Source organism: Musca vetustissima, unplaced genomic scaffold, assembly GCF_032173495.1.
Source record: "Musca vetustissima isolate MV318-11 ecotype Yass unplaced genomic scaffold, APGP_CSIRO_Mvet_v1 utg488, whole genome shotgun sequence".
In the NCBI taxonomy this organism is placed as follows: domain Eukaryota; kingdom Metazoa; phylum Arthropoda; class Insecta; order Diptera; family Muscidae; genus Musca; species Musca vetustissima.
The window spans coordinates 120,167-192,255 of record NW_026877441.1 but is presented as its reverse complement, the minus strand read 5'-3'; the positions used below and the strand labels follow the sequence as shown (position 1 = coordinate 192,255).

Genomic DNA, 72,089 nt, shown 5'->3' with positions numbered 1-72,089 from the left:
TTTACAAAGCAATGTTAGCAATCATTCCAAAGTATTTTTAGGAAAACTTCCCCTTTTACAAAATATCATTACTTTCTAAGTATTAAATTAGTTTACTTTCAAGAAAAATACATTCTTGCGTTTATTCTCCGAATATCCTTCATACATCCAACCATACATATATACTCGCAATTATTCATTCCATGTCGATATACAATATATAGAGAAGCATATTGTGTTGTGGCACCACCTGTCAACACAAAAAGAACGTGCCTCTTTCTTCCTTATCCAAAACAAGAAATGGGAAGAAGAAAAAACATTCCACAAAATGTATGTTTATTTTGTGCGGATTCTGTATTTCCCAGGTACGAAAGGTGTGGTATATCCTTGTTTTTTGGTATGTATGCGTGTATACCAAAAAGTGTGTTCAGTTGTCATTTCCTAATTTTTTTTTTGCTTTCGTCAAAGTGAATGCGGATGTTTTTCTTCATTTTCATTTTGTTGTATTCTCTTTTATTTCATCTTTGAGGTGTATTTCGTTTCAAGAACAAAATCATTGACATCATTGTCGTCTGGAAGCAAACACACAGAGGATATTACCTTGTCCTTTCCATGCTCAAACTTTGTGACAGATGATATTTTCTTGATGTTGTTGTTGCCTTTTTTTTGAAAATCTATCATAATACTTAGTAAAGTAACATTTCTATGATTTTTCTTGTTTATATTTCTTCCTCCTCCCAGCAGCATATGAAATTAAGTTATATTGTAGTAATTTTGTCTATAAAGTCTTTATAGAATTTTCTCTCTTTATTATGTATTCTCAATGATTTGAACATTTTGTGACAGTTCGTAAAATAGTGTGCATATTTTATGAACTTGAAACAAGAAAAAAAACAACAACAAAACACATATTGCAAATATATATGGAAAATTCAATTTTATGAGCACGATTTCAATGTATCGAATACATGGTGTTAAGTGATATTGCTGTTTCGAAAAATATATCAAAAATTATTTTATCCCTTGTTTGTAATTATGCTGAGATAAAAAACATGAAATGTTTCCTGATGCTAGTTGCCACTTTTTAGCTTTAACGTACTCAGTACCGTTTAACGTACGACCATGTGTTGTGTTGTTTACATAGGCTTGATATATAAGAATAATAAAACTAACCTGTTCAAAAATTTCATTGGATCATTTTGACGACTTTCGACTTTGATTATCACAACAATAGTGTACTGATAAACCTAAATCTTATTATGGCAATGATGCACCATCCTGCAGCACTGTAAAAACCTGATTTAATGAATCAGTAAAAAAAAAGATTTTGTGCTCCAGGCTATTAGAGAGGTCCAATATCTTGAAATCCATAGCAAAGAGCTAGAGATTAAAACCGAAAATCGTACACGGACTTTATGTTACCGTTTTTCTCCCAATACGGATATCCTGTGTGTGACGGTACTATGTCAAATGTAAGATCCCACTTCCCTCTGCCCATATCGAATGTGTAGATTTTGTAGCTCTCATTAGAAGCTAACCTTGGAACTGCCCTTGACCATAAATCAAGAAAAGGAATGTAAGGAACCCACTAAAGGTGGGCTCGATTAGCTCATTACTCATTTAAAACTCCATAGGAAATAGCTGGGGATTAAAATCGGAAATCGTAACCTATGGACTGGAACTTGACAAACAAATATTCTTGTCCAAACTAAATAGTGTAGCTCCTTATAACAAGGGCCCTCTAGAAGTACACTCAAGCAGCTTGAGCACAATTCTTAATATCAAGCCATTGGACCTTTTGATTTCAAATTTCGACTATTTTCCACCACATGGCAAATGAGCATATGTTACAGACTTGTATCCTTGCATACATGTATTTAAGACTGCAGAATTATGTCTCTCACATCCAATTGGCGTATCAATGCTTATAAGAGGTCAATGAAAGGGAGGAAACGATCGAGGATGAAATAGAAATGGTCAAATACACAAACGTTATAATTCCTCAACCGGTGTATACTCCGGACTTGAACCCCGCTGAAATTGTCCTCTTTTCAAAACTGAAGACAACGATGAATGAAAGCGTTTTGCTACGATTAGGGGATAAAAGAACATGTAAGAAAGTGTCAGCCGGTGTTGCTGACAGATATATATCCTCAGCCTGTGGTTTGCGGATATCTCAGGTTTTATTATTCAATTGTATATAAGGTATATGTTTTTATCAAAGAGCTGGCCATCTGTGGAGAGGTAACTGAAATGGTTACCCTATAGAGCCAATCTTTGGACTTAGTCTAGGTTAATAAAAAAATATTTCCATTCGCAAATTTAGAATAAAATCAGACACTCCATTAGCTTGATATTGGATTAACAAATGTTCAAAATTTGAACACTTAGGGGGAGACGTACCATTAGAAGTGGACCGAACTAGATCTATGTAAGATAAACACATTACGATGTGCAAAATTTCTATGAAAATATAAGTTTTCAAATTGTTTACCCACTAGAAGCTGTGGACAGATAAGTCGCATTTTCCAACCTTATACAGCCATTGGTAAAATATCAGATTATTGCAAAAGTCATTCCATACGCTTAATATTGAAAACTGAAACTGAAAATTTTAGTTTACATCAAGTTTAGGTCAATTCTGATCTAAATCGTTTTAATATGCATTTATAAAATGTGAAAACGTTGACCCTTTGTAGGGCGAGATGCTAGAGGAATGCGCCATAAGTCACACCTTCCAACAATATACAGGATTGATCCACTTTTAATGAAGCCTCCATATAAAATTAATTTAGTATTTTGGGGATTTTTGTTACGCGTTACAATCAAATTGGCAGTAATTTAGTATTTTGTATCCTCATTGGCGGTTAAATCTCACTACCAAAAATTATATATATTAACCCAAGTTTCAGGGTAGCCCCCATATAAAGGTACCTTCCAATATTCAGTATTTTTGAGATTTTTATCACGTTTCTCAAAAGAATTGGCTGTAATTCGGTATTTTGGGTTCACATTGTGTGTCAAATTTCACTACCAAAAATGATGACTATTGACCCAATGGTAGCCCCAATATAACGGTACCCCGGTATTTTGGTACTTTGTGGATTTTGGACACGTTTTCACAAATCTCCTTAATAAAAATTAATATTGACCCAAGTCAGTAATTTGAGAATTTTGAACATGTTTTCAACCGAATTTGTTGTAATTTAGTATTTTGTATTCTCATTAATATCAATATCAATATCTTAAGGAGTATTTTATTAGAAAATCAATTTTTTATTACATTATTTATTATTATTAATATCGAACTAAAAAAGCTGAACATCACAAAATAATTTTTTTTACAATGTCAAAAATAAATTTATATAAAAATAAAAAATATTGCAGCTAAAAAACTTAACTTTATAACATTTTTTATTCAGGAGTATTTCTATTATTGTTTTATATATTTTTTCATTATTAGTGGTGAACGCCTTCCTGACCTTCCCTTTGTAGCTTTAGTAATCTAGTGTGTAGAAAGATATTAACATTTAGGTCACACATACAAGTAGCAGCTAACCCAATTAAAATGAAATATTACCATTTAAGCCACAAATAAATAACCAAACTGTACTAGCGGATATAAACATAATTTTATTTCATTTTTTCAAAATGAAAGAGACGATAATCGACAAATCAATTTAAATAAAAAAAGAATGGAATAAAATAAGGACCTCAGAGGGATAGTTGATGCTTGTGGCGTACATATCCGTTAGCAGGATGCATGCGAAGAACAAGAACGAATTTCAACGATACACACATAATATTCCAACTGCAAATATACATATGTGTGTGTAAGGATATGTATATGAAATATATATGCTGATGTATATATGCATGAGTAAGAATATATGTATGTATGCATGTGTTCATCTACAAAAACATATTACTTTATTCAATTTGTTTTAACTGTGTCATTTGTGTGTGTGTCTGAGTGTTTGTGCAAAACATAAATAAATATTATTGTCGATTAAAATATACATATTTATTTTTTTCATTCAGAATTTTCTGAAACAAGGAAGCAATATTGATTTTGCATGGATCGCAGGATACAAGGAAAGAAGGAATCATTTTTATGAAGCATTAAATTGCAATTGACTATAATAAACTGAGAACGGAAACACAATGAGAGATAGAGAGAGCGGGAATGTGCGGAATATTAAATAAAACATAAGCGATTTAATAAACATTAAAATAAAATAACACAGTGCTAAGGAAATCACACATACTCACATCTGTTTCTGGTAAAAATACATCAAAAACACACACCAACACATATGCACATAAAAATTTAATTTCCAATAAATTTATTATGCTTCTGTTTTAACCAAAAAAAAGTTAAGCTTTATGGTGTTTATCTTTCAGTTGAGTTTTAATTTTTTATACAACATTCCAGGTGTTGCGCTTTTAATAATCCCTAAACATGCCGCCTGAGAATGCATGTGAGAGTGTCTGTGTGTGCATGGTCATGTATAACAGCAGCAGTGTATAAATATTGAACAACATGTAGGAGTAAATTGCAACTGCCAGTCCCCTCTTCTTCTCCCTTTTTGTAAATTTCCAACCCATCAATGTTCGATGTTCATCCATCCATCCATTCGTTCGTTCGTTCCGTCGGTCACGTAATCCTCCTTCGTCCTTATCACCATAAAATAAAGTTTAATACACGCCAGCCAGCCATCGCGCCCTCACATCGTCATGTTACCACAGCCAAAGGTGAAAATGTATTTAACACACAGTTTTTCAAACAATTTCAACCCTCAACACGAGATGGTAGAGATTTCAGCAAGTTAATCCTTAAGAAAGATTTGCTCTTTCTTGTTCTTCTGCTTCTTTTTTCATTCGATGGCTATAATAAATTCGATAATAGGGGCAAACAAAACATTGTCGTAAAAATAAAACAAAAGCGTTTGGTAAAGTGCAAATAATGGCAATAATGGGGAGGAAAGACGTGGGAGATGGGAAGATGAAGAGGTGGGAGTGGGAGAGCGATTGAATTAATTTTCAATTTGAAATATGGAGAAAATTGGAAGGAGAATAAGGAGGGAAGCAGGAGGTTGCTAACTATCTAAAAAGTTTTTTTAAATTTTCAATATAAAAAAACGAAGCTATTAAAAATAACAAGGAGGTGGACTATTTTCTGCTAGATTGCAGATATCTTCGATTTTCTATAGATATAACACCATTTAAAAGTGTTTCATATATATATATATATATGGGCAATATTGCCAATTTTTTAATATTCCATTTTCAAAAAATCAGCCTTTTTGTTTTTGTGGCACATCAATGATTTTTGGTACACATATAGAGAAAAATCTTCTGACTCCGAAACCGTTCGCGATCAAATTTTTGATTGATACGCGCAAAAGTTATCGAGGTTTTAATTTTGGGCATAAGAAAAAAATTTTAAAATTACGCCGTTTATTATATGGACCAAAAACGTTGATATATATCTTCCTCCGTAAAAAAAGAATATGAATATATTATAATAATCACGATAAAGTTGCACATATTCGCGAAATATGAGAAAAATTAAAAAAATATAGCAGGTTACATCAACATTTTCAATATATTAATGACATACACACACCTAAAATTAATTTAAAAATATCTACATAATCTAAACACCATGATGAATCAAATGATATCAAAATCACACAAGTCCGTGCAGCGGTTTGTAAATCACAGCGACAACAAAACAAGATATTGAGGAAAAATATTTGTTTTTGGTTCGAAAAAATAATGTCATCATATTTGTTTTTTAATTGTATACAAGAAATTTCAGAAAAAAATGTTGGGGTTATTTTGCTATTTTACCCGAATTTCGCCGAAAATTTGACATATATAATAATAATCACTTTCTGTGTATAAGTATACGCCTTGCGGATTATATCAAGACCCTTCCGATAAATCTTAGAATTCTATAAATAGGAATAAATCTTAAAATAAAATAATATTATGAAATATACATTTTAAATTGCGTGTAAATTGCGTAATTCTCAAAATCATTTGATGCGCATGCAATTTCCAGGAAGTACTGAAGTTTATCTTCCAATCCATATATATTTTGCGAAATTTCATTTGGCGGCTAAGATGTGCCGCACGTTCCATTGAAGTACCCAAAAAATCGTAAAACGCGAATAATTTCCGAAAACTCCATATGCCATTAACGCGCATTCGATTTCGGTGTGCACCCTAAAAAAATACATCGATCTATACCATTTCAATGTGGTCCATTAAGAACCATGGATGTGCTAGCAAAATCTATTTTTGAGATAAATTGCGTACATCTCTCTTTCGGCTGAAGTATTTAAAGTTATCTTTTCGAAAAATATCAAAATCCGTATGAGGTCATTTATTGAAGCGGAAATTATACATAGAAAACGCAAATAAATCCGCGATATTTTCAAAAACACATTTTGCCAAATTTCATGTTTTTGGATGGCCAGTTCTCGCCGTTTTACTAGATGGATTTTCACGAAGAACATTTTATATAATCCGAAACGTAAAAAAACCTTATTGATCGCGGGTACACATATCATTCAGTTGACAGATCTAAAAATTTGGCTCGAAAAATAGGTTTTTTAGAAATTTGATCGCACAAAATTCTCAACTTCGGATGAGTATTACTCTGAAGCTGTGCATACTACATACACAAAATACATATCAAATTACGCAGATTCGCGACTACAATAATCTTATAATCGATTTTTACAAATTCCTGTTTGCGTATTAAAGCTAGAAGTAAAATTAAGAAAACACTCAAAATCGAGCTTCAAAATGGCAGCATCATTTAAAGGTAGATGCAGTTAAAATTTTGAAAAATGATACATAAGGGGCGTAGTCCCCATTTTGTTGGCTTCTAGTTTCATTTTGACACGAAGACCGTGCAATGAGTGGCTTAGTCACATCGATAGAGAACAATTAAAAACTGATTCGCCTCAACCTGTTTTTACACATTTTTTTTAAATTAAAGTAGAAACAGCTTCCACCAAAATAAAGTTTGGAGGTCAATATCATGAACAGTTTGCAACGACAGATCAATTAACCCAAAACTATTCACCTTTTTTCATATACTTAGGTAGTTCCCGAGTTATAAAGGGGTGAACCTCCGCTTCAGCTATGTTAAAAAATTGGCAATATATATATATATATATGTATCAAACTGAAATACAAAAACGGAATTTATTATGTATTTTCTTGGTTCCAGCTCCTCTGTGTTCCAATTCAGAAAGTTTGAAACCTGTGTGGTCTGCTTCTATAGCGTATTCGGAGACAGGTGCTTATGTTTAGCTAGCTGTTGAATAAGTGCAAAGTATCGTGTGGTCCTACTCCAAATGTTGGGTATGTATTATGTATTGTGCCCAGTAGGAATTGAAGCGATTGGACCATCCTGATCCTAGCTGTTCTAAAACTCTAGTCTGTCTAGACAGTTGCTTCTCCCTCTATAGCCTTCATATGGTATTATTGTATGGCCTGAGCGACGGCATCCGTATGAATGCTATTAGGCCTACCTGATAGGCTTGTTGATCAAGAGTTTTACGATTGTATCTATGGACCTCTACCTCTATATCTTAAGATTCATCAGCGCCCCGGCAAAACGGCTGAAATTAGAATTTTGTCCCTCTGAGCTGAGTTCTTGGAAATTCGTACAAGAACGGCACGAAATGTACTAAATATGGCTTAATTTGTATTTGAATGTTCACCAAAAACCGGTTTGGTAAAACCTTAAATTCAGGATAGATTTACAAAAATGTATTTTAAGATTAAAACTAAAAGCTGCAGAAAAGTACTAAAATTTGTTACAATTTCAATTTGCGTATCAAAGTTGAGAAGTAGGGTCTATGTAACAAGTTAGTGGTTTTCGAAATGTGTACTCAAACTCAAGTTAAAAATTTGAATATAGGGGAACGGATGAAACTGGAATCCTGAAATTTGAAATTAATATTAGGATTCGGATATGTTGTTACTTTTGGAAATGTGTACTTAGGTGTACGAAAGGGTACGAAATTTGGTACAACAATGGAATTTGAATATAAAATTACTACTGTATTGTAGAATTGAGGTAGATAGTTTTAGGAATTCGTACATAAATGTAGTAAATAGTACTAAATTTGGTACAATTTTAATTTTGGGTTGAACCAATAGAGCTGCATCCCTGAATTTTGGATCACTGTTGGGGTATGTAGAAAGTTTTGAATTTTTTTTACCAATATGTACTAAATGGCACTAAATGTTGAAATACATTGTTGGTAGTAATGACAATTTTTGATTTGGGTGAATAGATCAGTCTGGAATCCTGAAATTGGAAAATATGACTTCTATCGGATTGTTTAGGTTAAATATGGAAATTTTTATTAACATGTACTAAATAGCACTAAATTTGGTAAATGTTGGATTTGGGTGAACCTATAGATCTCAGATTATGAAATTTGAAATTAGGAGTGGAAATAAGTACTACAAGAGTACAAATGGTAAAAAATGGTACCATATTTAGTATAGAGCTAGATTTCTGTTGCGGTCAGAATTGGAGTGTAGTGTTGAGTTATTGAGGTAGTTTTGTAAATACGTACTATAAAGGGCCCAATACACTATACATCATGCCGTATAGCATTTATAATAGTATGTGTTATTTTTTTTAGGTTTATTTATGTATGAAGAATGCAATGCATGAAGAAATCAAAATAGTTTTGATTTTGAAAATGAAACCCCATCAATCTGGTGAATAATATTCATTTTGAAAGTTGTCAGTAAATAATTTTGTGTACAAAAATAATAAAAATGTGACGGAATAAAAAACAACTTAATTTACGACTCAAAATTCATTTTTTTGGGACAAAAATTGATTTTTTGGAATAGTGATTGAAGAGTTTGCCATACACTAGTCAATCTCACATATACAAAAAGGGGTTCATCGGCATGATGTATAGTGTATGGGGCCCTTAAGAGAACTAATGTACTAAATTGTACTGAAATTTTAATTATAATCCATATTGGTTCTTCTGACATATGCAGTTTTCTGTGAAAACAAAATATTTTTATGTTTTCCTACTGCGCTGACGAAGTAGCAGGAATAAACTAGTATATTATAAAAATCTCTCGTGATGTGTCTGAATGGGGGAAGTCTGTCCATAATGTTATATGAGAGGTATTCCCGACGATAACACCCAAACGGGTACTACATCGACAACATTTGATTATGCCAATGGACGGGTATGATTTTCGTCTCCTCATGAAGACCCTGTGGCTGTTCTCTGGGCGGCATTCTGGTATGTCTGAATGTTCTAGGTTCTTCTATATAACATTTACATTCGCAAACCATACTGGCGCCGCATAGCTTACCACTGGCCGACCAATTGATTTATGAGAAGTCACCAAGGTATTCATTCTTTTATAGATTGTAGAACTATATGTCATCGATTGAGATCTACTTATCTAAAAAAAGACCGAGTTTGAAGAAAAATAAACCCAATCGATCAACGACTGTATTCTTTGTCCACTGTGTAAAAACCGTGGAGCAACATCCTATGTGCCCAATTAGCTAGGAATGGCTCCGTTTCGACCTAAACCAGAAAAATTATTTTTTCTACCTTGATTTGAATGTTATCTTCGGATCCTTTAGATTCGAGCCGGGATTGAGATAAATCTCCTAACTGCTCGTTTGTATTAACCACCATAGGTCTATATCTGTGAGTTGTAACCGCTGAGAATATTTTTTTTTATTTCCTAAGTCCGACTCGCGTAATACATAGAATGTCTGGGGTAGCGTCATGTTAAAAAGACATCGAGGTAATTTCTGGAAAGGTAATAATTAGGTTCTTGGTAATAAAAAAGGGATAATGATCTGGTGGAGTAAATTGAGTTCTCCAAACATAAGCATCGTACCTCCGAATCTGAAGAATGACAAAGACTTCTAACCCTTTATTCAAAAGGGTTAGGCTACATACCTATTAGCATATTCATCCACTTACCACCCAACTTCGTAACCTCTGAATGCCAAGCTTTTATAGATATTAGGAACACTAATTGGCCAGGGTTCAGAAAATTCACCAATAGTCACTTCAGAGAACTATTCAATCCTTCTAATGTTCGGGTAACGAAGAATAATTTCCGGGGCACATTATCAGCTGCAGACGCTCGCCATATTCGTACGTGTGGAATATCCGAATTAAGAACAAATTTCTCAACAGAGACTGTGAGACTAGGAATTGACGAGCTTCGATGTACGAAGCCATCCTAAACGTTCTAATGTTCTGGTAACAAATAATAAAGAATTTCCGGGACACTCTAACAACTGCTGAAGCTCGATATATACCATGCAGTTTGAATATACGAATTTCAAGCAGACTCCAAGTTGGGTGTCAAAGAAGCAGGCCCCACGTTGGGCGCCGGTACACATTCACAGTTACAGACGCTCGATGTATACATTGCGGTTTGAATATACGAATTTAATACTGGTTTCAAATTGGGTGTCAATAAAGCAGGCGCCAAGTTGGGCGCCAAAAAAGCAGCTCGTGGTCAGAGATGATATGGCTTTATTCTAAACAATACGATTCAAAATAACACGTGTTTACTCCTTATTTTGATATTTCTAGCTTAAGATCTAAGTTCATCAAATTGGACAAGCCTAACATGCTTTCAATGATTGTTAATGGAATGACAGTCAAAGTGCCTTTATTGAAATTAGGTTTTGCTTAATATATAAATGCTAAATAAAACTACGTGTTTAGACTATCGTAAATAATTTGTAGTGTGACGCATTTTTCAGGAGGTCATTGTTAGCTAAGGATTAAGCAAAAACATTAGCTATTGATTCCACACCCGTCTATGATTTATATTCTACCACCATTACCTTTCAGATTTTGGCGCTCATGACTGGTTCAAGAATTATTTGTTTTATACTGTGTACTCGTATTTTTATTATTATTAAAGAAATATATTTAGTAGCCTTCGTACATATTTAAGATTTTTTACAGAAGTTCTCATAGAATACTGGAATTTCTCTTTAAATAAATTCTCTTAATATTTTTCAATAACTATCATATCGTTACTTTTTTACTAATCTTATCTGCGAAGACATTGACGAGACTATTGTTATCTAATAAATAAAAATTTCTTTCCGTTAACAAAAAATAATGCAGTTACAAAACAAATCTATTAATCTTGTCATTTGTGTGGTGTTGTACCTTGAGTATTTCATTAACAAATTAGTTCATTACCATTATTAAGATTTATTTATTTTTAATCAAACTTAAACTTCACATTAAAAAATCTAAGATAAGATTTTGGGTATAATAGTATCCCCAAACAACAACAGAAAAACTTCTTATCTCACCAAACAAATAGCAACAGAAGATAAGGTCAGTTCCATTATTTAATGTTCTACACGCATTTGCACGTAATCAATGATTGGGGAAAAAATGTTTACTCTAGACCTTTAGGACAACCATCTTATATATAAATAATGTTTATATAGTTCCAGGACATATAGAGTAGCTATTATGATCCACCATTACCATTATCGTAATTTTTGTCATCATTATCATCAGAAGAAGCAGGAATAAAATCTAAACCCAAAAAAAGTCATAACATTTTTTGTCTCTCCATTGCCTTGCACTTAAAAGTCAATGTTAGCCTTGGCAAATTACCTTTGGTGTTATTACCAAGTTGGTGTTGTTGTCATTGTTCCTGCTGTTATTTTATGCCTCATTTGTAGCATCCAACCTCACACCAACACTCCCACAATAACTGAAAGAAAATCGCCTCCATAATAGCATAACACAGAGCAAATTTTTATGATACCGTAATGATTTTTTAAATGTGACACGTACAACAAATTTTATTTTATTTTGTTGTTTTTGTTATTTTTACGCTTAAACGCACGCTTGTTGCTGTCATCCAGCCAACCGTTTATTTGCTTTGGGGACTTAACTACGTTTGCCTACAAAACACATAGAGAAAGAAAACAGGAATGTCACAGCTTCAATTTCCTTTAAATGGTTTTGTTAGAATGTTGCTATTGTATGTTAGAATAACATTAACCACTTTGTATTTGTTTTATTCGGAATGAAGTTGTACTGTTGTTGTTGGGACAATTGTAAAGGGGGAAGTTTCCCATGAAGTGTAAATCATATCTATAACATCGGATTGTCCACGTTCTTGTGACTGAGAATTGCAATAGTCTGTCTCCCCATGACTCGAGTTAACCATTTTCGGCATAACCTGTTTCGGAGTTATCGCCGGGAACAACTCTGACATAGCCTTATGGATAGGCATCAGTAATGATCTAGAGAGAGAGAGAAAGAGAGGTCCAAAAGTAGCAGCATAAATCTGTAGATCAATAGGCCTGTCAGACAGATCTGAATGTAATACACACAGATGCAGTTTCCCAGGTAAAGGAACAATACAGTATGAATGCTATAATTACAGGACATCCTACTTTCTAGACAGATACGAGTAGTCTTAGCTCAGGATTGTGCAACCCAGATACCCAGCATTTTGATTAGGCCCACACGACGCGCTAGCCCTATTCAAATAAGCCTACTGACCTGTCTACAAATAGATAGGTGAATAGAGACACAGAGGAGCCAGAAACAGACAATAAATAATAAAATCCCTTTCTCGTATTTCTGTCGCTACAACAACACAACTGGATTCCAATCCATGGCGGCCGGTTCTATGCACCGGATTGACTCGGAGGAAGCAAATTTCGACCAAGGGCCCAGCAAGTGCATGTTCGTGTATTTTTTAACTTGGGAGCTATATTACCCGAAATGTTTGCTCCAGATTCTTTTGGTCCGTGCCGGGATTGAGACAAACCCCTGATACAAAAGTATAGCGCAGGGCACTACATTGTTTCATGATGCGCCAATGCAGTCCCAAGCGAGTCGTCTTCGGGTTTGGCAGTAGTTCAGAAATTTCACCAATCGTCGCTTCAGAGAACTGCCCAATCCTTCTGATGCTTGGGTAGCAGAAACGAATTTCTTGGTTAATATATATGCTGCTGCCGCTTGCTATATACATGCGAGTCGTATACCCGAATTAAGACCAAACTTCCCAGCAGAGGCAGCGGGATTAGCAAATGAGCGTGATGAGCTTCGTCGTACTAACCCTACTAACCCCAGAATCAGAGAACTGACAATGGAAGTGAACAGGATAGTTGGGTAAAAGGTGGCTAGAACATCTGAAGTTTTGCAACATCAGTACCGGAGTGAGTAAATTGTGGGCAACGGTTACATCGCTCTCGAAACCAGGAAGAAAGAATGATAGAACGTAAGGATGTCAGCAAAGATGAGTCTTCAGACCGATCTCACTTTTGTTGCCAGTAGGTTAGATAATTGCGGTATTACTACTCCCTAGCATTTGTGAATGATACACAGTTGCTAATCATCAACATGGATTCCAGCACAACAACAGCTTTGCACGCCATTTCCACGCATATAACGGAAGGACTCAACCAAAACAGGCCGTGTAATATGACAGTTATGGTGGCCCTGGACATATCAAAGGCATTTGATACCGTCAGTCACGCCAAGTTATTCGAGAACGCCGAGAGAACAACCCTCCAACCAAGTTTGAAACCTCGTACGTGGAATTCACAAACATGAAGTCGAAGGCCCGTAAAGTTAAACAGGGAGTTCCCCAAGGACGGATGATATCTCAGGGACTGTTAAACCTTTACCTTTCTGAACATTCACGCCCACCGGATGCCATAAAGATCGTAATGTCATTAGTCACCCTAATGATTGTACGATCATGGCGTCAGGGCCCAAACTTAATAACATTGCGAGAGGCTGAACCACGATCTTGTGGATATAGCTGACTTTTTCCGGGCAAGGAGTATGAAAATATCCGCCACTAAATCAAGGCCTAGACTGTTTACCACATGGACAGCGGAGATGCGGCTACCTTTGAATGTGCAGGTCGATGGGTCCACAATTCCGACCACCAATTACCCCAACCTCTATAATTTAGAGAGGACCCCTTGGCGTGAAATTGAAACATTTCTTGAAGATTTTATATTATAATATTATACGTTGATCTTACTACGATGTACACACAGGTTATATAAAATTTAATTTTTCCTTCCCAATGACCAACAATTTTATTACATATGACACCAATAAAATCTCATTTTGTATATAGAATAGCATTATTTAGCTATCCTTCCCCACAATCAAAGCAGTGCTACCACCTACAATGGCGACCTATTTTCCCAAGAAGCAGACGTTTTATGTTGTCTATGTAACTTTACCATTTTATTACATCTATATTAACTTCGGGACACGTTCTATTCATGTATTTCAAAATGTTATTTCATTTCATTTACTTTGGCATCGGTTGGACGGCAACAATTAAGGAGATTCAGTTTTGTTTGAGGCCAGTACATAATTAAAGGAATAAAATTAATTGCGGTAAATCTGTTAATTGTGTATTAATTTGCTGGAGGAGAAAATAAAATGCCAGATTTAATAGATGAAAACCACAAGGAGAAGAAGTAGTGAGGTACATTGGTGATCAACTTATTTAAAAACGAAAAAGGGTAAAAAACTACATTTAATTTATTTATAAAAATTGTACTGCAGCTATAGGGAGAGAATAGATAAATTATCTATTATCTTCCTATAGCTGCAGTATTAGCTGCAGTATGCCTGGTGACCCAGTTAATTAGATCAACCCTCCTCCTGTTAATTCTGGAAAATTACCTCAAATTTCTTTTATTTCATAGCATACATTTTTAAATCATAGCCTTTAAATATTTTACAAAGCGATTCCTTGGCCATAAATCTTACCACTGTCTTAATGATGATGGCTTCATAAGAGATTTATGAGAATTTCCAACCATCTACAACTCCAATAAGAAATGCAACTAACCCAGCCAAGGAACCTAAATCTAGCTACATTATAAATCTTATTAACTGTCCATCTTCAGGGGACATCGAATACACTGAACAACTACTGCTGATGCACGGCCGACAACAGACACATGATTTATAATGATGATTGAAATTGTCAGGATGGGTGGCCGGCCTTGTGTGCCTGTTTTGTATCTGCGCTTAACAATTGAACACAAATGTCGGATATTGTCATGTGTGGCATGCCATGCCACCCTACGACAACGGAAGATAAATTGATAGAATCAAGTAATGGGGGTGGGATGATTTTTTTCTCGAAAAAAACCCCAAATACGGTTGGTTTGACACGTACACACTCCAAAAAACGTATCTATATTAAGAGCAGACTTGCGGTCAAAATGATGACATGTATAAAAAATTAACTCAAATATTTGAAATATCTGAAATAATATATCCAGTTTATATCGGATGACAAATATCACCTGGTTTCTTCTTTAGGCGTGGATTTGAAGTGATTTTATTAAAAACAGGTAGTTGTGCCACAACACAGGATGCAATATCGTCATGTGATATACACGTGGATTTGAATTAACAGGATGCAATATCGTTGGGTATTTCTCCCACCAGCGAAGGTTCCATGTTGCATGATCATCCGGAAAAAAAGTTTTTTCTCTTTGGATTCCGCATAATTTAAACAAGTTGTTTGCCTGAAGTCTTCAGAAAAATTCAAAGAAGAGAAATTGAATCACTGTACATCATGACAATGAGAGCAGTTTTACATCGGCTCAAACCTATGGCCGTGTTCGAAAAGTATCCGTGGTGTCGGATACCATTATAGATTATAGGATAAACATCTCCATATCTGATATTGTGAGTTTCTTCCAGTTGAGGAATATGAAAATATTCGTCAGCAAATCCACAGACGGCTAAAATGAAGCTCCCGCTGAATAAAAGGGTCGATAGAGGTGTAACGTTCGACAGCTTTTTCAAGTCACCGCTATTAGGGATAAGCTCAGAGATAAGAACAAGGTCCTCAAGTCGCTGGCCAGTAGCACTTGGGACGCTGACAAGGAGACCTTTTATTTCGGAAACCCCCTATTTTGATGGTTTCAGCAAGGGATTTAAGTTCTAAGATCGATCCTAGTCCTGATCCCATATTCAACTTATGCAACCTTTCTTTATAGACTTCAACCTGAAACATAAATAGGAAGCATTCTATATTTATTCCACTTTGGATAAAAAAAAACATACATATAACCTACAAAATTGCTATCGTCTCATTCCTAGTGAAGTTGCAACCAACCTTGGAATGAACCTTAGTTTCTTTGTAGAGATTATCTCCCATTACTTACTAATTGTAAATCGGCCGTGTAAATATATCAGAAACATACATGTAGAAAGATGCTGAATTATACTTTAAAATCAAAAACCATTTTATATCTACTAATATTTTCTTTTCAAAATTACCTCCTTTCTCCTTCCTTAATGAAAAACGTTATATTTTATACACGCCACAATTTTCCCGCTAAAATGACAACACTGCTGTTGTGTCACGTAGCATAAGATTTGTTCATGTGCGTGCGTGTGTGCTCAGTCAATTTGATGTTTAACTTTCGACAATGTTTCTTTCTTTTTTATTGTTTATTTTTCTATTCTTCTAAACAAACCAAACACATTTACTTCGTTTATGTTTTATTCGATTAAAACAATAATTTTGAATTCTGAACAATTAATTTGATTTGCTTCAGAAATGAAATTCAACATATCTTGCATTCAAGATCGATCAAAAACACCTCTTTGGTGGTGGCGGCATTGGGTGGTTAATTGGTTGGCGGTGGTGTTGAGAATAAAAAACAACTTAAACAGCTGATGATTGTTTACATTGTGTTTTGTTTATATATTAGTCAAGTCATAGACGACGGCAAATACACACAATTCAACAAGTTGAGAGAGAGGGAGAGAATGAGAGGAGGAGATATATATGAGAGAATGATTTCATTTCTTCTTAATCAAAATGGGAAGAACAAGTGTGAGGAGTGCATTCACTGACAGAACTATTTAGTAGCTTTTTTTGAACACCCACTCAACTTTAATAATAAAAAAAACTGTATGGGATTTAATGTTTAAACAGAAAATGTTAATATTTCTGGTGAAGCACAAATGCACTTAATACTTATCTATTAATAAATGATTAATCCATTGCAAAAGCTCCTAAAACATTTCTATAAAATTATTGTTGTTTACATTCCAAAGAAAAGAAATGATTGATTCAGACAATCAGGCAAGTCAAGTGCATAATTGCCGGTACATGTGGCAGGAACAATCTTTTTTTTCGAAACCAGAATTTGCCAGTAAATTTTGGACCAATATAGTGAGTATAACCAACCTTAAGTGTCCAGTTTTTCGTAGCATCCAAATATAACTTACATAAATGCATACCAACAATTTTTGTCTACATTTTACAGAGCCGGATTCAGATCGAAATGCAATTTGTGTCATATATATATTTATATATATATACCTTTTTATAAGATTTAAGTCAATAATCTTCTACAAATCTACACAAATTTGTTCCGATCGTTCAAATGAGGTTACCCTTAAAGGTGGATACCTGAATGAAATGTCATGAGATACGTTTTTTTAGATCATGGAGAGACTTGTCATATCGAACCTATCTGCAGAATCGAAGTGACAGACTTTAGAAACATAGATGAAATTAATATTTTTCTCAGATAATATTTATTCTTTTGTTTATAATCACGTTGATTTAAATTTGTTTTCTGACACTGATAATTCTTTTGGCTTTGGTTATGTAAGCGTTGAGTATGTTGTTCTGGCACTTGGAAATATAGAGTCGAGAGCTGTTGGTGTGGATATTTCGTTAAAGTTTATTTTATTTATGTTATTTTCCCTTTTATTACCGAAATTGTTTTGGATTTGATGAATAGTATCCTTACAACTTCTGTTTTTCCATTGGTATATAATAAAGCAAGGGTTGTACCAATACCCAATACATCCGCGGTACATTTTCCTAATGATTTAAGACCTACATCAATTTGATCTGTTCTGTTGAAGGTGTGTGAACATTTGATGAAGGAACATATTAGGTTACATGTTACTGATATGGTTAGATATAGTATACTGATATAGCTAATACAGTAAGGATATCCTCCTTAGTTTGTTTGTATTTGATGAAGGCTTTTATCAACAACGTGCATACACAGTTCAATTTTCAAAATCTGCATGTCGTTTGGTACATTGATTTCTGACAGATATGTGTAAGAATGTTGAAATTAATAGTGTAAGATCTGGAATTGCCCTTTTGAAATCTGGTGTCCCACTGTGATCTATCCTTGGGTATCTGCTCTTTTTCTCTATATCTGAATGATCTTTCTTTGTATTTAGACCCTAGTATCTGTAAGTCATTATTTTTCGCTGATGACATATTTCTTATTTTCAATGCGCAACGCGACAGTCCTAATGTCTTAGAAGCAAAAATAAATTCTTCTTTAGAAAGAACATTTGATTGGGCAATTATGAATTCATTTTTAGTTAACCCGTCAAAATCTAAGGCCACTTTGTTTGGAGGTTCTCGGGTTAATTTCCGCCTTTGTTTGGGTCAACATACGATTGAGTTTGTAAGCAGTCGTGTGTACTTGGGTGTCCATGTTGATGAAAAATTTTCAATTTATTTTACTTATGCAAATTTGTATACCCAGATAAACTTTATTTCAAGAATTGGATGTTCTTTTAATATCCGTCTTCTCTTAGTGCATTGAAGGGCTGAACCCCTTTCAGTGCACTCTTTTAAGACCAAATTATACGTATATTTCAAATCTCATGATATTTAGTTTATAGTTTGTTGATCAAATAATTGAAGTTTTATATCTGTTTTCATAGAAAATTTTCTTAAGCGTTATTAAAAATAAATATTTATGCATTGAAAATGTTCATATTCACATGAAGAAAATAAATTTATGGGGTGTATCCCACGAATTGTTGTAAACGTAGTAACATATTTAATATACACTCCAGGAATATAAATGGAAACACCATTCCAATTTTGCTAGTCTCTGGCAGATATGCCCAAAAATGTGAATTCTCGAAAAAAAACAAAAAATAAGGAATTTATATTTCCCAATGCCGAAAATTTTTATAATAGTGATGAACATCAATAATAATTTAAAAATAAATAATATCCAAAATATGAATAGCCAGCAGTATAGATATTGAACAAATGTCGCCAAATATTCTCTTCAATTTAATCATGCACCAATCACATCACATAGTTCGATATATGAATATCGAATTGTTTTTTTAAGAATAGCAGGTACGTTTTAAAGAAATACATGATCGGCGCTTCAAATCTTGGGTACTAAAATTAATAATTTTCTTATCAGTTAGAGTTGACAGATATGCCGCCAATACGAAAAGATGTCACATTTTCAGTACCTTATTTAATCAAAAATTTTTTTAATGCCCTATATCTAAAATTTAAAACATTTTATTTAGCACATAATTATTTATCTAAATTATCTTTTTATTACCTTCTAGTGTACCTAAATAAAAATGCATTTGTGTACATCAAGAGTCAAAAGACAGACATCATACAAACATACATATGTATCTAAGAGGTAGTACATCCATAGATTTAGGCAGGCAAAGATGAAATGTAAACATCAAAGGAAATGTGATATTTCTACGTAGTATGTATGTACATATGCAGCTACATACATACACATAATATGAGAGACATCAATCACACATCAAGAAAAAAACTTGATAATATATAAATGATAAGGATTTCCATTTTATAAATTTATTATCCTTTCTAGACATCAAAAGTATCAAAGGATTAGGCGGCTCTGTTGTTACTTACCCTCAAATCCCTCCTTTTGTTTTTTAGCCTCATATTTGGCCAAAGCCAATTTAATGGCAGCCAATTCCGTTTCCTTTAAATTTGATATTAGATCAAGTGCCCTTTCTTCACACAAGGGATGGGAACCCAATGGCAAAGATTCACGGGCGGCAGTAAATTTAGAATAGCTTTGGGCGGGATAAATAAGGGTCAACGTTGTTGCAGCAGAAGGTCTATTGTTTTTGCTTAAATTGGTGTTATTTCTAAATGGGGATGACGGTTCTGTGGCTATTCCTTGTACGGATGGTGTTGATGAACAATGGGCTAATGTTAATAGACTTTGTTGCTGCTGATGTTGTTGGATGTGGAATTGTTGTTGTTTCTTTAGCAAAGTTCGGCCAATTTGGCTAATAACACTTTGTGTTTTATGCATTTTGAATAGGGAATTAATTTGTAAAATACCACAACAAAACAAAACAATATTAAAATGAACTTGATTTGTATTTATTTATTTTTTTCGGTTTTGGATTTTTCTGGTTTACACACTCCAATCCAATCAGTAGTAGCAGCAGCGTATGCAGTCAGCCAGTGTCGCCGAACCGAAATAGTGATTTCAATAGCACCACAAGCGAACGACCTTTGTTATTGTTGTACGTGTTGTGTTTCTTTTCTTTTTTGTTGTTGGTTTTTTGGTGTGTTTTGATTATGAATTCAATGACGTCACAATTGTTTTAACATATCTTCTCCTTTTTATTTAATGGAATTTCTCTCTTAAAGATGCATAATAACACAGTAGTAGCAGTGATACACTTCACTCTCGTCGTTTCTTGCCGTGAAACATTAAGCGCGTAAAGATCTTAGATTTTTGATTAATCCATTAATTTCTTACTACACGCACGCAACCGACAAACCGTTCTCATTCTCGGAATCTTAAAGTCGTACTGACTGACTGACACAATAATATTTTCGTTTCTCCCCCTTGTTTTGTTACGTTATTCGTAGCTGCTGCTGCCCAGTTGCTTCTTGCTGCCGTCAAATATTTACACTTAATCGTAAGCTTTGGTATCTGTTTGGTGTATCGTAAAAGCTTTATGGAGTAAAGCTTTAGTCTGTTGTCCGGATTTTCATATATTTTTTACGTTCGGTTTATCTTATATTTTTATATAATTTGTTTCTTGAGTTGTGTCGTTTCGGATTGAACAAGTTCATATGAACTATTCACAGAAATGAACGGTCGGAACTATTATCAGGCCATGTTGTTGTTTTAGTTTATCTAGTTCCTTTATTCCATCTCGTTCCGTTATCCAATGTTGCCACATTGTGATACAAATCATATGTTCGTCACTACATTACGTTACAAAATAAAAACAAAATTTTGATGTTTTCCTATTCAAATGTATTCCACTCGCTCTTTATTAAATTTTCTATTGGAATTGAGTTTTCCAATAAGCGTTGGCATTATGGTATTCAATGAAAAAATGTCTATTTGTGGAAACTACATATTACACACGGAGGATAATATAATATACATATTTGGGAGAAAATTACACAGGTATCAAAATTTTTATACTAAAATTCGAGTTTAGACTATGCCTTCTAAATCGACTAAATTTGTAAATCGAGATACAAAATCCTGGCTGTTTAGACTTGTGCTACAATGAAATAAAGTGGATTTGTCAGCTGTTATTTGTTTACGCCACGTTAAGAAGTTTTTACATGTCACAATAAATAGGTAGTCCATTTAGCGCAGCTGATGTCTCGATTAACTGTCAAAGTGGAGAATTTCTACTTGAATTCGATGTGCAGTGTTGCCAACTATGTGAAATATTATAAGGAAAAATTTGACAGAGGGTCGAGACGAAAACAAATGTTTTTGTTTTAATACATGACCTTATTATTTCGATTTTGCATAGGATTTTGAGCAAATCGAGATGTGGAGTAAAATTAATTTTGTATTTTCCGGTGATATGTTTACAAGTACTTGAGTAAAACGGCATATACATTAGAACTTTAACCTACTTTATATACATTTAACCTACTTTATGAGGATTTATTTGGCAAATATGCAAAGGAAATGGCAATTGAAACCCACTGGGTTAACGAAATCCGGTTAAGTGTAAACGTTGCCTTAATGTCCTATTTCAAATTTGTTCATAACAATTTTATAATTTAACGAAAGTATTTATAAAAAATATAAATAATGTTTTACTTTTTTGATAACAGCTATCCCTTCGTTGTCAGAACATACAGATGAACTTTCTTACTTCCTCCTTGATGGAGGCACAGCAAGCATTTTTCTTCGTTGTATAGGGGTATATCCCGAATCGGAACTGCCGAAACTAAACAATATTGGATTCTGTAAACTTCCAACTCAAATCGGAAGCATTTATCTTCGCTGGGTCATATCATTGAACAGAAAACCGCATAAATTCTTCAAACGGATTACTCTTATTGGATTTGCACCACCTTAAAATGCTAAATTTCTGAGTATATCCATTAAAATAACTTTTCTACGGTTACATATATTCAGATAAAGAGTGATTCACCTCCTCCAATTTACAAGAAATAAATTTCTAATAAGCGGCGTATAAGATATGGACTTCCAAAGCTCCTTGGGGAACCTTATATTTTCTTGTAAATTTTAAATTTACTAAAACCATGTATAGACTAATAAATCTACTCGATTTCAAACGTCTTTTCATAGCAAATCCAGTGGATTATATTTATAATCCAGTGGATTATATTTATAATCCAGTGGATTATACACCATGGATTTACATTAGAGATCGAGTGGATTTTGTAAATCTAAAGCCTTTGTCACACGAGCCATCAATGTCGTATGTACTGTAAAATTGTACATATGTAAGTACTGTAGACGCCGTGTGGGCCACACGATAAACTGCCTCTGTTAAAACGATATCACAACACATATGCAATATGTAGACCAAATAAATCAGCTGTTTTGATTGTTTTGCAAATGAAAATTGTTTACTTATAGATGATCTAAAAAATTAATGTTTGACAGTTTGACATACATACAAAATGCCGTATGTACAGAAAAACTGACAGCACACATGATACAACAATACAAGGTAGGGCAACTTGAGTTGGTGGCTTCTTCTGCCAAATATAAAATAAATATACGCAACAAGTGCTTGTGTTTATTTTACGGACGGACGAGTTAAAAAACATAATTTTCATTTCAATTAAATTTGAATAGATTTCAATCTATTTTGAATAGTATAATATTCAAAACAATACACACACATACACAAAATATGTACTTTGATTTGATGGAACAAGCTACCTTGAGTTGGTAGCTGTGCCGTACCTTCCCTGTCGTACATTCAACTAACTTTAAACTAAATGTAAGCTAACTTTTTTCAATTAGTAGTGGTTGATAAATCGACTTTTTTACATGGAATCAACTGACTATTTTAACATTGTGATGTCCTACGAAGTAGTCAATTGTCCGAATTTGCACTACTTTCAGTTAACTTTATAGTCAGTTAACCCGCAGTTAACTTTTTGCAGTTAGCTATATATTTACTTGTTTAAATACGCTTTCAGTTAATTTTTTTAAACTAACTATTATTAAGTCAAATTGTAGTCAGGGAAAAGTTAGTTTTTTGCACGTTAGGTTAAAAGCCACTATTTGTATCTTGCTGAAATAAAACGAGGTTTAAATCATTTATCACAAAGATTTTTATAAATATTTTGAACATTTGTTTTTTGATTATTTTTAAGGCGTTGCGTAGATTAGCATCTACATCCTCAGAGCCAAGTGATCGGCAGGCATCTGTTTAAATGATAAATATGTATGAAAATGTGTACATGATTTTAGATTTAATTCATATATATTTTTTCAAATGAGGATTTACCTGTTAGAAACCCATAAAAATAAGGAAAGTCCTTCAAACGCTTTTCCATGAATCCCCTCTAAATTTATGTCCATGCACAAATTATTTGCTATTATCCCTGTGAGGGGTTTTGGCACACGTGCCCTCAATATTGTTTTCATTGTATTTATCTGTGGAGTAAAAATAAATCATTTAATATATACATAAACAAAATCAGAAATGGTTTTAGGAAACTTACGTAGTCGTTACGATTATTCACCGCCTCAAATGTCGTTTACTCGCACTTCTCATGTCTCTGTTTTTCTTCTGTATTAAAAAAAATTGTGTGTTCAAACAACCACATTACATTTAACCACATTATTTATTACATTTAATTATAAACTCACTTTAAAACTTTAGATAATATCACAACACTTTATTAACAAACGACTTTCAATCAACAAATTAACGCGGAATTTGTTGTTTACAAAATTACACTTCCAAGACGTAAATTAAAATTGACGCCGTTTAAATTGGACGGCGTTGGTGGCCGTTCGCCGATATTTTCATATATTATTCATTTAAATTTTTTTGCATTGCGTAGTGGTGGTTTTGTAGCCAGTCTATACCAGCTAACTTTAAATTGGTTTTTTGTAGTTAGCTACTCATTTGTTGACGACAGGGTTGTAATAATTACACCATGACAGAACATATGACATTGATGGCTCGTGTGACAATGCCTTAAACGCACTGTAAGATAGTATGGGTTTCAATATAAAGCGTTTGAAGTCCTGATTACAAAAAATAAAAAAGTACATTCCACGTAGTTATTGTGTAATATTGGTCACGGCAATGTGGGCATCATTTTAAAGGTTAAATACATGTATTAACCCTGCGGTCAATAACCAAAAAAGTATACGCAGATCAATAACCGTGGTTAATTTGTACCCATCTAGAGATAGCGCTGTAATTCATTAAAAAATTGGACTATCGGGCGGATTTTTGTTTTAAATTAGTCTGTACGGATCTGGTCTAGATGTAGGAATTATATATACATTAAAAGAATATATATTTAAATCCATGTTTATACTCTATCTAAAATAATAGTAATAATTTCGTTGTAGCTTTCGAATGCGTTAAGCGTTTTTTAATTATTTTTTGATAGGGATCTTATTTAGGTGTTCCCCAACTCCTCTGCACATTTTTGTGGCCCATGTCTTTGTTTTAAAAATTTGTACTTTATTGCAGCAAATGTCCCTCTATGTCGGCAAAACCGACTGAATGACCGAAAATAAAACAAGTAAGCGGAGCAGAATATTCGGACGGGACTGATCATACAATACCCTACACAAATACGATTGGACATACATTTGCAGTGAAAGTTTGTCCACATATGAACATTTTGGTATATCCAAGGTAGTTGAGATGATTTGAAAGTTCAAATGATTTTATTTCATATGTTCGTGGAGAAAACACGTCCACCATAGAATGTCATGTTCTTCGATGCCCAGATCCACTTCCAGATTAAATTACATGGTGTTCGGATCATACATATGGCCTGTAGAGCGATTAGAATCAGACATAAATCAAGATTTTGGTGAATTTTATCCCATAAATATTATCCGATCACTACAAAAAACTATTGGTTTCTATTGGAACATCTTTTTTACCGCTTGCCCGATATTTGATAGTGGGAAAAAGTTGGACAATAATTTCTGGAGCAACCGGTCAAATATTACATCGTTTTCATCAAAACATCAATGATTTTTCCTGAGCTGATCCCAATCCCAGTGTAAAATTTTATTTTGTTCGGGTCATAATTGTGATCACTAAAGCGACAAGAATTAAAGACAAAAATAAAGTTTTATGTCCATTCCGTCTTTGGGTAGAACCGAATCCACACACAAAGGTGTGTCAAAACTATTTTGACAATGAAGGGTTGTCAAAATAAAATAGTCATATGTGAGCATGAGGTTACCTTAGTTGTTGTATCATGGGTTGACTTATGCTTTCGGAGAGAATTCCAAAGTGCAAAAAGGACATAATTTAAGTCGCATTTGTCTATATATAAAATTAGAATATTCTCGTTGTTGGTTACTCGAGACGACATCTAAAGGAAACTGAAATTTCTAACCCGACGGCCCACGGTGGGAAAAAATACCGATCTAGCGCGCAGAAAATACAAAAATGAACTTGAAGGAAACTTTAAAACAGCTGTGCCCAAAATAGGTCCCATGGGCTGTCGGTGTGTGTCAAATTGCTCACACATACAATTACAAAAGAGAAAATTTTGAAAATAAAAATTATTTTCAAAATTGTCATTCATTCCTTTTTGTTTTTATACACTAACCGAAAAAATTGGGATATTTCTGGCAAACATTAGTTCGGAACAGGTCAAAATATGTGAGCAATATTATGCCGGAAGGGTAAATCAGAAACAAATATATATTTTTATGGGAAAATGTATCATCAACAACCATATTTGCATTAAATATTAAATTTTTTCTTCCTTAAAATTTGAAAATAATATTTTAACAAAATTTCTTCCAGTATATGACATAGAAACAGAACTTTTGAAAATTTTGTATTTGAAACATATACAATCACAAAACTTGAATGTATTAGTGTGGACAGCCCCCCAGTTGTTCAATGAATAGAAATTGTCTGCTATTGTATAGTTATATGGCTAGTTCCTATGTTCACTAGTTACTTTATGCCCAAAAGTGGCACACAAAATAGATTATTGACTTCATTTGTTGATTGAAAAAGCTATCTAATTCTGTAGTTACTGGTAGTGCAAAATGTAGTGAATCGACAAACAAAACAAAAAAGGAATTGATATTTTCTTCAGACTTTTTGTAATTTTCAGAATTGTGGAAGCAACATTTTTCAAAAATATTTTTTTAAGCATATATAAGTCATATATATCCACGATATACAAGATGAAGTGCCGTTGAATTAAAAGTCTCGGAATCTTAAAAAAACATATGACGAATCTTGGGTAAGTTTTGGTATTGCAATACAATAAATATATATGTACGTAATATTTCAACATTATTATCTTACAGATTTTTAATAGATGTCACTCCAGAAGAATCCAACAGATTGAGAAAATAATTAAATGAATAGGTAAATATTCTCCAAAAAAACCCATGTCTTTATTTATATTTTGTTATTTTCTGTTTCAGATGCTTCAATATTTCGTGATGAGAACGGATGTTAAAGCGGTCAAGAAACAAAAAATGCAAATGTCAATATAGCGGCGTAAATATTCAGATAAAATTAAGCAAAACATAAACTATGTATATAAATTATGAAATAAATAAGAAATACATTTCCCGTATAACATTTATATTTCCAATTTTCCAAACTTTTATAATAGCCAATTTGCTATATATTTGTAACTAGGAATAATACTTAACAATGGTATCTAGCCAAATGACTGGTTACTGGTAATGCAGGCAGGGGACAATTGACTTCCCCAATGACATACCCATGTTAAATTCACCAGTCTAGGGCATGATGTGGTAACTAGTGGTAGTTACAGGTAATTAGTAAAATAACTAGTTTATAACCAGTTACTCGAACTACTGGGCCTGCTTTAAAACATAAATGAAAGTAGAGTGTTGAGTGTACTTAAGTGCGTATAAAGTAATCCGAAATAATAAATTAGAACGGAATAACGGTACATTTAAAATAGATATTTTTTCCAATGTTAAAAATGGTATTTTTTAGCTATAAAATTGTGATCGTCGTGTGCATTCTGTGAATATATTATTATAGAATTTTGTCCATTTTTATATATAGTATTGGTATTTAATTAAATGGAATAGTTATATAACCCATAATTTATTTTAATTTAGGTGTTTTCGGCTAAATATATGTAAGGTCCATTTTTTTAAATTCCGTCAATTAAAATAGGGGTTTCGTATGGAGTGCAGTCGAGTTCAGCGTTGTTTTTATTTTTGTTGTGTATCTGTCTAGAACATCATACTAAATTTTTTCTTGCGACTCTCGGATTTATGGCAATTTTTTGAAAAAAAAAATAAAAATATAAGAAAAAACAATTTCAAAATGTCCGTCCTAAGGTTCCAGACAAATGGGTATGAATATGAAAATGAGAGTATGTAAGTAAGCTGTTCCAAACAATGATTTTGAACTCATGCACTGAATATACATTTATTCCAAATGTCTTTCTAAATAAAAATCGGTTGCAAGAGTCTCCTCAAATACCGCAGGTAAAGGGTATACTTTATGAACCCTGAAAAATATCATTGGTGTAACATTTATATATACACGATTTTACCTACATGTATGGTTTTCGCTATAAGCAAACGGACGGCAAGACAATTAGTGCTATATCGGAATCATCTACCCAATCATGTGGAATTTGCGGTGCATCACCAAAAGTAATGAATGATTACAATAAAATTTCGTCATTAACACCAAACATGAACTTATACGAATACGGTCTGTCTACCTTACATGCAGGGATTCGATGCTTAGAATGTATATTTCATACCAACTGGTTTTGAAAAAGTGGAAAATTAATAGCTCCGATCGGCCTCTTTTCGAAGAAAGGGACGGAATCATTAATGATTTGAAGGAAGAAATGCACATTATTGTTAACACACCTAAGTCAGTATCCGGAACAACAAACGATGGCAATACTGCTAGGCGTTTTTTTAGCCAACCTGGCTTGGCATCGTCGATAACTGGTGTTGATGAAAAATTAATTACAAATTTTAGTACCATCCCTTCAGATTCATGCTATTAACGCAGATTCATTTAAAGAACTTACTGAGGAAACATTTATTATTTTCGTGGAAGTATATCCTTGGTTTTATATGCCTTCAAGCATACACAAAATATTAGCTAATTATATCAGCTCTATACACTAATATTTTGTGTATAGATGTGCAAATGTGCAGCTTTACCCATAGGAATGTTGTCCGAAGAGCCATGGAATCCAGAAATAAGGACTTTCGGAACTACAGGGAACTTTACACCAGAAAAATGAGTCGTGAGGAAACAATGTGGGATCTTTTCAATTGGTTGCTGCTATTTTCTTCTGAGCCAAAAATATCAAGTTTGTCTCGTAGTACATCTCTTTACCATCGATATAGTGAGCCACTATCTGAAGAAGTCCTTAAACTACCGGAAGATCCAATGCTACCAACTAATTCAGATCAGAACTCGGATTCTGAATGTGATTAGTATTTAATAAGTAATGCCTAATTTTTATAAAATATATATAGTTTAATGCGTTAGATATATAATATTAACAATAATAAAGATACATATAATAACAATATATGTATCTTTATTATCCAAATGTTTCGGAATTTTTAAAAGAAGCTCCCACTTTAGGAGTACTATTAGTTATAAGGGAAAATGTTGCTTAAATGTTTAAAAAGCTTCAAAATAGTAATTTTCACCTAAATTTTTTTTCTAAAAAAAAATCGGCGCTTAGTGGGTTAATAAAAAAATTGCCAATTTTTTTCATAAAATAATTAAAATTGTCCATCTAAATCTATTCTTATCCAAAATATCGATAAACATACAGTAAAACATCTACTTTTATTTTGTGCATTTTTTCCCACTGTGCGGCCGTGCATTGCAATAATTTTTGTAGGGAAATTGGTGGTTCCGGAATTGAGGTCAAAATCGAAAAATCCAAAATAAGCATGCGAAAATATAATAGAGGTCATGCTGTATAATATAAATGTAAGGTATGGGAAGGTATACTCATTTAGAGTGAATAATTCCCAATATTTTTTGGATATAATAACGAAGCGGTATACTAATACCATCGAGGAATTGTAGAGCCAACTGAAAAAAATCTTTATCTGAATAAAACCGTAGGCAATTTTTTAATGTTGATATTTTTTTGATGATTCCTTTGAAGAATTTATCTGGTTTGCTGGTCAATTATATGCGGGTTACTCGTGATGACACCTTGGTAGATTTTATAAAGGAAACAGCAATTTCTTAGCAGATGGACGTGTATTTGAATAATTTTGTAGGAAAATTGTGGTACATATTTAGTTCCTTCCAAACCCTTTTAGAAATCGGAAATCCCGGTATTAAGGTCGAAATCGATGAATCCAAAATAGGCAAGCGGAAATATAATAAAGGTTATGCTGTGAATGCATTGGGTGTTCGGCGGTGTAAAGCGGAAGACAAATAAATATTTTATTGTTCCGGCGGAGGACCGCCATTGGAGGAATAAAAGTAACCAGTTTTAGGGATGCAATAAGGAAGAAGCAAACTAATACCTTCTTTATCTGAATATAACCATAGAAAACCTGTTTTTTAACGGTTGAGTTCAGAAATTTACATTTTAAGCTGTTGCTATATTCCCCAATACAACGAGGAAAAATTCGTGCCGGACTTCTATCAAGGAGGAAGTTAGAATTAAACATTGTTAATTGCAGGCTAATGATTCGTTGGTATACCCTGGCTTCTGGTCTCAAGTTGTCATAATCCTCGAGGTATAATCATGGTACAATAATCCAAGGTAGGATAACTTGAGATGAATAAAAAAACAACACTGTATATAGTGGAGTCTTCTGTTAAATATAAAGAAACATACGCTGTGTTTAACATTTTTTAGCACATAACTAAAAACACGAAAATGAAAGGTTATGATTTATTTCCCAAAATCCAGTATGGAATACCATGATATGTTTGTTTCATTATATCTATTTTTTTTAATATTTAAATAAATATTTGTAAAATAAATTTTAATATTCTGGTAGTTATTTGAGTAGGTCCCATCCTTCCTGTGATAACTGTTGTATAAATTATTAATTATTATTAATTTTGTTATTATAATGATAAGTATCTCTCATTTTGTAGTTTTTTATTCTGTTTTAATAAACACGATGACGTGCTAGAATAAATTTTTCTTAAATCTATTAATTGAGCTATTTCCGCTCCATCTTCGAATAGAATCTTAATTGCAGACAGAATTTTAGATCTCTATGACACAGTAGAAAATGTCTGCCCGACATGAGGTAATGGTCCACATGACACTCTGCACCTCTTCAACTGCCCAGCAAAACCCGCTCACCTAACCCCATCTTCACTTTGGACACAATCGGCACAGGTCGCAGTTTTTTTGAATCTGAAGTTAGAAGTAGAACCAGATTAAAGAGGAAACACACAACATTGTTAGCTGCTACAAAAACAACAGGGAAGAGAGCACTCTTGTGGTGTCTCCCTGTTGTTCCGCACGGAACTCTCTGCAATATATGAATTAACAAATTTGCTTCTTAGCATCCCATCAATTCATTCAATTAAAGTTGAGGAGACATCTCCAGATTCAATATCCTAGAATGCAGTCATATATTTAATAATCCATATTCCTTTCAATGTGTCCGACCACACATTTAAGCCATTATCTTTGATTATATATAGACATTTGATATATTTCCTGTTATTTTTGTAGCATATTTTCAGGAGCTGTTCCATTTTATATGGATGTTGATGCTTCCAGATGACCAAAAAAAATTTACTCTAATTTATATTTTTTAAATTTTATTTCGTAACTTGTCATCTTATATAGTTTCTATAAAAAATTATCAATTATATTATAACTAAAATATATTTATATACGTTGCTTAAATCTAATCGAAGTTTATAAATAAATATAAACATTATTAAATTTATGGATTATAATAGTAATGATAATAATAATATTGGCACTTTACTTAACTAAAAAAACCTCATTGCGTTCACATGAACATATCGAACGTTCTTTCGATTCGTTACTTCAGTGTGATTCCCCTCCTTTTATGTACAATCATTTGCCCTTTGTCCCGGTATGCCACGCAACTCTTGATTAAGCGTACGCAGCAGAGGATGTTTACCACATCCACAACGACCACGGAAATCATCCAAATCCAATGCCCAGACCATACCACCACCCAAACGCATTTTACGTACAAATTGTGCCTTGCGACGAATGTCATTGACATCGTCGTAGGATACCCATTGATTGCCACTGTAGGCATAGGGACCAATACGGCCCTGAGGATCGCGCATTACTGTCCAACCGCCGTTGCTAATTTGTTCACAAATTTCATAATAGGCCAAGAAGCCACCAGCCCGAGTATAGGTGCCAGCGCGTCCAGGACCAACAGATTTGTCATTGAGACTGCGGGAATTCGAGTCGGCCAAGGAGAACGATTGACCATACAGCGGCATACCCATGATCAGTTTGCTGGGTGGAGTACCCTTTTCAAGCCAATAATTAATACTGAAGTTAGCATTAAAGTAGGGGTTGCTATCACCCTCAACGTAGTAGAGAGGGGCCACATGACCGGTTTGTTTATCCCAATGTCCATGGAAATCATAGGTCATCACAGCAATCCAATCAAAGTATTTGGCCAATTTGGGTACATCATAACCGGCATCAATGACCATTTTACTGGGTGAAACAGCAGCGGAGAGCAGTAAACCTTTAGGTTTGAATGCCTCGGATAATTCACGTACCAATGAGGCAAAACCTTCCTTTTCGTTGGACGAACCCTTGGAGCAATCCACTTGCCAACAAACTGGATATTCCCAATCCAAATCTAAACCTTCGAAGCCGTATTTTTCACAGAATGCCAAAACACTTTCAATAAAGCGGCGTCTGGCTTGTGGGTCGAGAACCATGCGGGCATATTTACTACCTAATGAGTCATTCCACCCGCCAATGGCCACAGTAACCTTAAGACCCTTTTTCTTGTAGGCCACAACCCGTTCATAGAAACGATTGTCAATATCTGCCCATGAGTCATGTGTCTTGATGGTCAAGGAGTTACTGTTCAACACCGCAAAACCGTAGACAATATGGGTACAGAGATTCTCATCAATATCTTCGGGAACATATTTACCCTGACCGGGACGATACCAAGCCCAGTTGGTGAAATAGCAAACTACCTTGTAATCTTCATTACTGGCCAATGGTGGGACATACGTGGGTTTGGGGTGGGCCACGGGTTTCTTACTGGGTGTCACTACAGGTTTCTTGGTGACCTTTGGTGGAGCCTTCGTGGTAGCAGATGTGGGTTTTGTTGTGGGTATGGGTCTTGGTGCCATGGGTTTTTTCGTGGTGTGATCATCACGCACCATACATTTACTGGCCTGTGGCCAATCGCAATAGTTTTGATTCCAATGCAAGCCAGAGGGGCACCTTTTTGGGAAGATACAAAAGAAGGATTAGTTAAAGATTTTTCAAAATGCCAGAGTTTTGAATACTTACTTTTGTTCCACCAATTCTCCATATTGACAGATATAATATTTGTTACAATCCCGTTCATGGGGAGCATAATTACGTCCAGCACATTCCTTGGGTTTGCCGGGCGCCGAAGTTGGTTTTCCTGGCTTGTGAGCCTGAATTATGGCCTCATTTTGTACACTAGTGTTAATTGTGGGTTTTGGCTTCGCTGGGGCCTGGGGAGCCATGGTCATGCCGGCAACTGTAAAGTGAAGAATAGAATTTAAAATTCAGATTGGTTATCCAAAACTCTTCCTTCTCCTCCTGCCCACTACTTACTCATTGTCTTATCTCTGTCTTCCAGCACACACTTAGGATGTGGTCCTGGATAATTTCTCAGCACCCGATTAATTGTCTTCAGCAATGGATACGATTCACAATCGCAATCATTCTTGAAGTCATCCAAATCCAATGCCCATATCATGGCACCACCCAATCCCATGGCCTTAACATATTCCGATTTATGTCGAATCATTGGAGCATCATCGAATGAAACCCATTGATCACGCAAATATGCATAAGGGCCCATACGTCCACGAGGATCCCGCACAACATTCCAACCACGTTTCCGAATGTAGGTGCAAATTTCATAGTATGCCAAGAAACCCCGGGCTCGAGTGGCTTCTCCAGCCTCACCACCACCATAAGTGGGTGCATTTAGATCATGTTGATCGGCCTGGGCCAAAGAGAACGATTGACCATACATGGGCATACCCATGACCAATTTTTTTCGTTCAGCACCACTTTGCAACCAGTAGTTAATTGAGAAGTTGGCATTGAATCCCTCAGTTCCGGCTGGGTGTTCATACATGGGTGCCACATGACCGGTCTTTTTATCCCATTGTCCGTGATAATCATAGGCCATGACAGCAATCCAATCGAAATGTTTCGACAATTCTGGGACATCATAACCGGCATCGATCACCTTTTGATTGGGTGACACTGCGGCGGAAAGTAACAATCCCTTTGGCTTAAATGCCACCGAGAGCTCTCTGACCAAATCACTGAAACCTTCCTTCTCATCCGAGGTACCCTTCTTACAATCTACTTGCCAGCATACTGGGTACTCCCAATCCAAATCTAAACCATCAAACCCATATTTCTCAATGAATTCCATGACATGGCGAACAAAACGTGCTCTGGCTTCAGCGGAGCGGACCAAACGTGAATATTTATCACCAGCCGAGTCATTCCAACCACCAATGGCAACGGTAACCTTAATACCCTTGGCACGATATGAAGCAACCCGTTCATAGAATTTGTTATCCAAATCAGCCCAACTATCATGAGGTTGTATGGTCAGACGTTCACGATTCAGCACAGCAAAGCCATAGACAATGTGGGTACACAACTCCGGATCAATATCTTCGGGAAGGAATTTGCCACCACCCTGACGATACCAAGCCCAATTGGTGAAATAACAGACAACCTTGAACTCGCCGCCATCTGTGGGTGAGGTAACCTCCTGGGACCCGTCACCCATTGTTATGATCTCTACGTCATTATCATTGTCTTCAGTCTCATTAATGGGATCAATGACATTGGAAACCGTTTCAATTTCGCTGGGATAGATAATTTCCTGGGAGCTAATCATCTCCTCCACAGATTCAGGTTCTTTAACGGGAATAAGACCAGCTGAAAGAGAAAACAAATATAAATTTTTAGATTTGAAATATTCCGAAAATGTGTTAGACTTACGTGTAGGTTCATATCCCGTGGGGGGATCTTTCAGCACATCATGTATCTGGGTCAACAGAGGATGCACACCCTGACCACATCGATTACGGAAATCATCCAAATCCAATGCCCAAACCATGCCACCACCCAAATCTAAGGCCCTAACCAATTGGGACTTCTTGCGTATCATGGCCGGATCATCAAAGGACACCCATTGATTACCCTTGTAGGCATAGGGACCCATGCGGCCCTGTTCATCTTGTACCACTTCCCAGCCTTGGTGTTTGATGCGATCACAAATCTGCAAGAAAATATATTACAATGTGTGAACTACCCTCATACACTTCTTCTATTTATAGGTTATCTTTACCTCATAATAGGCCAAAAAGCCTGCAGCTCGGGTAAATTCTCCAGCCTTGCCGGGTCCTGGAGCCTTAGAATTCAATCCGGTATTGCGTGTATTTTCCAAGGTAAACGATTGACCATATAGCGGCATACCCATGACAATTTTCCTCGACGGAGCACCCTTTTCAATCCAATAGTTGAGGGAATAGTTCTACAATAAATCGTACAATTAATTTACAAATCCCATACAATTTTTCGGAAATAGGGATACATAAGTCGGCTTTCGAATAATCAGTCAGTCGACTTTTTGTGATCGCCATTCGATCATGATATAGATTACGCACCCCTCTTCGAAAACCCCATCATTACTTACCGCATTAAAGTAATCAAAATCATCATCAGGATGATAATACAATGGTGCAACATGTCCCGTCTTCTTATCCCATTGACCATGGAAATCATAGGTCATTACGGCAATCCAATCGAAATATTTGGCCAGCTGAGGAACATCATAACCAGCATCGATAATTTTCTTACTTGGTGAAACAGCTGTCGACAGCAGTAATCCTCTAGGTTTAAACGCCTCCGATAGCTCTCTGACCCATGCGGTAAAACCTTCTTTCTCGTCGGCAACACCCTTATTACATTCCGTTTGCCAGCACACTGGATACTCCCAATCCAAATCTAAACCTTCAAAACCATATTTCTCCAAAAATTCCAGGGCGTGTTTTACAAATTTAGCACGAGCTTGAGGATTGCGAACGAGACGACTGTATTTATCACCCTGAGAGTCATTCCAGCCACCTAAAGCCAAACTGACCTTGACACCCTTACTTTTCAAGCCACTGACACGAGTATAGAAGTTATTATCAATATCAGCCCAGGAATCATGGGTCCTTAATACCAATTCGGAATAATCCAATACCGCAAAGCCATAAACAATGTGGGTACATAGATCGGTGTTAATGTCATCGGGAGTATAACGTCCAGCACCCTTGCGGTACCAAGCCCAATTGGTGAAATAACACACAACCTTGTAGTAACCATCTAGGGGTTGCAGGGCAGGTTTATCGGTGGGGTAAGTGGGTCTCATGGTGGTGGTAGTCGTTGTAGTGGGTCTCTTTGTCGTCGGCGCCGGCTTGGGATTTAATTCATTCGAACCACCCTCATGTGGCCCTCCATCGGCCGAACACATGGCACTTGCTGGCCAATCACACATTCCCGAAGCAGCATTAAAATGTAAACCTGGACCACAATCAGCAGCTTGCAAACGATTCCACAGGCAGAACAAATATTTGGAACAGTCTCCAGGATATGGAACGCGTTCCTCACCATTACATGGATCCTCGGGATTGGATTTCGATTGGACAATACGTAAATAACGTTTGGTTGTTACACACTTGACATTTTCCGGCCAATCACAAATCTTACGTATGGCATCCCAGTGGAGATTGCCTCCACAGGAGTTGGGAACCAGCATGCCATTGATACAAATGTAATATTGACCACAATTCCGATGACTGTAGTATTCACCTTCGTTGCATTTTGCCGAGGTGGGTGGACGACTTTGGGAACTGGGTTTTCGTGTTGTGGCAATCGGTTTTGGGGGTCTAGTACTGGTCCAGGAGGCGGGTACCGGTCGGCGGGTTGTGGTGAATGTGGTGGGTTGGGGTGTCGGTGTCTGGGTTGGTTTGGGAGTGGGTTTCTGGGTAGTAGGTTTGGTTGTTGGTTTTGTGCTGGGTTTAGCTGTAGGTTTGGCTCCCGAGGCCGTAGGCTTTTTCTTCGGGGCACATTGAGCCGCTGCAGGCCAATCACAATTTTTATTCTTTTCATTCCAATGCAGACCACCGGGACAGAATTGTTGTCGAACCTCACCCGGTACAATACATTGATAATAACTATTGCAGTTGTATGAATCGGGATAGAATTGTCCTGGTTGACAGTCCTTGGCGGGAATTACTTCAGGTCGGATGACTGCAGGTGCGGGAATTGTTGTGGGTTTATTTGTGGCCATCGGACGTTTTGTGGTGGTGGTGGTCTGAGTTGGCCTCCTTGTAGTTGTGGTCGTAGTTGTCGAAGATGGTGGTGACCACCAAATTGTTGAAGGTTTCTGTGTAGTAGTGGTGGTCGTGGTAGACGGTGATTGCCACACCGGATTACTGGTGGTATGATCATGCATCATTCCACCTCCCGAACCATCACTGCTAATGGTTGTCATTACCGGTGGCACTGGAGTAGCTGGAACCGCAGGACGGCTACAATCTGAACGTGTTGGTGGTTCAGAGTTATGTCTACCCATGGCACGATTTATGGCCATCAGCAGAGGGAATGCTTCGCTGCAGCAGCGATTTTGGAAATCATCCAAATCCACAGTCCATGCAGCTACACCTCCAAATCCAGAATTTACTGCATAACGTGCCTTAGCCTCGACGGAGGCTGGATCTTCATAGCCCACCCATTGATTACGCAACATTGCATAGGGGCCAGATTTACGTTCCGCATCACGACCCGTCAACCACTTCTGTTTACGAATCCTTTGGCAAATTTCATAATAAGCCAACATACCCGGTTGTTTGGTAAACTCGCCAGGCTCTCCGGGACCTGTGGCCGCGACACCTTCACCCTGCAACTGAGAGCTATCACGTTCCAGCGTAAAGCTCTGACCATAGAAGGGTATACCCATAATAATGCGATCTTTGCGGGCGCCCAATTTCATCAGCAACTGCATGGTGTAGTCGGTATTGTACTGAGGATATTTATCCCCCTTGCGGCCATACAAGGGACTCACGTGGCCCGTTTGTTTCTCCCATGCTCCATGATAATCGTAAGACATAACGGTCATGTAGTCCACAATTTTCGACAACTCTGGGAATTCATAAGCCTCCGTTATGATTTCTTTATAACCCGATATGGCAACACCCAATTTCAATTTCTTATCGACACGATCAAATTCGGAACGGATTTCTTTCAATAACTTTGTCAAATTGGGTTTATCCGCAGCTGGGCCCTTTGAGCAGTCGCTTTGCCAACACTTGGGATAATTCCAATCCAAATGCAATCCGGAGAAGCCATGGCGTTGTAAGAATCCGACCAAATTCGAGGCAAAGACACGACGTTTGATGTCATCCCCCGCTAAACGGGAATATTTATCACCCGCCGAATCAGTCCAACCACCCATGGCAATCAATACGGGAATACCGGTCGATACCACACGACTATACAATTGATTATCAATATCAACCCATGGATCGAACTCCTTAATATTCAAATGATCCGGATCCAAGGAGGCAAACGAATAAATAATCTTCGTGCACAAATTTTTATTCTTCAAATATTCGGGCACAAATTGGCCATCCGCCTTACGATAAAATGCCCAATTGGTGACATAGCATAAAACCTCGGGGGAGTTATTGAAATTCTTATTCGGCTTCGACTGCTTAATATGGGCCAAAGCGCCATAGGGTATATCATCCCCATCCTCAACATCATCGAATTCTTCTACATCATCTCGAAGTTTGCTGCGGGTATTTTCCAAAGCTCCATAAGCAATCAATTGCTGGCGTACCTTAGCCACATCTTCTATGCTCTCTGGATCCTCAATATCTGTGGCCTTTACCAATTGCTGGTATGGCGAATCGGCACGATAGGGTTCGGGTAAATCATCATTATGCGGATTGGGTACTATATATGCCGAGTATTTATCCAATACCGACCATGCATCTGGTTCTTGAAATGTTTCAACATCCATATCTGGTTCAGGTTCAGTCAACTCCAATTTCTCAGGCATTGCTTCCTCAACGGAGGCTTCACGAATACTTGCCGAATATTCCTCCTCTTCAATGTAATCATCATCGTCGTCGTCATTTACTGGAAATGATTCAACAGCATCCCGAACAAAGTGCCGCAGTGGAGAGGCCGCCTCCCTTAGTTCGGCCAGCGATTTAGTATTAATGGTGGGTATACTTTCCACAGCACTACGTAACGGTAAGAAAACATCTCCAAAAGTTGGTGCAAGCGAATAACGGCTGAATGTATCTTCTTGTAGTTCTTTATCGGGGACACTTTCAACAGCTGCTCTAAAAAATCCAGGTTTAAAAGTAGGGGCATTATGTTCTTCGGGCGCCTCAATGCGTATGTGTGCCCATAATGGATTCGAGCAGAGTAACTGAAAGAGAAATATGAGGAAAAAAAATAAGAAATGAGATATCGGCAATGGCAATGGCAATGAAAATAATAAATAACCGTTATATATGGATTCAATAAAACTTGGACCGATATATTCCATTTTCCATAACAAATCTCCTACGAGTAATGTCAATTCGAAAAAAATATTCGCTACTTTCTTTGGCAAAAGTTGTCATGTGACGACAGTTCAACGTGTACAACGTAGAAGGCCAATTGTGAATGGTTCCGCACAATTTGTGTGTCCGAGTATTCTCAGAAATTCGAAAAACGAACAGGAGACTACCGTGCACAGTGATAATGAGCCGTACATCGGCTTAAGCTAATTCCTTTTAACCGGCCTAAACGTAGAATTGGTAATTCGCCCTACAGCCTTAAATTGGCGCCCAATGATTTATTTTTATTTCCATACCTGTGTCTGCCAACGATATCTTTCGCTGTAATATTTTCCTGAATCGATAAAATACTTTGTTATGGAGGTGTCTTGAACAGAATGGAAACAATTTTTCGACGATTGGTTTGAGCGTATAATCTGTCATTGTTGATGACAGATATTCCCATTTTTACACCGTCCACCATGGTATGAAGATTATTTAAATTTTGTCAAAATTCAAAGTCAATTTAGACATGTCCGTTGTAATCACTCTAAACTCCCAAGGAATTCATATACAATACTAAATTGCGCACAGTCGCGTCTTTTGTGTATAGACAGAACTCCCAAATTCACGGTGTCTTGAGGATTTTGGACACGTTTTCCGCTGATTTGGCAGCTATTTGGTATTTTGGATTCTCGTTGAGTACCAAACCTCTTTAAGAAAAATATCAATATTGTCTATATAGGGCTACGTTTAATTATGGCGCCCACAGGAAGGTGCCGTCCCATTTTCAGTATTAATAAGGTTTTAACTCATGGTACAATTACACAAGATAACTGCAAAACCACGATTAATACAATTCAAAAACAACCACATAGAAAATTGTTATTGTATGCAACACTAGTGTTAGTTTTATACGTCGAAAAATATAGTCTGTAACAAGGTGTATTTAATAAGGTGTATGCATCAGATATAACAACAAATATTTTACAAAAACAACATTGTTGTTATTGAAATTAGATTGTCATTCTGACAATAAGTTTTTGATAAAAATAAACAATTATTAATTTATTTTTAGCCAAGAAATATTCTTTGAGGAATAAATAATGAATTTGTGTATTCTTGTGTTATTGGCGGTTTTATGTCAGTGAAAAATAAAGTTTAAGGCCTGGTCGCGATTAATTTTAATTTTCTCACAATTAGGCCATGGCTCCTTGTGATGTTGTTTATATTGTGGATAACAATCTATTTTTTCTATGGAGTGGCTTCAAATCTTGCCTTCTTAAAGAAAATTGAAGGACATAAATCCACGGCCAAAGACTAAATCATGGATTGTTTTGACCGTATAAAATCTTTCCATAGGCGTATTTAACCTCCGCCGAGAATTGTGACAAGTACCAAGGGACCGATTCCAATATAGGCTAACTTAATCTCCTCGATTTTATGAGTAGCTGGGATTTCTGGACAGATTTCTACACATAACATAAAATATCTGGTCCAAATGGCGAACAGGGTTATAACTAAGCCTAAGTTTCCTTTCCGTCCCCCTCTATGATTGTAGTTTTCTTGAATTTTTATTATTAAAAAAGCCTAAATTTAAAGACCATTTTTGAAATATTATTGAAAATGTTTTTGACGATTTACTTTACAAATAATAAAGAAAAAAGTTTGAAACCATATGATTGTCACTTACACCTTATTAAATACACTGTCCGTAAAAAACACTGGCCTTTAATTAATTTTATTTACTCCTGATTTAGATTAGGCGAGTTTACTTGGCGCAATTATTATCGTTCTCTTTTGAACTTGCTTCATGGGTCTATACGAGGCAATTCGCTTTCAAAAATATATAGGTTTTTTTTTACATTTTGTGACAATGTTCTGGATTGGTATTTCAACTTACTGACACTACAAACAAAATACACAAAACGAATTGCCAGAAAATTGTCGGTAGGGGCATTTTTTTCAATTTCTATTCCCCTTGCCCCTCTCTCCAGCAAACAATGACTTGCCGCAAGTAAACTCGCCCAATCTAAATTGAGACCTCTTTTCAAAATACAACATTTTTATATATATGTCAAATAAATTCTCACAAAGTAGGTTAATCCGGTAAAAAGTTCTAATGTAAATGCTGTTTTACCTTGTACCATGTTATAATTATTGCAAGGTAATGCATATCTACCAGCTCAATATCAAATGGTTTTAAACTTTTTTATTTATTAGGTGTGTCCGATAACTTTTCAGTTAAATTAATTCAGTAACATTTGTGGAGAAAATTTGCTCTCTCAAGTGGAAATATTGAAAATATTTATCGAACAACATTACGCTCTCCCACACTTACTCTCAATTTAGTTCTGTTCAACACTGTCCTAGACCCCCGTTTTAGTACACCGATTTGTAAACGTAATACAGGCCACAGTTATGGACAATCGTCACATGTAGGATGGTTTTTGGCCAAAGAAGATCCCTATTGCTTTTAGTAATAATCGCATAATATTGAGGTGGTGATATGAACCAAATACTTTATTATATTCTGCTCTTCTGATCGATTTAAAGGCCACATTTATGACCCGAACATGACAACAAAGTGGTCTTACAATAGAATTAACATGCCTGTTTTGATAATGATCGATCAATATTTAGTGGGTAAAAAGGACCCAAACTTTTGTGTGAAAAAATGACAAAATTTACGTTCTATGGCGCATTTATTTTCTTCTGAAGGACACAGACCCGGGAAGTTGATAGTATATCTGAAAAGGGTGGATGACCTTTAAATTGATCATAAATATACTGTTTGGTTAATAATACAATTACCACACCAGAAGTCGAAAATATCGTACGGGTAGCTATGTAATTTTACAGTAAGTTCGCGACACCTACAAGTTTCGGTGATGTTCAGATTATATTTATGAATAGAATGGACTGAAAATATTGTAATGTGTCATAGTCGCCCTGCAGGTCTTTATTGTAAGCCGTACATCACACTTTTTACAGGGATAAGGGATATAGAGGTATATATAGAGGTTCAACTGAACCAAGACTTTTGGCGGAAATGATGCCAAAGTAAGAGGAGATGTTGACCTCCAATCGATTAAGAGGTTGCAAATATTGTGTAATATTGCACAGGCTCGGAATATAGATCTGTCCGACTATACTGCTTCACTCACTAGCGAAGCAGTATAGTAACAACCAATACAGTTTTAAGGACGCAACACTTCTTAATATCCCAAAAGAATGAAAAAAGGACATTAACATTTTCTTGGGGTCCAAACATTCTGAAATATAAGCCTTTAAATAAAAGCCTTGTGATTTCTCATGAAACTTCTCAATTTGCAATGAGATTATGTTGTTAAATTCACCTCCATACGGCGGTTTAACACACAATATTTTCCATCTAAAGAGGAATTCTGTACAGAACACTTTGTATCGCCTTTTTCCTTTTAATTTTGTGTGATTTATGACACCCAACATTTCTATGAAGAAGGAGAGGTTTAGAAGCCACTTCTCGGAAAAAATTATATGGTTTAATCGACTTCAAATCTTCGATAAACAAAGAATATATAAATAAGTAATAAAAATTCTTCAAACACAATAAAAATACAAATAACACATCATTTTTGTCAAAAACTAATTTGCAACATGGCAATTTTATTTCTATAACAAAAATTAGGTTTTTGCAGGGTTCGAAGAATGATTAAAATACGCTCTTTCTCACGAATGCTCACGGCGAGAATTCGAATGTTTTCAATTTATCGCGAATGATAAAGTTACAATGAATGAACAAGCACTTGCAATCACTCGCGAATGCTCGCCTTGTTCGCGAGCATTTGTTGCTGAAGAACATTCTTTTGAAAAACTCAAAAAAAAAATGTTCGCAAATGCTCGCGAGCACCGTTAAAAACAACAACAAACAAAAATGTCATAAAAAAGTAAACACACACAAGCAACGGAAGAATGTTTATGTATTGAGTTCACGACCGTTCGTTGTTATTATTGTTGTTGTTTTGAGCATTCGCGAGAATTCGGGAATGTTTGTTTTCATTCGTGAGAGAATGTCAGAAAGAATTTCAACCACCAAACGAAATCGTTTGTTATGTGTGTGCGAACATTATTATGAAGTAATTACATGGTATAATAATAGAAGGTAACAGCAAGTGTTGTCGTACAAAAAACGATACAACAACCACATGGAAATTTGTTGTTGTAAGTTCTACTAGTTGAGTTGAACCATTTGACAGAAAAATGTAAATAAACAAACAAATTATCATCAAATTATTTTTATTGTGAAAATGAAATATTTTCGAATCCTCAAAATAAAAATTGAAAAACATGAATGAAAATCTATCAAATTTATATTTCTATCGCTTCCACATCTTTCCTATAATTGAGCCATTGCCATATATATGTGTAACACATATGACAATGCTGGGAATAGCGAGTTGTTCCTTGCAGAAAGATTTGCTTCCTCAAACATTCCCAGCAGGCAGATTGAGTAAATTTAATACGGAAGCACATTTAATAAAGAACAATTTCAAATTGTATGCACTCCCAATTTTCCTGTTGGGTGATTTTTAAAAACATGATTTGTCAAAATCATATTGACACTAGTATTACGTTGAAATCAAATCAGCTTGGATTTGCTGTTACCTTTTATAATTGTACCATGGGTAAAGATTTTGTCGCCATAAATTCATTCGTAAAATGAGCACAAAACGAAAAAACTGTATTTTGAATCATTCGCGAGCGAATTTTTGCGCACCCTGTGTTTTTGAAGAATATTTTTTATAATGCATGCACATTGTTATGAATGAAACAAACATTTTATGGCATTCCCTACTGGGAAGAAATCATAACCATTTTCCGCGTTTTTAGTTGTGTTGGGTTTTTTATATTTGACATAAGAAGCCACTCCTTTTTTTGATTCACCTATTTTGTTTTATTTTACCATGGTTTTAATCGAATTTTGTGATAGTAGTGGCTATAAATTGGCATTTGTTTTTTTAGAGCATAAACAACCCCATAAAATGTCCACTACCCCACTTTTCCAATCTGATTTTCTGTAATTTAGAGCATTATCCAATAATCCAATAAAATAGTCCCCATATAGAGGTCCCGACCGAGCCATTAAGCCATTTTGAATGAATAAAAGACTAAAGCCTAAAATAATGCTTATTACATTTAAGTATGTAAAAATGTCCCGCAAATCCGAAAGAAAGTATCAATTTTTATAACCTCCATTAAAAGCCACATTAAACGGCATATACATTATAATTTTTTACCGGATTAACCTACTTTATGAGGCATAAAGACATATTTGCAAAGGAATTGACAATTAAAACCCACTGGGTTAACGAAATCCGGTTAAATGTAAATGTACTATTAATTATGAAAAAAATTTGTCACACAAATTGATAAACATTTTACTGTTTTATTTAGAAATCAGGATATTATTTTAAATCTTTGTATTTCTTTGTATGGGACCTTTTATGATTTTCTCAATAACCGATATTATTAACGATAAACACAACGGTAATGTCATTTTGTGCGGATCTAAAGCTTGTGGTTAATTATATATTAGCTTACAATGATTCAACAATAAATCGTATAAATTTGCATAAATACAAAAATTTCAAATCATTTTTTGCTAAGGTTTTTTTCAGAATCGCTTAATCGATTTTTTCAATTCTTAAACTATATAAAGCAAACATTAACATTTTGGAGAGATATATGGATGTATTAAACTTCTTTCAAATAACTCTGAATATTATTTTTGTAGTTGGTGATGCTAATTTAGTGAACGGCAGTGTAAAAGGATTATCCCGATTTTTATATAAGGGTATAATGTGTATTATCACGTTACAGGTTATAGTATAAATATGATTTAAATGATGGCAACAGAGTTGTATTTCATATCAATAAGATGGATTTTAAAATGCCATCGAATTTTTATCTCCATTCGTATTATTCTTTCTGGTAAATGGCAAAAACTGATCGCACTTTCTAAGGACTGACGATTATAAATATTTAAAAAAACGTTATCAATATTACTCACCAGCAGCCCAAGTGCTGCTACACTCCTTGGAGTTATCATGACCAAGGGTGTTCTTTGTTCTCCGTTGTGGAAAAGCCCTTTTGTTTCTTCACTACTTGATGTCTATCTGTAAAAAGAGCCAGAACAAAAAGTCATATGTCAATATTCAATTTTCAATTTTTTTTTTTTGTTAAAAAGTATGCACAACAGTAACATTAATCAATCAATCAGCAACAGCACCTCCACCACACAACTACATCGACACACGAAATACATTCATATCATTATGAATAATTCCCAGCCTATAAAAAGAAATAAGGAACCTACATATAACATCTTTTGCATATTAATTAAACGAACTCTCATGCTGTTGTTGCCGTTTGTTTGTTTTATTTTAATGACTGTTGGACATTTGTAATAATAATTGTTGTTGTTGTTTCTTTGTCGCGAGTTTATAGTTACTCATTATGAGAATATATATGTGTATGTGTGTGTTGCATTTGTACTTCATATATATTGTGTATTCCCAACATGATTTTACAAATTAGGAAGTAAAAAAGTTTTACTTTTGTTCTTGATAATTATTATTACTTATTGAAATTATTGAGGGTGTGCTTTTTTGAACTGGAAATAGACAAAAAGAGAAAGGGAATGAGATTTTCACTCTCACCTTCATAATAATGTAAGGTAATAGGATAGGGCATATATGGTTATGCGTTTAAACAGTTTATTAACATCCCTGTAGGTATTTTATGAACTACTTTACAAAATGTTCAGTTATGAAGGAACTATAAATTAGTTGGAAAATCATCTAAAACTCAATCACATTGAACCGAATAATTGTGTCTTACTAAATGTTATCTGTTTACCCAAAAATCCAGTAAAAGATAGTAAAGTGAGAGAGCAAGTTTGATAGTTCAACAACAAAAAACTTACTGGAGTTTACTGAATGAATTGTATGCAGTAAAATTTTGCAATCTCTGTAATTTTTGAATCAGCTGTTGTATGGCCAATTGACATAAATAATGTGCAAGATATCCAAATATTTTAATTTTTAAAGTGAAAATTTAACCTGTTGAATCATACTGAATGTTGTCTGTTTACTTTTCTCAGTAATATTGCAAAAGAGAATAAAAACGGCTTACTCTTTTACTGAGTTAAGGTTACTGGAAAGTTACCAGACACATCTAATATCAAAAGCATAATAGAAAGTTTACATTGTACCGGATTTCGTTAAAAGCCACTTTTTTACCCTTTACCACACTGTGGTACAGGGTATTATGTCTTTGTGCATATGTTAGTAACAGGCACTAGGAAACGAGATATACACATGGTTCCTTTTGAGAATATGCATAGAATCCCTTTCGGAGTCGATTTATGCATGTCCCTCCGCCAGTAGATGTTAAATTGTAAACAAAGTACAGGTCGCATTTATGATCCGATTTGGATGAAATTTGGCATAAGTCACTTATTTGGCCCAAGGAACCCTATTGAAATTGAAGAAAATCGGTTCAGATTTAGATATAGCTACCGTATATAGCTTCGTCCGATTTAAGGTAAAAGGGGCACCAAAGTCCCAATATATCTTTCGATTTGTACGAAATTCGCCATATGTTTCTAGAAAATCGGGTCAGATTTAGATATAGCTCCCACAAATATATTTTCGTCCGATTTAATATAAATGGGGCTCCAAAATCCCTATAAATCTTCCGAATTGCGCGAAATTTGGCATAGGGTACTCAATTAGGTACAGAATGGCGTGTGTAAAGTTTCTTGAAAATCTGTTCAGATTTAGATATAGCTCCCATATATAGTTTTGTCCGATTTTATGTAAATGGTGCACCAAAGTCCCTATATATCTTTCGATTTGCGCGAAATTTTGCATAGTGTACTGAATGATGCACCAAAGTCCCTATATATCTTTCGATTTGCATGGAATTTTGCATAGTGCACGGAATTGAGTCTAGAAAGAGTACGTTAAGCTTCGAGAAAATCGGGTCAGATTTAGATATAGCTTTCAGATATATTTTCGTCCGATTTAAGGTAAATTGGGCACCAAAATCCCTATAAATCTTCCGATTTGCATGAAATTTGGCATAGGGTACTGAATTAGGTCCAGAATGATGTGTGCTAAGTTTCGTGAAAATCCGTTCAGATTTATATATATCTTCCATATATATTTTCGTCCGATTTTATGTAAATTGTGCACTAAAGACCCAAAGTTTGGCCGACTGGCACACATTTTTGTACAATGTACTGAAGTTACTACAAGGTTTCTCGAAATCGGTTCAGATTTACATATAGCTCCTATGTATACTTTCGTCCGATTTTAAGTAAGTGGTGCACTAAAGGCCGATTGACACAACGTACTGAAATTAATATAAATTAATCTCTGGCAAGTTTCCTTGAAATCGGTTCAGATTTAAATATAGCATAGCTTCCATATATAATTTCGTCCTATTCATGTTGATTGTATACCAAATAGCGTGTGTAAAGTTTGCTTTAAATCTATTTACAAAATTTAGCATAGGTTGCAGAATGACATGTGTAGGGATTGATGTTAGTCGGTTTGCATATAGATAAAGATCACATATTTAAGATCGTTCAATGTTCCTTCGAAATGTTTCTTCGAAAAGGCGACGTCTGTTAGGATACATATGAGGAATATGCCCAAAGTGGTGAAGGGTATCATATAGTCGGCCAGGCCCGACTTTACTACTTTCCTTACTGGTTTTATGATATTTTTTGTATAATTTTTAAATACAACCATTAATAAACATTGGAAAAATGCTATATATAATGTAATTTCTTTTGGGCCGATAAACAAGTGATATTTTCAAACAAACTATAAATCAATGAAACATCAAAATCAACATAACAGCCAATAAGAAGTAGGCATTTCTGTTTACCATTTTACTCGGCCAAATTTCTCGATTAAAAAGTTTACAAAGAGAACGCCATTTTGTTTTGTGCTCTCTTAAATTTGATTCAATGTTTTACCGGTTTTGTGGGTTAAGGAACGGTTTTTGAGTAAGAAGTTGCAAAACTCTTCAAATTAGTAGATTCTTTTAAGTTCTGGATGGACCTACAATATTTTTGTAAGAGCAAACAAATGGAAATAACAGCTGATTTGTACATTGAGCCGGTTATTTTTAAGGTATTAGCGGCATTGTGCAACCATATGGCGGTACCTGTCCAATTTCGGTAATTGGCAGAACATTTTCGATATAGAATAATATTTGCTTTAGGTCTCATATAAAGTTCGCTGTAGTATTTAGACGCTATTTGCCTTCTCTTTGAGCAAACCAAATTTGTTAAATATTTGAGTGTAATGTGAACACAAAATCAAGAGTGTTAAAATTTGACATTGTTGCCAAAAAAATAAAACATATTTGAGTCAAATATTTGCGTACATTTAACTGGTTTCATAGTTTCTACCGCAATTAATGTTTTCTGAATTCTAAAAGGAATTTATCTTCATTACGTTAAGTGTTGCCAACTTGGTACTTCTAGGAGAAGTGAAAAATTGCATATTTTTTCTATATACTGACGAAACATTTTCTAGTGATCGATCATTAGATCACTAATTATAGCCATCTATCAATAATTGCAATCTCGGAAACCAATGCATCTTCTAACAAGGCATTGTAATTTACCTTACCAGTCATGGGACCTCAATCTCGTAGAATATGTTTGGGTATTATAGAAAATAAATAAGAATATATGAAATTAGTATTCACTAAATCCTAATCCCTGGATGGTCTGAAAAACGCCTGATATATCTGAATGTTCAACGTCTTAGAAGCCAAGACGTCTAGCAGCTATTATTTTTACTATAGATGGACCGACAAAATATTAAAAGTTAAAAAAATGATCTGTGTGATCCACAGGAAAGTGTTTTTATATGAAATACTTTTTATTTATTTTTTATTCATTCCAGTTTATTGATTTTTCGTACTACTGAAAAAAACCAAAGAACCACTTATTAAATTATCACTAAACTACCTGTCAAATATATATCGAATTTTAATTAAGGTTTAAATAATTTTGCATTTCACGTTTATCACAAAATAAAAGGCACACACGCATTCAGATATATATCAAGATGATGCCGCACATAAATCATACAACTTTTCAAAAGCTATTCAACAGATTTATAACATTTTCAAAAAACAAGTGTGTAATTCAATAAACAAGCGATATCACGAGATTAGGATCTATAGAAAATAAATATTGTATTAATTAAAATCAAAGTAATATTATTAAATTAAAAAATCAGGAAAATATAATAGGTTTGTTCCTGACCCAAATGTGACAGGTATTCTCTCAGGACATCTCAGCCTTCAGGCACATTTAAACCAGATTGAATGCGTCGTAAACATCAGCAGGAAAGACATTGAGGCCCATCTTTCAGATATAGCTCCGATATATAGAAGGTTCCGTCCAATTTTATATATTTTGGCAGGTTTAGAGCCAAAATGGCTGTAACTTCAAATCCCTGATTGCTGGCGAATAAGAAACATATTTCCGTTACGATCATTACGATATTTTTTCTTGTTTCTATTAATCTATTATTTAGAAGACAACGTCTTCGAGAATGCAATTAATAAAAAACACATGTGCTTTGCCTGTAAGATAACGAACAAATCCAATAACGAAATTCTTTGGAAAATTTCCAAAAAAAAAAATTAAGGAAACAAACTTGAAAATACAAACAAATATAAATTGCAATTTAAACAATACAATACACACAGACTTCCGTCTAATAAGGAATTAATTAATGTAACAATAAAAATTAATTAATATTCAAAGAACAATTGAGATAAAAAAAATGGTTCTTACAAACACAACAAACACCTAAGATATTGGAAAAAATATAACAATTTTTATATATAAACTGGCAATTTATTTATACGAATTCTCTGTTATTGTTGTACTTAAATTTTTTGTTGTTAAGTTTTATGCGGAAAGAAGCGAACGAACACCGACGACACATTTAATATTCTAGTAACGTTTCAAAGGTTACTAAAACACAAGAATTTCAACCGATCGGAGGAGAACTCACAACCAATATATGGATATGTGTCTCTTTGAGACAATGAATTTTGCTTGCCAATAAATTTGTTTGTATACATATATAAATTTAAAATTCAATAAAGAGAAACTGTTGAAATGGCAAAGAAAAAGAAGTGTGACAATAACCATAGAACTTGAATTAATTAACCAAAATTCGATTTCTAACACTATGACAATGTTTTTCCTATTTTTTAAGTGAAAGGCTTTCAAATGAAATTGAAATTAAGAACTGCTGGTAAAAAATTCAGCATTTCTTTAATAATTTGGTGACGTACCAACTACATTAACAAAGAAAAAAATTATCTCATTTGGTATTCTGCCAAAATTGTTTCTGATATTAAATGGGTTAAACAGAAATGTCAAAGAAGATTTATTATTTTTGGATGATTTTCTGATAACACAAATGGTTGAAAAATAGTTCAAATTGATTTGGATAAATCTAGATCAAAGAAATATTAGGATTTTGTGAGTTGAGTATGTTCGATTTTCGAATTTTGGATTGACAATTGGGATTTTTGTAGATAATTTTAGTGAGTTCTTCGACTTTTGTAAACTGTATTATATGATTAAAAAATTAAATTAAATGTGCAAGGATATTTCGAGTGTTGGCTGTGGAGTCTAGTCTAGGATTAGCAGAACACAAGTTCAACTGTGATATGCTGGTCCACGACAACCGTCAAGAAAATTATTTTGAAAAAATCACTATAATTGAGGTTACTAATAAAATTGTCATATCGTTCCGTAATTTTTGGCATGAAACGTGCGGCAGCGAAAATTGCTGTTGAAGATAGCCAACTACCATACAAATTACATTAAAAATGCCATAACTGGTGACGAATCAAAGCCAAATCATCCCAATTAGAATTATTTGGCTTTGGACTTGGCCTGGCTGACTTTTTCCTCTTCCTTGGCTATACCAAAAGCTGCGTATCAGAAGTGTTACGAATATTGTTAAAAACGCTGGCATACGAGTACCTTACTATTAAGGATGTGGTGGGTGTGGGTTCCTCAGCATCCTGTGTTCTGTTCACAAAAAAAAAAAAAACAGACAAGACAATATGTAGCAACTATAGAGGAATAAGTCTCCTTCGAATATAAAGTGCTATCCAGGGTGCTGTGTAAACGGCTGAAGCCAATGGTCAATGACATTATTGGACCATACCAATTCGGATTCAGGCCTGGCAAATCCAGCATTGACCAGATTTTCACTCTGCGCCAAATCCTGAAAAAGACCCACGAAAAACACATCGACACATTCCACTTATTTGTCGACTATAGAGCCGCAGCTGATTTGAAGGATAATAAATCTATGCCAGCGTTCGGCATTCCTGCATAATGAATACGACTATGCAAGATAACTTTAACTGGCACTAGGCCAGCAGTTAAAGTCGGAAAGGAACTATCGAAGCCCTATAATAACGAACGGGGATTCAGACAAGTTGACAACTATTTGAATTCCTGCAAAGACATAGAAACCGTAAAGACTTGACAAAATGCATTTTGGCAAAATAGTTTATGAAAAAATATCCAGGGGGAATCAAGGTTAACAGAGGCATGTTAAGAATAAAAACGCCAATACGCGAAAATGTGTGAATTAAATGTAAATAAAATTAGAGGCCTGCACTCAAAATATGTATTTTCATTTTATAAGCTTAAGATATAGCAACAAAAATGTTTAATATTGTTCTCTCTGTTGTTATGATATCGTAACAACAGAGGAAAAGCCATCTGTTGGAAATCGCTTACGTATCAATTGTCCTATCTTTATACTTTTATGTCTTTGATTCCTGCTGGAAAAGGTCATTCGAGAGGCAAAAGTGAAGAGAAATTACACTCAGTACACTAAACAACACATGAATTTCAACAAATTCAGATGGAGTCTGCCAAAGAGGTTCTGGTAGTAAATGGCGAGAAGACCAAGCTGATGGTATCAACGCGCAAGACGTCCAGTAGACTCAGACCAACTGTGGAACTTCGAGATAGTTCAATACTTTATTTGTCATAAATGAAACTAATGACATCAGTTTGGAAATTCGGAGAAGTATAGTGTTGGTCAACAGATGCTACTATGGTCTGAGTATGCAGTTTAGAAACCAGACCAAACGCACACTTTACAAAACGGCCATACTACCATTTCTGGGTAGTATCACCGTTCATACATCAGAAGTATGGGCAAAGACATAAAAGTATAAAGATAGGACAATTGATACGTAAACAATTTCCAACAGATGGCTTTTCCTCTGTTGTTACGATATCATAACAACAGAGCGAACAGTATTAAACGTTTTAAGAGCTATATTGCAAGCTTATAAAATAAAAACAAATATTTTAAGTGCAGATCTCTGACTATATTTGCATTTTATGCACACATATTCGCGTATTGGCGATTTTATTCTTAACATTCTTCTGTTATGCCTGATTCCCCCTAGATATTTTTTCATAAACTATTTTGTTAAAATGCATTTTGTCGAGTCTTTACGGTTTCTATGTCTTTGGTATGGGTACTTGCACAAGCAGATGAGGCATCTCTTGAAGTGTTTGAGAGAAAAATTCTCCGATCTGCGTCGACGGTGAATATCGGCGTTGAATGAACCACGAGATTTACCATCTATACACGGACATCGACATAGTCAATCGTATCGAGCTGCAGCGACTGCGGTAGCTAGGCCATGTAATGCAAATGGATGAGGATGCCCTAGTAATGGTTCATGCTGAAGGGGAAGCCCACGAATTCGAATAAAATGCGAATTAAAAGTCAACATATGAAGGCAGAGTCTTTCGAAATGGGTCAACGCGGCGAGAAGTCTTTTTAAGTTCGGCTGATGGAACAAATGTTCTGTCTCGAGCCAGCTAAGCTAGACATTTTGTTAACTATTTTAAGGTATGTTGCGAACACTTTAAAAGCTGAGGGCACATTTAAATTTTTTTAATAATTATCCATGTGTAAACACATTCTTGACATACTGTATATACTATAAAATAAAATTGGTCTAATAATAATCTTAATGATCCAGTGTGTCATCTTTGGATTGAAACCTGAAAGCCTAAGACTTTTGTTAGAAATAATTTTTACGCATATCCTGTAACAAACACTCTGAGTTTTTCCGATTGACATGAAAGTTTACATATTCTACGAACTGAAGGTAGAATGGCGAGTGCAACCATATATAATTTATTATTATCCGGAAACTTCATTGCAAATAAATAAAATTCCACAAGTGGATGAAAGCCTTTCTGAGCATGCATGGAGTAAGCGTAGAAAAAGCTCATCATCCTTAAACTTTAGAGTTACCAATAACTCATGTATCACGTCATATCTCAAAAACTTGACCTATGGTAAATGTTCACCACTGGTATCTTAATATACTCGCTAAGAAATTTTCCAACCCCAAAATCTTGCTGTGCAGTGCTACCAAATTTTGTATATGTATATTCGTACGAAATACTATATCTTTTGTTACATATCTGTGGATCCAATAACTTTCTTTTTACGAATAACGACGTAAACTTTATATCTAGACTATTCTACTACTAATCTCTAAAAAATATAAATTTCCATATTTCTGGTTTTAATTCTACACACCCTCATTCTTTGAATCCGAATGATATCTGATACATGCCAAAATTATTTTTATTTTAAATTGATATCTCTGTTTTCACCAAAAATTTCTCAATCATTCGATTAATATAAGTTATTTTCTTACACTACCTTATGATCTGTTAAACATTAATCACAACAGTCCCATTATTAAACATATAAAAGATATGAAAAAGAACTTTAAAAACACCTTCCAGCTGTTTCGCACATGTCGGAACGGCAGCACATTGATAATTATTCTTAAAAAATTGTTTATCCAAAAACAAGAAACTTCATCTGTTGTTGTTGTTGGTGACCACAATAATTACACTTATCGTTCAAGAAGTGATTAACCCAATTTTTAATACTCTCCAACTTTTTGCCACTGTCTGAAAATGAAAATACCAATTCTTTTATAGGTCTTGATTGAGAAAACAAAAACACAATATTGTGTATTTGTTGTACCATTGATTGGTTTTGTGAAGTCACTGATTTGCGTGTCTGTGGTGTTTTTGTTATTGTAATTTTGCAGACTGATAAGAGCTTCTTGGTTCCCCAAACAACCAAACAAACAAGAAGTTGTTTGCATGACTAAAGCATAGCATTTCTACCAGCTGTTCATTCTGTTCCGATAGAAAGAGGTGACAGTAATTTCTATGCTGTTCTCCTCTTAATGGCTAAGCGCTTGAGTGGTTTACTAATTGGGGCGACAACTATGCTTCTTTGGCATAGAACCGGTTTACAAATTCGTTTGCTGCCAAAGCTGGCAAAAAATTAACATAATACAGATGATATACTAAGCTAAACCGTGTGCCATTTTACACAACTGCACATCGTCTAGAAGAGGTCACTAATTTTGGACAACAAACCAAAAACCGACAAAAAGTAAACAATGTAGAAAAATGTTAAACAACGGTTATTAATAAATATTAATTATGTTCTGGGAGAATTTTGCCATGGGTATGTAAATATAGACAGACGCCCCAGTGTTACACTTTCATTATTAATAATGATGAGATTATTGTGCTAATAACTATATATTAGATTGGCTTAATTTGTTTATTTTTGACAACAGAAGCAGCACCTGACAATAACAAAAAGCTAAAGACACACCCATTGTTTCTCATGACATGGTGGGTGAAGTGATATGCAATTAATAAATAACATTTGTATTTCTCTGGTTCTCACATGGTGAACAAAAAAAGAAAGGAGAAGAATGAGAGAGAGAGAGAAAGACATTTCGATTTCCAATTAGGAAACCTAGCTGCTATAAACAAAAGACTTAAGACACATACCTTAGTTTTTTTTAGTCCCTTCATAGAGAATTTAATATAAAGAGACTTTCGAGAGAGAGATTTGAGTGAGAGATATACAATTAATTGGCAAGTTATGAAATCTATGAAAGTCTTTGGATTTAATAACAAAGGACATAATCGATATAATTTATTTGAAAATCCCAAAAAAAAAATGATGAAATAGGCACATATTTTGCCTATTTGATAAGTTAAAAATTAATGAGGATACAGATACGCATTTTTTTATTTTGCAATGAACATATAGAGAGGTAGAGAGACATATTATTCTTAATATATATATATATTTAATTAGGCCTTCTATCAATAAAAGATTTAAAACATATTAAACTGAATTTAAGATAATTTGAAAATAATATCTATGAAAAAAATATTAATTCATTAATTTTAAATATAAGAACCAGGTCTAATCTAATAAGAACCGTTAATGTTTGATCAACAAATTATTTTATGCCACAATAACTATGTTGTTCTCTTAGCCATTAATACTGTTAATACATAACACACATATTACAGTATAAAATGTAATTTAAAAGTATTTTAATTTCTTACCAATTTTATTCGTATGCCTCAAAGAAACTTATTGGTGTATCCATCAATTATGTGTTTCTTTTTTTTTTTTTTGCAAACAAAATTGTGTTGATAATTTGATACTTCCGCAAAATAAAAGAAAGATTTTCATTTCTATAGAGAATAAACTTTCTATCATGGTATACAACGGATTACTTTCTCTAGATAACAAAAATATACATCTACTATAGCTAACGGCGAATTTAAAAAGGGTTTTGAAACAAATCCAAAATCGATCAAACAATGTTTGGAAAAGTAAATACAAAGTTTTTGCAGAGGAAAATATTTTTTCAAATTGGTCGAAGTATAAAGTTTGCAGTAGTATTATAACTTTGTCCGACATTTTAAGCAATATTTTTTGTGGAGGATATATCGATTATGATTGCTACGAATTGAAATATTCATTTGATATCTCATGGATTGTATTTATCCTTGATCAACATAAACTCGGTAACGACATAGAACACAGTAGATAAAGCTTTCAAAAAAAAAAAAAAATCCATTAACGATTTTGGCCGGTTCGAGACTTCTTCACAGAACATATTCAATATAAGTCTATGTTTATACATACGATATTTTCTGTATATTTAAGGCCTAAGTCCACATTGCCTGTAGTTTTCGTATTTGGTTTCAATCTCACACAGCATAGTTCTTATATAACATTTCCGATAAATTTTAGGTATTTTGTATGTCCAAAAACCAAAAAGGTGGAGGATATAAAAAGTTTAATTCGGTAGAACTTATTTAGGGTATGCAAAACTTTATATTTAGATAGATATTTAAGATACGCACAACTTTTACACTAAGAAATATTTTTGTAATTTTTATTATCCTAACACGATTTTTAAAAAAGTCAATTTTGCAATTTTTTATTTTTTCCGCAAATTAATAATAATACTTCATATCAGAGCCCATCCTGTACTCTTTAGGTTTACGACATTCCACTAAGATAAATACTTAGATTACGTCAAATAGAAGAACTATTGTTTAATTACAAAAAAAAAAACCAACCGGCTTAAAATTAACAAACTTAGAAATCCAGATCTGGCTCATTAACATAAGTATAAAAAATTGTGTTCAAAATTGTTCCCGTTTATACAGCTTTAAGGGGACCCATTACTTTCAATTTAAAATTTTGGCGATTTTCACATGCATTATTATTTTGAAGTGTTGTTAATTTGCATATAAGTATTCGAAGACTTCGAAAGGTTATAAAAATAATTAATAATTTTAAGAAAAGTCGTTCTATTAAACGGCGGACATGATTTCCGGTCAGTAGAATATATGTAACCAAAATTCAAAGGGATTCGAAAGAGTACAAGATATTCACCAATTGAATTTATTCTAATGAGTTAAAATTATAGTATGTAGGTTCATATTAAATAAAAATTTAAAAAAATATTTTAAGGGACCTTCTTACATTGGGCTCAAATTAAATAAAAAAATATTTTTTTAAATCCAGAATGGATGAATCAAAGAGAGCTGGTATAATACTTAGGCCCAGTCTGAATTACTATTTTTCATAGACTATCCATATTCTAACGACCATTTTTAATTATCGAGGCCTTCATTAGTTGGTATATTTTTGGTATTTTAGTGTATAGTACATTTTTATACAATAGTGTAAATGGGTTACAGTTAGAGAGAAATGAAGCTCTTTTCGAAAATTATCGATTTTAAATACATGTTTTAAATTAAAAAGTCGTTCGTTCGACAATGAGATGGGCATTTAACATAGGAGAAAGTGTACATAGGAAAATGGGGCTATCACCCTTGAAATTGATATAAAGGGGCTGGACCTTTTTATATGGGATATACCCAAGAAACGGCCAATATTTATAATTGTTAATAAGGGAGAATTCCAAACTAGACAACAAAATAGCAACCATAGCCCATTCAGTTGAAAAACGTGTCAAACATCTTCAAATTAACCAAAATTATGGGATACAATTTTGTTATGAAGATTCCCCACCTGATAAGAATCCAAAATAAGAAAAACAAATCTCAAAATACAGAATACTAAGATTACTGTTGTATAGGGCATATATCTGAATCATGGTCAATGTCCAGACAATTGTTGGTAGAAAGATTTTCTTTTTTTCGGTGGAAAAACTTGGCAAAAATGAGCAATATCTTAATAAGTACACCACAATTGATAATTTTTGGGTAAAGAAATTTTTTACCCAGTGAGAATCTAAAATACTAAATTAAGTTGTATTGGGGTTGCGTCTGAAAAATTGTTCATATCGGGACAATTGTTGATAAAAACATATTTCTATTCAATGAGAACATTAAAATCATTTCAGTGGGAAAAACGTGCCAAAAAGTCCCCAAAATGCCGAACAATAGAGGGTATCATTTTATGGAATTACCTTAAAAAATAGACCACAATTGATATTTTTTTCTAAAGAGATTTTCTGCTCAATCAGAATCCTAAACACCCTTATATGCAGACTATACTAAAATATAAAAATATTTTCTATACAAATAATTTGAGGAATAGAAGCAATGTATGTACAAAATTTTAAGACTCTATCTTATTGCTCGCTCTATTTTGACACCAACAGAGAACCTCGCTAAATCGATATAGTATATTATTTTGATCTACAATAAATATACTACATGGGGTCTCCGGAGAATATTTCCAGGTCTTTCAACCAGAATTATATATCGCTTTTAAGTTAAGCGCCTTCTATCGAAAAATAATAAAATTTATTAAATCACTTGCAAATAAATTTTCCAAAATACGTAAAATAAAAAAAAAATCAACTAGTAATTCAACACTTTAAATCAGATAAAACAAATCTCAGAATCCCTTCGTAAAACACGTTACATGACATTCATTAAATAATTTATTAATGTGTATCAATTACGTTACGTGAAACCAAATAACGATAATGATATCAACGTAACTTCATTGCTGACCGCCACATTCATTCATTATTTAATGAGAGCCATTAAACCAAAACTTTTACATTTGGTGAATAAAAAAAAACGAAAAAATCATTATGATGATAAATTTAAAAGGAAATTTATTAACGGCATGTTTTGATGATGAGCAATGGTCGTTGTTGTACGTACACAAAGGATAAAGTGAGTAAAAGACAGCGGTCTGTCAAAATATCAACAAGAAACAAAACAAAAGACTTAAGACACAAACTTGTAATAAACTATAGAACCAAAAAAAAAAAATAACAACAACAAACGGTTTGAATGCTCACACTTGCAATAAAACTGTACAGTAAAAAAAGACTTAAGACACACACTTGCAATAAAAATTAACCAAAAAAAACAAAAGACTTAAGACACAAACTTGTAACAAAATTTATTTGGCTTAAAAGTCTTTATTTTCTGTTTTTTTTTTTCTTTTTCATTTAGTTTTTTCTCCACTTAGAATTTCAATACTCCCTCAATTTTCTTTAAATAATGCATTTAATTCTTTTTTTCTTCTTCTTCTTCAAAATATTTCACATGCTAGACACGTTCTTATTCTGTTCAACATACACATTTCTTTAATTTCTTTCTCTTTTTTATTTTAGTTTTTTTCATGTCTCTTTGGAGGATTCAACTACTGACATACATAAAATAATCAAATTCACATATGTAAGTATATTCACTTGTGTCTATTATTAGATTAACAAAATAATAAATTAAGCACCTTTTTTCTATTAAAAACTTTCAAAACACCTTTCCATTTAGAAGTGCACAAAAAAATTATTTTTTTATTTTAAAAAAGTTTTTTTTTCCTTTTTTCTCGTAATCGTTATGTTAAGTTAGTTAGAATCTTTAAAAAACTAGCAGTCAACGAACTGCTTTAAACGCGCGTAGAAATCAAACTGATTATGTCGCTGGCCAGAACGCACCTATTTATACACAATTCCGTGAAGAAGTCACGTTTCATATATAAATAAATAACAAAAAAATAAGTCCCCACCAAAAAGCAAAAAAAAAATATTCAAGCAAAGCGAAAAACACTCACAACGCTCACACACACTTGCCACAATCCCCAGGCGAAAATAACAAACAGAAAAAAGCAACAACAATAATGAAAAAAGCAGGCATTATAAAGAAAGGTGAAAAAATCAATGTGATACGACGGCATTAAGAACTCCAAAAAGCCATTTCAATGACAACGTATGGCCAACAACAACAAATCGGCCGCGAGAGCGAAGACCAAGCCAAGACGCATGCATGACAATTTCCAAGCAAAATAAGTCAAAGACTAAAAATTGCCATAATAACGATGACAACAACAACATCATCCTCATCAACAACAACAAAATATTATGAAATTTACATACCATCTGCATAAATGGTTAACTTTAGAAAAGTAAAAAAACACTTTCAACCGGTCGTTGGTATTGCGGGGGGATTTCAACGCCTGTGGAGTAAGGCAGCCATTCATTGATACAGACTATTTCTTTTTTCGCCGGTTTGTTTTTTTGCATCCATAACAAATCCATTTTATTCTTAATGTTGTTTTGATCCTTTGAGAGATGTTGTTATGGTTGTTGTTTTTCAACATTTGTTGTGGAAATTTTTGTTCATATTGTGATAATGTTACCCTACACCGTAATATTGGTTGGTGGCTTGGGTGTGGACTAATTATAGGCATGATTATATTAAAATATTGAGTATTGAATCAAATAACGTTCTTCAGGAACCTCTTCTATTTAACTGTTAAAAAAGAAAGCAATGAGATATCATTCATCTTATGCCCTAAATATCATTCGATCACTAACAAAAGCTATAGAAAATAACCGGAACTTTGCGACATTTCCGCCCTCTAGTGTGGAAATGGTAATACTACGGAATATATAGTAAATATTTATGTATAACTCTCATAGAATTATAATCAATTAAAAGGTGAACCACTCCTCTTAGTTACATTGCAAACTTCTAACTTGGCAACACTGACGAGAACCTAAAATATCAAATTACAAGCATTTCAGTTAAAAACGCAAAACATCGAATATTTAGTTGTAACGTTTTATAGGGGCTATATCAAAACATGGACCGACATACTCTATTCCTAATACCAAACATTATTCCCAATTTGTCGATATTTTCTATAGCCCCTTCACAATGGTCCCTTTAATTGTTGGTATTTTGAGGATTTAAGCTATGTTTTTAAACCGAATTTTCTTTAATTATATATTTTCTTATTGGCTGGAAATTCTTTTTCTTATACGTTTGGTTGATCTTAGGGCATAGCCCCATTAAAGGGCCCAGACCCTGTAAAGGAAATTGATCGTCATACGCGCATTTTCCATTCGAAGAGACTATATTGTATTATTACGAAGCAGTTGTATTGCGCGGAATTTCAAAGCTCTAACTTAAATATTGCAAGCTCTATCGTGATTTTAATAGACGGACAGATATACAGGCAATCATGGCTAAATCGACATCTGCATTATGGGATATCATATATAACATTTCGACGTCTGGTATAGGGATACAATACACAAATATTAAATTCAATTTAAATTATTTCCCCGATCTCATATATTTTAATTCACTAATCTATATATATTAACATATATAACGGTAACTAATTAAAAATTTGAAGAGAGCATGAAACGAAGGAAAATTATAATAAAGCTCAATCTATATGTCAATATGTTGTATTAACTTTATAGTACCTAGTGCATACTTCTGGGTGTTTGAAATTGAAAAGTTTTTTGGCCTAAAAAAGGAAATTTAAAATCAATTATAGAGGTTTTTCAATATTTTCTAAGGAAACTGAGATTCTGTGCACCTGAAAGTAGACACCGATATACAAGGTCGAGGTGTTGCAAACAGAAGGACACGTTTTATATACACTCCATCTTGTGGTTGAGGGTATAACAATCCTTAAACATTTAATTCAGGTTGAATTTGAAACCCGATTTCAAAGATGTTAATAAAGTTTTAAATGTAGTATATCGTGGTTTAACCGATTAAAAGCCATATACCATTAAAAGTTATACAGCATAAATGAAAGGAATATAAATAACTAAAAACTATGCAAATTGAAAAAAAATATTTTTTTCTTGAGCCCACTAGAGGCACGAAGCCTCTAGTATTATTGTTACCTATGGTGTGGTCAAGATTATTATTAATTATGCCTCATTGCTTTACTTTTTAAGATATCGCGTCGAGATCGGTTTTTCGTAGGATGGACTTCACGTATTTGATTATTGTTTCCCAACATATTTCGTTAACCACAATTTTATCTGTTACATTGCATCATCTCTATTACGTTGTTGAAAGTTATGCGGCCATTTCCGGCTTTCTGTACATCTCGATCAAGCTCCAGCAACTGAAAACGTATATTCACCGTCATCGAGAACGTAATTTTCTTCGTATATGCAGTGTAGTGAACAGCATTACGTCATGCGGTGCATGTACTTTCGAAGGTATCCAGGGTCGCTTAACATCTAACAGTTTGCCACTCTATCTCCCATTCGCTTGGTTTTGCCATCGATCTTACCATTGTCCCATTTATTCTTGAAGGGTTGTGTCAGTGTTTCTGATTCTATGCTTAATTTCCTGTAAAAGTATAAGGATTCTGCCAGCTGTAATAGGTATGGTTTTCACGAAGACAGTTCATGGTACAGTCAGTAGCTTTCTAATTCTTTCTTGACACTTAGGAATTGAGATATAGAAAATATTATACATTATATATACAGCCCCAAATAATCGTAGTCTGGGTAGCAAATATTCATAACAACAAATATCGTTCTTTTGGGAAGTTGGAGTACGTTGCTGAACCAAAGGCGCCTATTCCAACCAAAATGACTATATTTTGACAATACGAAATAGCTGTACTTTGGCATTCCGGGGTGTAAACAAATTCTTCATAAAACATTTTTATTATAATTTCATGTTTCCATAGGGAGGACTAGTGCCATATTTGATATGCACAAGATATTAGCCCAATTTTCCAAACTGAGTGTCTGAAGTTTGGTATTTCGTTTTCTCCTGACAACAATTTAAATAGCCTCCATATAAAAAGTCCTGATCAATTTTATATATTTTGGTGAGGAGTACAACAAGTGCAGCCAACTTAACGACGTTTTTACTTGACGACGATTAATTTTTGCATCAGAATATTCCCTAGTTTCAGTATGCAGCCTTTAAATTGGCGAAATCTTCTTCCATTTTAGTCAAATCTTAAAAAAATATGTCAATGCATATATTTTTGTCATTGTTTCACAAATATTTCAGGAACACTTTTTTCTCCAAAAGGTTCGTTTTTGACATACGCCATCCATACGTCAGTACTCATATTGTTATTCATTAATGTTAAAGTGTTAATAATTGTTTAGGTGTTAATATATAAAAATACCCCAAAGAACCCAGATCGGAGAACCAATTTTAAAGCAAATCCCCCAAATGCCAAAAAATTATCTTGGGTCGAAATAATAGGACACCAAGAAAAACTGCACCGGTTGATGATAGGTGATTGATAATGTTGATTAAAACCGATCCATTTTAAAATCTATAGAATTTAGAGCACAAATATGGGATAATTATAGAGCTGAAATATCGATCGAATCTTTCCGTCGTCGTTGAAAAAATTAAGTAGAATATTAGCAGAAGGCCGAACTTTGCAAAAAAAAATCTACATAAAGAATCAGAATTTTGTGTTCAGGATAGTTGGTAAACTTTTTGTCCGGAGCCCTCCACTACAGGAATTAAACCCCAGGAACACAAAGAAAACAGTTAAAAATAGAGGCTTCTCTATAATGCATTATGGGTCAAATGACTGTGCAAAATTGAAAAAATCAATGTGTCGTGTGTTTTCACGGGTTGTTGTTTTTGTATTTAGAACACTCCAATATGGAGACACGTGATATTTATAAGTGCTAAATATGAAGTACCGTTACACATCTGGTCGTGCAATTCGCTCAATACGATTTATTCTATTTCAGTGGTGCTTAGTCAACTTTGAGTGCGTAAAATGGAAAATATAGATACAAGTGAGCATATTTATATCAAATTAAAACACTTTTATGTTTGCGACACTCTACTTGAAAATAACCCCTTAAAGTATGAAGACTTTAAAGAGTTAAAGTAATTTGATATATTGACGTTCAGTAAGCTTTAAAAAATTACCCAATATGACCTCTTTCAAATTTTGCACATAAATTAATTTATAACTAATGAGTTATTTTCAATTTATTTCATGTTGGGATTTTTTGCGTTTTGCGAGTAATGCATCTTTTTCTAAGCAACCTCCGTATAAAAAATAGATCTTTTTGAAATATGGCGAAAGAAGGTAACAAAAAGAAAAAAGCTGATGCTGTTTTCAAACATGAAGTGAGCAAAATTGATGTCGACAACATTTCGGATGAAAGAGAGAAATATTTAAAGCAAACAGTTCATTTATTTTGCTTAATATTAGCGCTAAGTTGGGAAAAAAGTCACAGAAACATGAATGTTTTCAAAGACAAAAAACATGAATGGCTATGTTCGAATTAAATTTTTTTGGTTAAGAATTGTTCAGAAAATGCGGCAACTAACAAAAACTTTGAATTTGGTAAAAGAAAAGAAGCTGCTGACATTTTAACTGAGAAACGTGACACCCCAAGAACCCCAAAATCCTATTCCACTTTCTGTGGATGAAGCTTTTCAAACAAATGGTTTAAGTTAAAATCGGATAGAACATATATATGAGAGCTATATTTAAAACAGATCCGATTTGAATAAAATTTGGTAGAGATATTTCTGATTTTCGTTATGATCGGCTGCATATTGTGAATTTGGCGTGGTTTAAACGTGAAATCGGATGCAACATATATATGGATGTTATATCTAAATCTGACCCGGTCTGAACCAAATTTTTCTGAGTTGTTTTTAGCTTATAAAAAACATGCAAACTAATTTTACGATGATCGGATGTATTTTGTAGGTTTGGAGTTACTTCGACGTGCAATCGAATAGAACGTATATATTGGATCTATATCTAAATCTGAACCGCTTTGAACCAAATTCGACACACTTATTTGCAGAATCAAAAAAATTGTACCAACCAAATTTCATCGCAGTCCGTTGTATATTACCGATTTGGTGCATCTTAAACATGAAATCGGATGAAAATATATATATATATATATATATATATATCTGGGAGCTATATCCAAATCTGAACCGATTTTTTTCCAAATTCAACAATAATAATTCTAGTAACAAAAAAAATCTGTTGGGCCAAATTTCATGAAAAATACTATGATTTTGGTCATTTGACCTATAGTGTAATGGGATGGGGATATTTCTCGCTGCGGCTTAGCTTTCCGGAAATGGTAGGTACTTTCCGCTTTAACTATCAATATGAAATTGTTGAAAATTGAAATTGCAGAGATGCATAAGTGATTATAAATTTTGATTAAAACGTAATTTGAAACAAATTTAAGTCATAAACTATTTTTTATCTATTTAAAAACTGGAGGCAGGTCCTCCTCCAGCAAGTCCACTTTCTATTAGAATAGAAGGTATGGGACCATACACCATATGAACCATTCTTATATTTTTCGTTTAGTTCGATAAAACACGTGGCAAGTTAAGCGAATACTTAACACAGCGACATTTTGTAATTTTTAAGCTGATAGGCGTGATTAACTCTTTAAATGCGTCTTTCTTTTGAGCCGTCCGAAGACGAACTGCTTAAACTATTTAGATTTGTATTGTAACGAGGTTTAGATGCTACACCTCAATGGTTTTTCCCTACCCTTATGATTTTGTTCAATCAGCCATGTTATTAATCAAATAGAAAAATCAGCAGCTATCTAACAAATGTTCACCCCATTTTTAAATTAATTTTTTTTTGGTTTCAAAAATTCATCATATAATTAACATTTATTTTAAACATTAATTTAATGTTAGGGACTTTACCTATATTTATATAAGCATGTAACCATTGGAGTTAGTGTTCCATATATTATTTACCAAATATAACCTCATTCTGAAGAATTTCTTTCGTTTTGCCAGAATAATCATTTTGCTGGATTACTATCACTCATAATTAAGCACAATATTAATTAGTGCAGGGCATTAGATGTTCGTCAAAGACAACTATATGACTTATTTACATTGTTGTTGCTGTTGTTGTTTTTTCTTGTTATTCTCACCTTAATTACAAAACCATTCAATATTGCAACAATAAAGAAAGAATGAAAATCAAGGAAAAGAAACGAACAACAAGATGAAATCAAATCATCGTTCCATCATCATCATCAACAGCAGCACCACCATTCTCATTACCATTGTCATCTTCATGGTATTTGATTTCCGTCTTATGGATCAATACCCTCTTGAGATTTCAGATTTTGTTACAACGACATAATTAGTTGGTTTTGTTCTTATTTGTGCCAGAGTGTGTGTGTGAATTTATTTAGTAAACAAAAGCTTATCGTATTTAAATCTGATTACATTGATGTGGATTTTTTCGAAATTAAATTTTATTACAATGAAATTATTATTTAAAATATTAGTAAACAAAACAATTTGCCAAAGGAAGTTATTATAATATGACGGAAGGAAGTTTTTAATAGCGATAAAATAATGTTATGAAGATGAGCAAGTTGTTCTCAATAGAAAAAAAATAATCTTAAAGTATTCTAAATTGTATCCACGTAGCAGAGGGAATTTTAGACTTTAATATACGTTCACATAGTAACGTGAACGAATGTAATATGTATGAAATGTATTAGAATGGTTGAAATTTGCAATATAGATTCAAAATTGCAATATTAACAGTAACAGGTTAATAATAAATATTATCTCAATGTTTCTAATACCACTGACAGACGAGAACTTTTTTTTGCATTTGCATTAAAAAAATCGTAATTTGCATTTATGTGATTCTTGTAAATATGTATAACACTTGAAAAGTGTGATACATCTCAGCGGAATATAGAATATAGGAAGAGACATTCTTGAGAGTTAATAGTTTAAATAATCTTTTTTTATCCGAGAATGGGGGTTCCCTTAAATGTTAATATAAATATTATTCGACCCATTGAATCCAATAAGATAATCTTCCTTTCCTTTGCAAAAAAAGTGAAATTCATTCACAGTGAAACATTTCTTGTTCCCCCCGACCAACCAAATTACGATGCCATTAGACACCAACCCTTTTGGCTTTTAAAAAATCCATAAATAACAATGCCATGTTCACGTTCGGCATTTTTTATCAAATTCGTAAATTATTTTCTCCTCAAATTATGTTAGAATAAAAATCTCATAAATTCTGGACATGATATTGTTTTTTGTGTGACACCACGATTTCTGTGTTGAAAGCTGAGGTTTATTTGATAACAGAGTTAATTGATTGTCGTCATGATAGCACACAAATTTTTGCGGCCCAATTCAAAAATGAAATTGGGTCATTTGCTTAAAGTTGTTTTTCTTATTTTTTATTTTATTAAAACGAAAATACTTAATTATGTAAAGGAGTTGGGGGTAATGCTGCCGACATGTGTGGTGATAACGAGTCACGTTATATAGAAAATTCTTGTTAATACTTAAGTAAATGGTAACAATGTCCTATAGATAGTTTTTAAAAGTTGATCATTTATCCAGGCATTTACAAACACTAATTCCATCCAAGCTTTTTAAACTGGGATTGCAGTAATTAACATCACTCCTCAACTTGTTATACCGGAACTATTCAACATTTCCTTTTCTAGTATAAGGAAATTTGAAGCGTTAAACGAGATTGAACAAATTTTGTATGGGAACTCTATTTAAATGTGGACCGATACTAACCATGGATTTTGAACCGACTACTCGGCAGATGGTACCAGATAACAATAAAGTGGTCATCGTTGACAATGTTGATCCCGATGGGACGATTGCATTACCCATTGTACAATAATACAAGGTAGGACAACTTGAGGCGAATAGAGTGTTATAAAGTGATTCAAATACCCCGGATTTGAATCCTATAGAATAGTTATGGAGTGTTTTGGAGAAAAATATTAGAAGTCATAACATCTCCAGCATACCAAGTCTGTAAAACGCTTTAGGGTAGTAGAATGGGAGAAATTCAGACATCATACACGGAAACCTTGGTAAAATCTATGTTGGCAAAGTTTAAAGCTGTGAAAGATAACAAGGGACATCTTACTACGTATTAACCATCCAAAAAAAATCCTTTAAAAACTTTGTCGTGGTTACTGTTCCCTCCATAGTATGGAGGGTATACTAATTTTGTCATTCATTTTGTAACTCATCGAAATATTCATTTCCGACCCTATAAAGTACATATATTCTTGATCAGGGTAAAATTTTAAGACGATCTAGCCATGTTTGTCCATCTGTTGAAATCATCTACAACATCTGCTAAAATTTTGCATAGGGTTGTCTTTTGTCTGCAGGTCCACGTTTAGGCATAGCTCCCATATAAGGGTTTTGGTGTAGTATATGGTAACAAATCTCTCCACCAAAAATTATTAATATTCACCTCCTTTTTGGGGTAGTCCCTACATAACCACATTTTTATATTAAAATTGTTATCTAATTTGTTCCGTATTTTGGGTTTGGTTCTAAGATTCTGCTGTAATTTTTTCATCTGCGGAGGATATCGAGATAAAAACTAGAACGTAAGGTTCGATAATGAACTATAACCCGAATTTAGACCTAGCCCCTGTGTGGGAGGTACCAGAAGGAGTGGACCGATATTCACCATCTTCGAACTTTAACTAAGTTTGGAAGAAATAATATGTTTGGATGAAATCAAAATTTTCTGAAACGAATTTGGTCCAACGAAACATGGGATCTAAAACCAATATTTCGATGAGGCACCTTATTACCGTGTCAAATTGTATACACCCTTATTAACCATTAGGCTGAGGGTATAATTATCCATTAACAATTTTACAAATTTGTATTACGGTTTACATAATCGGTTTGTAGAAATGTCGGTATAGGTCCACTTTTTGGTCATTTCAAGTACCTGTCAGTATATCTATGGTGGAGGGTATCCAAAGTTCGGCCTTGCCAAACATAACGCCTTTTCACTTGTTTTAACAATCATTTGGTCTGTTCCAGTACTGCAAGAATCTACACTGGATGAAATCCTGAGTGGTGTAACATTCTCAATTCGTATTGGAATCGAATTAATGGCATATGGATAATATTTGGATTGGCTATTATAAAAACTCCGATTTTTTACTCCCATAATCAATCTTTGACATATTTCGGTGTATGTTTGAGGTTCTTGTCAAGTTGAAACACCCAAACAAGCGGTGTATTTTCTTCTCCTAGGCGAACCATAGCGTTTTGCAACACATTTGTATAAACAATCCGATCCATTACTTCCTAAATGTATAGGAAACAATTTTTTTATATTATCACAATCATATGAATATGAATTTTTGCGAAAGGTCTTTTCTGGCTTTTCGATTTCTTCAGAAATAAAATAACTTTCTTGATAGTTTCCGGGCATGTAGACCTCCTACCATATCTCATCCACGCTCTGTTCTTGAGGTTGTATCGAACGATAACCCTCTCTCGAATTCCGTTGAACTCTTAATTGGATTTTTCTACGGCTATGACAATTTGTTGATTAGTTCGAACTGATGTTTGCAGGCTTCCTCCGTGTTGAATTGTCACTACTGATCAGGGACGTATGCAGACACAGCACCCAACACAGTAGATTTATGTTTGCAACAGCGATTTTTTTCACCTGTAAATATTTAAGTGTAACTCCCACATCCGAGTTCATACGACAATATAATTGGTATCAATTTAAATACCAACCACTCCTCTTGAATACACTGTCAACTTCTTGGGTCTATGTCCTTCAGGGGGAGATATATATGCCAAAGAAGACAAATTTTGTAATTTTTCACACAAAAGTCAGGGTCCATTTGGCCCGCTAAATATTGGCCGATCTTTATCAAGACAGGCATGCTTATTCTTTGGCCCGATCCCCTTCTCTGGAAGGGGTCTCTGGAGCAACCAGAAAATCAGACAAAAATAAAGTTTTTGGTCCATTTCATCCCCTAAATATTATCCGACCTTTACCAAAAACAATAGGGGTCTTCATTGGGCCAGATTGGTCCATTACTGTGGCCTGTATCGTGTTTACAAATTATAGTGGACAGACGGACGGACACACATGTCTAGATCGACACAGCTGGTCGAGATATGATATACTTAAAGGTGGGTATTTCGCGGCGTTACAAACTCTTGGAGCTGCACAAAACTATAATACCCTGGCGACGACGATGGGACTACCTAATACATGTGCCTTGAATTCGAAGATGGGACTACCTTACACATGTGCCTTGGGTATAACTATTAAAATTTCGAAATTCAACATTTCATGTCATAATTTAAGAAAAATATTTTTTCTTTTTCTCCTAAAATCTTATAAATTTGTGATGATGCAGAATTTAATGTAAGTAAAGCGAAATTTTTAATAATACATATTGCTGCTATTTCAATTTTTTCAGAACTGTTAGAACTGTCCAGAAATCACCACGTATTCAAAGAAGTTCTCAAATGGAATTAAATGGTTGTCAACAACGAAGTCCGCATACACTAAAGACCAGTGACAATTTGAAACGAATAAAAAAATCGGCGTAAGTTTGATTTTTTTTTAATAATAGAAAATTCCGTTGCATCCCCTTTTTAGGGTAATACCCATGGAGGGACCTAGGACATTGGCTATTAATTCAACCAGCGAAAAAAATTGTGTGCCATTAAAGGGATTGTATGCTTCGGATTTAAATGTTAATGACCAAATTGTATTAAAAAAGACAAAGGAGAAAACTGATAATAAGAAAAAGAAACCGATGGGTAGTTTTATGAAAGAGAAGAAAAGAAAAATGAAAGTAAGTATTAATTAATCCTTAATAGATAACCTGGATTGTAAATTGTAAATGATCTAAAGCATTACCATAATGTTCAATATTTAAATTATGTTTATGAAATTAATTTTATAACAAATTAAAAATTGTTGTCTTCTTTACAAACCTCCGGAAAATTTGTTTCTTGATTTTTTCGAGTTTCTTAGAATTTATATCCTCAAATTCGAATGCACAATATTTAAATATTAAATTATTTAACGTTTTTAACCTTACTAATAAACATATCTGCCATTTTACAGCCCTCCTGTAAATATTTCTTACGAATTGTTCCATTCAAATACCCTACCAAGAGCTATGTTCATCAATCTAGCAAAAAGACCTATGCTGATAAACAAACAAACACTGATACAATATTATCAAACTATATTTATGCTCCACTTAGAAAGGAACAACGAATTCAACCTATTAAGTCAAATAACTTCCTAGTTACAAGACAATCAAAACCAAAAAGCAAATTCTGTGCTGGTAAGTTATAACATATTTAAGTAAATTATTTGTAAATATTTTATTTATCAAATCTCTAAAATAGATTTTATAAAAATATCTGTCTTTGTCGCTGTAATATTTTGGCTATTAGTATTATTCTCCGATTCCGAATTGCATACCAACACATGGCATTATGTTACAGAATTATTTCATGATTGGTATGCCACTAACAATGAAATACCCAAAACTAAATTTGAGTTAATGATTGAATTTTTAATAAATTTGTGATCTCAATATACATAAGTCGTATTAAATAAATACATCATATTAAAAAAATATCTGTTCGAAGTTCCATTAGTCAAATTTGCATAGACGCGTATCTTATCAATTAGGTATCCATAAATAATCAACAAAAGAACTAAATGGAAATAATATTATTAAAATTTCATTTAAGAATGAAAGAACTGAAAACGCAATTTCTTATGTCTTGCAATAAAAATTTAATTGTCTTTTAACAGTTCATTGATGGGTGGTATGTGTTTTGATTTTATTTTTACAAAAAAATATTATATAAAAATATCGTCTTTAATATTTTGTCCAATAACATCAGTTTGCATAATACACAACGAAGAAGAAAACAATAACAACGAAAAAGGACAAAACAAATTTGAAATATTACACTCAAAGAAAAAACATCGGTCAACTAAGTGACCACTAAAAGCAACCAATCATCATAACACTGAACAAATAAATCGTCATTTACGTCTAAGCGATTAAAGTGATCTTTATATATTTTGTACGTCTATATTTAGTCTTTATATTCGACCTTACATTCACCTTGATATTATTGACTATGGACCTTAAAATCGTCTTATTTGGCGACGAACTCATAATCCTTTATAGAAAATATTAGGTCTTTATAACAGTACGTTTACTTTATACTGGATTTCATTAACCCAGTGGGTTTAAATTGTCAATTCAATTGCATATATGTTAAATAAATCCTCATAAAGTAGGTTAACCCGGTAAAAAAATCTAATGAACATGCCGTTTAAATAACCTTTAAACGACATCATAGTCAAAATTACAGACGCCTTC

The 72,089-nt window shown here is 34.0% G+C and overlaps 1 protein-coding gene across 1 annotated transcript; it reads right to left on the bottom strand.

The window, feature by feature from the left end:
• Positions 1 to 31,367: 31,367 nt before the first annotated feature.
• On the bottom strand, positions 31,368 to 45,268 carry LOC133322027 (probable chitinase 10). The gene is made up of 7 exons (XM_061531095.1): positions 45,190 to 45,268; positions 35,234 to 39,025; positions 34,886 to 35,071; positions 34,537 to 34,816; positions 33,118 to 34,473; positions 32,824 to 33,040; positions 31,368 to 32,754 (listed from the first exon to the last, which is right to left on the bottom strand). The coding sequence occupies exons 1-7, from the start codon at positions 45,226 to 45,228 to the stop codon at positions 31,368 to 31,370; spliced, it is 7,257 nt and encodes a 2,418-aa protein (XP_061387079.1). The 5' UTR covers positions 45,229 to 45,268.
• Positions 45,269 to 72,089: the final 26,821 nt, after the last annotated feature.

Coding starts and splice junctions, on each gene's coding strand:
- LOC133322027 (XM_061531095.1), bottom strand. CDS start 45,228: ATGATAACTCCAAGGAGTGTAGCAGCACTTGGGCTGCTG. Junction 34,817..34,885: donor GCTTTTTGGCCTATTATGAG/GTAAAGATAACC, acceptor ATTTTCTTGCAG/ATTTGTGATCGCATCAAACA. Junction 32,755..32,823: donor GGAGAATTGGTGGAACAAAA/GTAAGTATTCAA, acceptor CTTCCCAAAAAG/GTGCCCCTCTGGCTTGCATT.